Below are 55,823 nucleotides of genomic sequence, written 5' to 3' on the forward strand. Positions count from 1 at the left end.
TCCGTATGCATCATTTGTAGACATTGTTAAGAATTATTTGATTGATCGGCCAACAAGCAAGAATGATAAATTGTCCTATGTTTGTGTTAGACATTAAGGATTGCTACTTTGGACTGTATCTCTATTTGAAGCGTAAATGCTATGAACTGAGTGCCAGAGGTTTAATAAAAAATATCTTGAAATATATGCTAGTGTGTATGAGGTAAACAGCATTCTTTGTTTCTCTCTAGACAGTGCTCCGTTGTTGACCGAGAAGCTGTACAGTGTGTGAGTGTGTGTGGTGTGATGTAATGCTGGGAGGGGGTACTCAGGCTGTGTTAGCTAATGGGGGTTGAATGCATCTGGGCGGGGCTGATAGATGAACAATAACATCATGACCTCATAGAGAGAATACGCAAGCAGGGGAGTAACTGAGACATACTAATGGAGAGGGCTGGCCTTCACACAGAGCGAGAGAGAGAGAGAGAGAGAGAGAGAGAGAGAGAGGGGGAAGATATAGCTTATGCTTAGAAGAGACTACAGCATTGCACCAACCCCAAAGGAGGCTCTCTTCACTGAGGATTTTGGAAGAATTGCCTTTCTCTTCCATTACATCCATCCATTTTCCTTCCTTTTTCCAGCATTACCCACTGGCAGCGATACACACTCCCTGCACCAGGCTGTTCTTCCGGGCATGCTACTTAAGCCCAAGTATGGCCGCTTTCGCAACGACTCTGTGACCTCCTCAGACGACCTGATACAGAGCTTAGCCATGAGCGGGAAGGTGGTAGCCACAGCAGTGGCTCCTTCTTCAGTACCAAACTCACCAGTACCACCTTTGGAGCCCACCATCCTCACCCCACCCTTAGTCCAGGCGTTGGCTGAGTCTCCTGGCCTGGATGGCGAACAGGACAGTGCCACCACCTTCTGCATGTTAATCCCCAAGATGCCCCAGTGGAAGTTCTCCAACTCGCTGCTGAGCTGCAGCCCTTCTAGCAGTGCTAGTTCCAGCTCCAGTAAGGATTCTAGCAAAACCTCCATCGCTAAGGCATCCCCAGCCACCTCAAGTATAGCTGCAACCTCCAGTGGTCCCATGACCAGCCTCGCTGCTGCACTTAACTCCTGTGACCCTGTCTGTATGGGTCCCTGTTCCCTGCAGGCTGTGAGCAGACAGAGGGTTGTTGTAGGCACAGCTAGTCCCAGTGGCTTTGGAGGTACAGAGACAGCAGAGGGGAATCCAAGCAGTGCTGGGAGCTACCGCACAGGCATAAACCGCAGGACCAGGGTGGAGGGAATATGGCTTGGTGGAGAAGACCTTAGCCAAAAAGCGAATTTCATCCATAGGCCTTCGCAGGGCTGGCTGCACCCAGACAACAAAATAAGCAGCACAGGGGCCTCCTTCATTGTCAAGGTGAGTTATAGAGTAATTAAAACAAAAAATCTGTAAAATATGATTGAGGATGAGGATGAAAATGCTTAGTCTTTAATAGCATTTTGCAGATTTTTAGAATTGGGATGGCTTATGATTTATTCACATTGACTGCTTTATGTTATTGTTCTAAGGAAGAGAAAAGACTGTTGTAATTTTTTTTTTTTTTTTTTTTTTTTTACTTTATTTTTACTTTAAATGTTACAGACAAATTGTCAGTCAGTGCAAGACAGGCACTTTTACATTTTACATTACTACATTGTCTGTGTCTGATATGTATTGTTGATGGCAAGAAGCAGAATGTATAATTAAATTCAGTGATAAAGACACTGCATCAGCACAGCGACAGGGTGTGGGTAAATAAGCAAAATACATTTGTAAACATTCCTAAAGTTTTAAGCACCAGCCACAAATGTTGTTATATATTATATCAATGTTATACTTTATGTATTATCACCACACAAATGCTATAGCTCAACATTATCAAAATGATTATGAAGTATTGCAGATATTTGCTATAGCCTCTGTGCTCCCTCATGTTTCATGAGTTAGCAGACTTATTGGCCTTAATTCCCCAATTCTGCTTACTGCCTCTTTCTTTAATTCTCTTACCTCGAAGAGAGACAGAGAGAGTCCAGTCTGAGCATGCATAATTGCATTACTCAGGCACATTTCTCTATTCAATTAAGTTTAATCACAATAATTTGTATCACATGTTTTCCAGATGACCCAGAATTATACTGGCATCACAATATAACTAGAGTGAGATAAGCTACAGTTGTAATCAAAATTATTCAACCCCCATTGCAAATCAGGTTTATTGTCAAAATTTACAGACTTTCAGCTGATTGCAATGAACAAATCAAATGCAATTGAAGCAATTGAAATAGTTCAACACAACCAATGCTTCAAGTGGTTTCCCCAAATTCAACTGAAAATGCAACTTATAATGACTTCTCCAGTTTCAAAATTATTCAACCCCCCTGAATAAAATCTCTCACAACAGCACAAATATGCAAAACAGGTGTTGTCTCAAGCACACCTGATGCTAAACTAATCAAGGGCTTCATTAATTGCACCAGGTGTGCTTGAGCTGGAACACATGAAATACCTAAAATGGCTAGGGGCAGAAATTCCTATTACATACATGTATGAACTACCTGGACAGGGCAGACAAAGGAAGCTATCAACGTCTGCAAGCAGATTTCTGAGAAGGCAGGTTGTGAAAATCCCTCGAGTGACTGCAAAAGACTTGCAGCGAGACTTGGTGTAACAGGCACTGAGGTTTCAGTGAGCACAATAAGGTGCGTACTAAACGCAGAAGGTTTCCATGCCAGAACTCCAAGACGTTCACCACTACAGACCCATAAAAAAGCACAAGAAGAGTCACTCAAAGTCATATAAATAAGCCACAGATGTTTTGGGATTCTGTTCTGCGGAACAATGAAACAAACTGGAACGTTTCAGCACGATGGATCAGCGGTATGTCTGGAGGAAGAAGAATGAAGAAAGAACACTCTGTCCACAGTCGAGCATGGTGGAGGCTCGGTGATGCTCTGGGGCTGCTTTACATCCTCTGGCACTGGAAACCTGCAGCGTGTGGAAGGTGAGATGGATTCACTGAAGTATCAGGAAATCCTAGGAGAAAACGTCACGCTGTCTGTGAGGAAGCTGAAGCTCGGGCGTCATTGGACCTTCCAACAGGACAATGATCCCAAGCGTACCTCAAATTCCACCAAGGCTTGGTTGCAGAAGCAGCCCTGGAAGATTCTACAGGGCCATCACAGTCGCCTGACTTCAACCCCATCGAAAATCTCTGGTGGGATTTGAAGAAGGCGGTTGCAGCACGCAAACCCAAGAATATTACTGAACTGGAGGCCAATTGCACATGAGGAACGGGAGAAGATTCCTCAGGAACTGCCAGAAGCTCTGCATCTTGTTTGCAGCAGGAAAAGGTGCTCTACTAAGTACTAAAGATGCTTGCCATGAAGGGGTTGAATAATTTTGAATCTGGAGAAATCATTATAAGTTGCATTTTCAGTTGAATTTGGGGAAACCATTTGAAGCATTCATTGTGTCGAACTATTTCAATTGCTTTTGTTTGATTTGTTCATCGCAAACAGCTGAAAGTCTGTAAATTTTGACAATAAACTTGATTTGCAATGGGGGTTGAATAATTTTGATTGCAACTGTACATCGCAACATATGAAGGATTTCCCATTACAAGGCTTACAACATCTCTCTGTCTGAGCTTAATGTATAACCATAGTGTTTCTGATTTTGGCAGTCTCAGGATATGAATCATTGCTCTAGGTGTCTTGTTTTGCTCTCCCTTCAGTAATAACATTTAAATACACATTGTAGGTTATCTGTAGAATAGAGGGTTCGATACTTGAGTAGAATGGGAACATGTCCACAGCCACATTCCAAAATCTAGTGGAAAGCATTCCCAGAAGGGTGGAGGTTATTATAGTAGAAAAAAAAGGGGGGGGGGGAATAATTCTGGAATGGGATGTTCAACAAACACATATGGGTGTGATGGTCAGCTGTCCCTAAACAACATTAAAAAAAAAAGATGAGAGTTGAATGAGAAGATAGCAGGCACTGAAATTACATCGAATAGGAGTCTAGTATATTGCAAATATATTGTTGTATGCATCACTGCAAATTTGATTTAACTGAACAACATGGCTTCTACACTTATTATTCACCAGCTGATAAAATAGCACCAGCACATCCTATTTTACATTTGATTTTGTATATCAGGAGGAGTTACTCATACACAGAACAAAACTGAGGTCATGAAATAGTAATGTGTGCAGGGGATGTAAGCTATTTTATCATGCATTTAATTAGCTTTTTAAAAATAGTTCAATGCACTTTCCTATAAATAACATTTACCCACAGTTTAAAGGATGTTTAAAGGATTAACTGACCCAGCATTGATCTGATATGCTTACATCTGTCGCAAATTGAATTAATAGCTTTATCCATAAAAATATTCGTCCTCTTGATAAGCAATGTCTGTGAATGAGATGCTGTCTCCTCTTATGCTCTCCATGTGAAAATAATTATGTATTCAATTTTGGCCTCAAATGGCATTCCCTAGTTGTGTACAAAGTGTGTGTTACGATATAGTAAGGATATTCAACAACTAAGGTCAAATCAGTATACTATTATTACCTGTGAGGATTGTGCATGGAGATTATTTCTTCAGACAAGTGGAAATAATTCCATGGTTGGTTTGTGTGACAAATACTAAAATTAGCACCATAAGTTACTAAATGTTATTTTTAATTATAGCTTTTAGTGTTCTCTGTCCACCCATGCTTTGGGCTTACTGCAAGAGCAGTCTACAACATACCCATTATACTGTCTCTTAAATGCTGAGGATATAAAGATATATTTTGCTCCCCTTCATGGTGCTAAGCTGGAGGCGTGTTTCAAATTTTGTATGCATGCTTCTTCTACTCTCAATGCAATGGAGAACCTATCAGCATTACTTTGTTTGTTTGTTTGTGTGTGTGAGGGTGTGTCAGCTGGCTGGTGCAGGTCTTACAGTTGTTTTGTGTTATTTTGAATGAAATTGTGGAGAAAAGTCTTTGCTAGTTGGATTGGTCTTTTCCCGTTTAATTTTTTTAATATATATATAATTTTTCTCTCTCTCTGTTTGTTCATATCATTACAGTATCTAGGCTGTATTGAGGTGCTTAAATCAATGCGTTCACTGGACTTCACCACCAGAACACAGGTGACAAGGTAAGCTGCTCAGTTTAATCTTTTAGTGGCGTTAATGATTTGTGGTTTGTACTGTTTTACTGATTTTACATCAGTTATTTGTTTCAAGAGCCTTAAAACTATTAGAGATCTATGTTCAATTTAGTGTAGCACAGTAATATTTTGCTGCTCACAGAGCTGTTTTTCCTGCGGGAATGGTGCAGTCCTCTCCCTGCTCCTGGATATTGATCAGCAGTAACCTAATCCCCAAAGCCCACACTGGCCTTAAGTGCTTCCAGAGCCAAGCAAATGCAGATAGACATGTATTATTGATGATGCTACTTAATGACTGAAGAGCTGCAATGAGTTGGACCACGAAGAGCATTGAAAACAAAGAAGGCTGGGGTAGATTTTGGAAGAGGAATGTGTTTGAGGGGGATATAGCACTTATGGAGAGTTATAAAGTGTTACACTAGGAGAAAGATGTAGTGTCTGATTGGTAGTGTTATAGAATGATGTATTTAGAGAATACAGTCAACAAATAGCTTATGAATTCCTTTTGCTAATCTGCAATCCTGTAATCTGAATCCTTTGATCAACCATGTAGTTAGAAACATCTACCAACATTATATAAAAATAATGATATGACTAGATTATGTTTATACTCTAAACAAACAATGCTAAAATGTTTGAGACACAGCTTGAGACTGATTAGAGTGGGTATTGATGATTATCTCTCGTGTAGATCTAGGAGTAGGGGTGATCATCTTACTGGAGAAAAAAAAGCACTCAAATTATGTGAAAGCATTGGATTTGTTTAGACTAAATTATTTTGTATTGATTACCATGGACCCTTTGCAAAAAGAAAGATAATGTAATTCTAGAATACTATTAAATCCTATAATATGTATACGTATATTAAAAATTGAAGCTAAATATCTAAGTATGTCTTCAGGGAGGCTATCAACAGACTGTGTGAAATAGTTCCAGGAGGGAAAGGCGTGTGGAAGAAGAAGGTGAGCACTGGAGAGCATACAAATGTTTCTATAAAGTGGAAATTTATATTAAAGATACATAAATGAAATTATGTAGCTTTAATATAAATGATTCTGATTCTGTTTGTTGCAGGCTGCCAACAAGGCTCTTCATGCCGTCATGGGAAAGAGTAACTTGCATTTTGCTGGCATGCGTATTGCTATCAACATCTCAATAGAGGGGCTGAATTTGCTTGACCCCACCACGCGACAGGTTCAAATCTTCAACATATTCTAGTATCCTGAGCATTTTATAAAAAACAGATGAGATGAGAAGAGATGTGAAAATAGGTGTCAAAGAAAATATTAGTATCAGTAAATAATGGAAAGCTTAAGTCAATAGGTCAGTCCAACCTGTTGTAGAAATCAGCTTTGACCATTTATAATTGTATTGATTCTGAGGTGCTTAGTCTGTCTGTCTGTCTGTCTGTCTCTCTCTCTCTCTCTCTCTCTCTCTCTCTCTCAGGTGATAGCACATCACCCTATGCAGTCCATCTCCTTTGCTTCTGGAGGAGACACGGTGAGGCCTTAAAACTCTCAGTCACAACACATATATAGTGCATCTTTTAGCATCATGAGAGCTTCTTCTAACAGACTTATTATTTTCTTCACATTATGAAATAGACCATTTTTGGAGCTTTAGGCTGACGTCTAGCAGCTTCAATGTAGCGTATTGTTTATATATTGGTGTTCAATGCAAATTATGCAGTGTGCCAAATATTATTTAACTCACTATGGCAAAGATATAGGAGGACTATAGCAAAGACTTTAAAGAAGAACAAAAATAATATATTTGTTTAGTTCTTGGTTTGGCATAAAACAATTTGGGATGTAATTCTTTATGAGGGCTTTCAGTCCTAACAAATCACTATACCAATATTCACTCTTTTCTGTTAACAATGGTATTTTTTTGCACAGACTAACTATATTTGCGGCAGAAAAAAACATGCATGCAAAATTTCAATGACTTTTTCACCGTTTAGTCCTTCTGGTTATATAATCTATAATATAATATAATCTATATATAAACCATGGCAGTGTGATCTGCCATTCAGAAGTTAAAGTGGACCTTTAACTTCTACCTATTAGAGCAAATTGTTTTTGTTTGATATGTCACCACAACCGTGATCATGATAAAGTGGTTACTGAATAAGAATGTACAGATGGATGGATGGATGGATGAACGTTGATATGTTTGTGGTACTGAATATAACAAAACTCATTTTATTCTTCAGGATACACCTGATTATGTTGCATATGTGGCCAAAGATCCTGTCAATCAAAGAGGTTAGTTGTTAATCTCAGAATGCTGCTACAGAGTACGTTTTTAGTTTATTTATGTACTTCTGCATTGCTAACTACTTTAATAATTATACCATGTCATACATTTGCTTATGTGACCTGTGTATCTGTAGAGGACAATTTTCATATGACATGTTCATATGGCCAGGTCGTTTTTCCTTTAGTGATTTTGTGCTTGTGGCCTGTAACCAGTCAATACATTTCTCATCCAACAGTTATTAGTCCTGTAAATATACACAAGACCACTTTCCTTCCTAAATTAAACATGCTTGGTTCTTCTACTTGCAGCATGTCATATTCTGGAGTGCTGTGCAAACCTTGCACAGAGCATTATCAGTACGATCGGCCAAGCCTTCGAGTTGCAATTCAAACAGTACCTGCACAGCCCACCCAAAGCCATACCCAGCCAGGAAAGGTGAAAGATTTTTTTTCATAACTTTTAATCATATTAAACTACCTGCCCGTCACCATTCATTTTGCTTGCAAGTTATGTGTAGCCTATATGTGTCTTATTCACAGAGGATGTGTGGATTTGTTTATAGCTTATTCTTATAGCATAGACCCAAGGTGAACATCTTCTTAAAATATGAGTATTTCCCCCAGCCTGCACAGGTAAAAGTCAGTATCAGTATTGAGTTGGCTAACGCTGGTTTAAAACTTAGACACTAGGATGGTTTTAAAAGCAGTCAGAAGAATTCTAGTTATATTGTATTTATTTTAGAATAATAATAAAATTTATATTTTCACTTCTTATGTAATTCACTTCCAAGAACCATGTCACTTACTAAATGTTTGGATATTTTAATGAAGTTTAAACAATATAGTATATAAACACCTAGCCTTTGGTGCTCCAGCTCTGAGAACACCTCCATTCTTTGTCTGTGGATATGATGGAAACTGAATACACACTGCTCATATTTCCATCACCTCCTCTTTTGGTCTGAGAACTAATAAATTGCCTCTGTCATTGTCATCTGGCTTTCGGGTAGCACACAAACACTACCTGCTGTGTCACTGATTAATATATGTGAAATGAACAATGTCATATCACAACAAACCAGCAACTCCATTTCCCAGGACGCACCACTGACTACAAACATGGCCGCTGAGGACTACACTTCCCACACACGCACATGCTCGCCTTCACTGGAGTACTAACTACACACACCTGCACCCAATCTCACACACAGCACATACACAGTATTTAAAGGACTTTGTGAACACTCAGACTTTGCGAAGTAAACGTTCAGCTGAACTGTCTTTGTGGTTATCCAAGCCTTATACTCGTGTTTTGCCAAAGTGAATTTTGACCATTGTTTACGTTCTTGACCTCGATTCTCTGCCTTGCCTAGTTTTGTCTGTTTGCCTGATCGCCCGACCTCTGCCTGTTTATTATCCATGGATTTTGCCTTATCCATTGGATTGTTATTATATCTGCCTACCTGCACTTGCTTCCCTCTCTTCCTCCATTTCGTGACAAACAATACATGCAATAAAAATATTTTATCTTAAATCTATGAGGACACGTTTTAACTACTGCAATTTTTCAAAACACTGACGTAAAATCTTTGACACCTCTACAATGAATAGTTGTTAGTTCAGCTGGAGAGAATAACAGTGCAACGAGCCTCTTGCTGTAATATCTAACAACTCGTAGAGATGACCCACAACCATTTCTCTGTTAATTTTAATGTATATTAGGGAAATGATCATATTGAAAGATCCAAGTCTAAACCTACTGGCAGAGGCAGCCAGGTTTTGGGCTAAAATATCATAGTACTTAGCAGAAGTGATAATGCCATTCAGGGATGCAGGAAATATGGGTGCTAAAGGTACTATATCACTTAATACTTATGTATACCATTTTTATATATGCATGACTTTTGGGAACTTCAATAAGCAACATTCATGTCATCACCCCAGTGACATTGGTATTTAGAGCAACTGTCTGTTTTTCTTGGGTTCTGTTTGCCATTCAAAATGTAATATTTGTTCAGCAAGATTATTGTAATAATATATAGGCAAATTGTGGATTCTGAATTATGATTTTATCTCATGTGATTAATCATCATCATGATATTCACAATCCTCTAATTCAATCATTCAAATAATCAAATTATAATCAAATTATAATCAAATTTAAACGTTATTATTAAAGAATAGGTCATTCAGCTGCAGCAAAAATTTTGTTTTTTCTGTTCATGCTTACAAACAACTACAAAATGGAGGCTCTGTAATTGTGGCAAGAATGCTCAGCATGTGCCATGCTGCAATGTTTAATTTATTTCATAATTTCTTATATCCGGTTCTCTTAAATGGGTTCCAATTATTATGAAATTGGCTATTAACCCTTAAACTATTATAAATTTGCACAATACGAAGTTGTTATTATTGCTGTTATATATTTATGATAGATATTATTATATTTATGCACAAACTGACATTTTATGATTATCTTAGGAATGTAAGGACAGAAGAGTCAGCGTGGGATGAAGATGACATGTTTTTGGAACATGATTACTACAACAGCATACCAGGAAAAGAACCTCCACTGGGAGGAGTAGTGGACTCGAGACTCAAGACACCAGCGGCCTTGCTGGGCCACATCCACTGCCTGCCGCAGAGCAAAGCAGCACAGGTACTTGCTCTAGCTTTTCGGAATCAGTCTTTATTTCACACTCCCCTGCAAAGCTTCATATTTGCTCTAAAATGGCTAAGCCAGTAGTTGGTGGGCTAAATCTATTGTAACTGCAAAGAAAATTCTAATTTGTGAAAGGCAGTAGATAATCATATACAGGCAATTCCCTGGTAGCTAACTCTTTAATGTATTGGCAAGAAAAAGTCACTCATCTTCTCCTTATTTCAAGCTTTCAGAATGCTTACAACCAGTGGAAATCTCACCACTGAGCCCAAAGAAACTATGTCGGACTTGAGCAATGACTGTATATATGGGTGGACATTGTAACAGTGGTGAAAAAGTGAAGCCATACTGTCTCTGACGTCCTCTATTGGCTGGTTGCAGTACAATTTTTAACCATGTTAATATTACTTCATGTGACTGGCTGGAACTTATTCATTATTTTGAGGACATGAGAGTTATGCCTCATGAAGGCACACACATTTTCCAACACACACCTGAGGCTCTTGACCGTTCTGTAGTAAGGCCATACCTTGTTCTATTGAAGGCTGTTCTAACAGACACTCCGCAGGGAGTTATTTGTAGTTTTTATGGTATGTTTCTCATTTTGATGTCTAAGCTAAATTGTTGTACTGATAACACAAGCTAAATTTCATAATAAATTGACTGTATGACCTAACACTCAGAGTAGATTGTTAAGGTTAGCCAGTCACTCCTTTTTAAACAAACCCAACCCATAGAACGAGTGGAGCATAAAAGAGCACTTCTCCCTTAATGTGTGTAACTTACAGCAGGTATCAGATCTAGATGATGATCATGGAGAGCAGTGTTTTTTTCCTCAAAAAATCAGTCATGTTGAGTTGACTGCTGTTCACCAGTATATTTTTAGTTGTTACATTACATTAGCTACTTATACTTACATTACTTTAATTAACACAATGAATGAGCCAGTGTCAGCTAATGGTAAATGGTAGATCACGACTCTTTTCCTGACAACGGTAAAAGCAATATTCTTGTACAAAATAATATGACTACAGTTTATAATTTTACATATTAATTAATAACACTGTACTTACCACTTTGAGATAGATAGGATTCTATGCACCATCTAAATTGGCACTTTAGGTAATGGCTCTCAACATGGGCACTACCGGCTTGAAGTGGGGGTGTTAGCTGGACACTGGCCATCATCTGACTGGCCGTATCTACTTTGCAGATTTTTGCTCCACGGTCTCTACTGAGTGGACACTATCTCCAGTTTTAACGTACTGCACAACTTTAGTCAAATATGGTGACTTTAACTTCGAACGTTAACGGCCTCAGAACCGCACAATGAGAGTAAATGGCACCATGTTGTCCACTCATACATACAGTCATTGGTCTTGAGCCAGAGTTTTTTTTTGCGGAGTCTGAATTCTGATGATGCCACATTCATCCATGGCTAGGAGCCAATGAATGAAAATTGTCCCTGCTTTCTCTGTGGGAGGGATGGTATCAGCCACAGTGACACTAGCCAATCATGGGCGTGTGTGAGCTAAAATATGCGGATGAGGATAGATAGTGCTTTATACCTCCAAGTGTTTAACACTGCAAAATGAGCAGCAGTTCCAAAAGATGTGGATGCCTGGCTTATTATGTCTTGGAGGAAGCATGTGTTAGCCTTCACCCTCCCTGATTGGTAGCTGTTATATGATAGAGGAGTGCTAGCTGGTGGGTGGGAATTGGCAGGTGACCAATTTGAGGAGAAAATGGGAAAAAATACAGGACTTTTCTAATGTGGTTTGATTTCCTGCTTCCTTCCATGATTCTTATAAGTAATTTGTCTAGTATTAGCAAGTTACAGTATCCAGTTAGTGAGTTATAGTATATCTGTTCTATTTGGAGTACAGTTTCAAACTGATTCCAATTCTATTTACATTTGTAGCCTGGATCTACAGCTAGGAGAGACATGGCCTCACTACCTGCAGCTCAGCTGTGTTATGAAGTGCATTGGGACACGGAGAACTGCAGTAGCTCAAGTGAGATTCCCTTCATTTAGTCCTGAAATTAAAATACTGCATGATATTGTTCTGAATGTATATGACATTGAATTTGGTTTGGTAGTAATTTCTGTTTACACTTTAGAAAAAGACTATGTTTTTATGTATGTACATTAAATTAAAAAAAGGTACTTTATATAGTATCAAGCATTACTAAACAATTAAGAAATTAATTAAGTATTTTAATCATTAACTAATGATAGTAATGATAACATTATTTTTTGTATTATTAAGCAGTTTTAGTAATGATAATATATTATGTTCTCTATTATTAAGCTCTTTTAAACATGAATTGTGACATACATTTGAATAATTACTATAAACTGTTTACTAATTACATTCATGGTTATTAATATTTTAATGTACTCATCAGTAAATACCTTAATTAATGTTGCCTAACAATTTGAATAAGAAAATGAAACTAGACAAGAAAATATATTACAATTAAAACAGAATTAAATATAGGAATTAAAAGAATGAACTAGTCTAACATTAACTAGTCTCATTTTGACATGCATCAATATGTTAATGTTAATTGATGTATTAACTGATATTACTAAACATTTGAAAAAGATGGCAGATGGCCACATAAATATAGTCTTCAGGCATCATGTCTGCATGATTCCTTAATTCTAACATTGTTTTGAAAATAGATACCATGAGGAACTATTAAGAAATTCTCTTTGAATGTAATTGCTTAACTGTTATTAATCAAGTTCCTTGTAAATGATCTTTTCAGGAGCATTTTATAATTGCAAAAAATGAGTGTTTTTTATTTTATAACCAGATTGCACTTAACAAATGTATATAAATTTACTACAGGATATCATATATTTATAATCTATGCCCTCTCAGAGTGTTGCCTTCACTATTATTGCAAGCTACTTGCACAAGAAATGTTTATAATGTTGTGCTGTGCAGATTAGTCATGACTGAGAATGGCAATTCATATTCAAGGCTGTGTCCCAGACAACATAGTGCATAGTATGTAGCATGCCTAAACAGTCATGACACTTGTAATTGTTCAGTATTACAGATATGTTACAAGAATAATGTACTGACATTGCTCAAAGTGCTGATACGGCACTATACTGAATCCTTGAAAAACAACTTGAGGTGCAATGTGGCTATGCTTTCAATCTGTAAAATCCAGTGAGGAGAGACAGTGAATTCCATGATGCCACATTGCAAATGTCCAAATGTACTCCTCAGTGAGTCTTTCAGGAGGTAGCCATGGTATGCATACTATGGCTTTCAATTAAGAAGGCACTTCATGACCTCTGTTCAAGTGTGCAATCATTTTCTTTACCCAATGAGCTAACTGGTCTTTAGAAAATAGAGCACCCTTTATTGTGGTCCACAAAGCACACAGCTGGCAGTCACTCACACAGAGCGCTTGAGAGCCCTCACTAGACAGGTCTAGCAAGGGCACATTCTCATCAGCAAGAATGTAGCACAGTGCCAATTTGAGAAGCAATGCACTTGTGGTGATGGGGACTCCGGAGCTTGACATACATACACCATAACATGAATCTACATCTGCTCCAACCAGGAAAAAAAATAAAGGCTGCTATAACATAAAACAGTATCTACTATTATATCATTATAACATGGTATTAGCAGACAATTTAGGATATAATAGCAGTTACTCTTATACATTAATTGTGTAATCTCATTTCCCTCATAATCCCATTTTCTCTATCAGTATGAATTATTAAAATGTATAACTATTCAAAATCAATTACATTTTCATTACAAATATGAGGTTAAATATGCCCAACTAGTGGGTGATTTGTTTTAATTCTTTCCATTTTTTCCCCCAAAGATGCAGCTAATCTGTCAGTGAGCCGTAGTTGGTTAGAGCGGCTTACATTCCATAACTCATATGCAGCAAGACCCTACTGAAATCAGCTGGTTGATCATTTCAAAGTTTTTACACTTATCTTTTTTTTTTTCCACACCAGAGTGACAGTTCCTAACTTTTCACTAACACAGATACTCTGAGTGTATTCAGAGAAAATATTCTACTAACTAATTTTTGATGCCACATTCAAATCATGTGGTCTTAGAATACTACCCCAATTCTGAAAAAGTTGGGACAGTATGGAAGATGCAAAAAAACAAACAAAAAGAGTCATTTGAAAATTCAATTCGCCCTGTACTATACTGAAAACACATTATCAACACATTATTTGATGTTTTACTTTGTGAATTTATTTTATAGTTGAAAACATACACTCCTTTCAAATTGGGTGACTGCAACACACTCCAGAAAAGTTGGGACAGTCGACTGTTTAATGTGTATCATCACCTTTTCTTTTAATAACACTTATTAAGCCTTTGGACGCTGAGTGAAGGCACCAGTTGGTTAAGTTTAACAAGCAGAATATTCCCCCATTCATCCATTATGCGGTTTGTCAGCTGTGCAACTGTACTTCGTCGCCTTATTTTGCACTTCATATTGCACCACACATTCTCAATTGGAGACAGGTCAGGACTGCAGCAGGCCATGCTCGCACCCGCACTCTCTGTTTACGTAACCATGTGCTTGTAATCTGGGCAAAATATGGTTTGGCGTTGTCCTGCTCTGGATGGCAGCATATGTTGTTCCAAAATGTGTACATATCTTTCTGCATTAATGGTGCCCTCACAGATGTGCAGCTTACCCATGCCATGGTCACTGACACACCCCCATGCCATGACAGATGCTGGCTTTTTGACCTGATGCTGAGAACAGCTTGGATGGTCCTTTTCCTCTTTGGGCCAGAGAACACGATGGCCGTTTTGTCCAAAAACTCTTTGAAATGTCGACTCGTTGGACCAGAAAACACGATTCCACTGTGCTACTATCCATCTCAGATGAGACTGGGCCCAGAGAAGTGGGCGGAGTTTCTGGACAGTGTTGATGTACGGCTTCTGCTTTGCATACTAAAGCCTTAACTTCCATCTGTGGACGCAGCGGCAAATGGTGTTGGCTGACAAAGGTTTACCAAAGTATTCCTGAGCCCATGTCAGGATCTCCATTCCAGACTCATGACGGTTTTTAAGACAGTGACATCTGAGGGATCGGAGATCACATGTATTCAGAAGTGGTTTTCATCCTTGCCCTTTACGCACCGAGATTTGACTGGATTCCTTGAATCTTTTAATTATATTGTGCACTGTAGAAGGTGAAATGCCCAAAGTCCTACCGATTTGTCTTTGGGGAACATTGTTCTCAAAGTGTTGGATTATTTGCTGATGCATCTGTTAGTAGAGTACCGAGCCTCGACGCATCCTTGCTCTTGAAGGGCATTATTATTTCAAAATAAACATTTATCTTCAAAAAGTTGATGCAATTTATTAGGTAAAACATTAAATACCTTTTTTTAAAAAAAATATGTTTCTTGTTTAAATACAAGTCAATGTACATTTAAAAATCACTACTCTGTTTTTATTAGCATTTTCCATACTGTCCTAACATTTTCGGAATTGGGGTTGTAGTTCAGCACGCCATTTGTGGGCTATTGATCAGATATTCCCCAGTGTCTGAATATGAAACTAGCGTTTCTACAGTAAAAGAGAGACAATGCCATCAGCTTAGCTGAATGAAACCTCTACACAGCCCACACAATACACTCTACTATCGACTGTTACACTGTTTGGACACTTCTGTTTTTCAGGTAAATGCAGGAAGGGGTGGATGCAATTACAGTTAAAGTAAGTAAAGCTTTTAAAGTGCAGGCAGACAAATCCAAAAATGTATGGCAGAGGCAGAGTCAAAAACAGGCATGGGTCAGGCGATGAACAAACAGATCAAACTAAGCAAAACAAACACGAGTCGCAAGAAACAGGCAAGAAGTCAAAAAAACGGCACGATAAACACTGGACCGAACTATGGCTTGGTAATGATCAGGCAGAAAATACTGAAACTACATTGCGGTGAGAACAAAGACACATGGGGGCTATAAATATACAAACTAGTCAAGGGCAAAGTGAACACAGGTGAGAATGTTCATGACACAGGGAGAAAGTCAGTGACAAGACAGGGAAGGAGACAGGACATGAATGAAAACAAAAACACACATGGCAACATAAACAATAACATAACCCGGACACACGCGCAGCTTATGTGTGCCAAGCGCTTCGGCTTCCCTGACAGATCAAACATTCCCCTAGGCAAATAGTCCTGCCCCTCTGGGCAAAATGTCTACATAAATCCCAAGGTTCTGAGGCAGTCGTTTTCTCTCATGTTGTCTTCTTCCAGAGCAGCTAGGGAGCTGACATGGGGTATCTTGGCAGGAAGCAGGAGATGAGTCAAAGTCAGGCTTGCTGGGGTCAGGCGGCGGGGCTATGACAGGTTCACCGGTGTCAGGTGACAGCAACAAATCTTGGGAAGCCGAGCCACAGGATTCAGGCTTGTGCAGGTCATGGGAGATTGCACCATCGGCCTCTGGAATGAGCTGGACCTGGGAGGCTGCACCGTCATCCTCAGACAGGAACAGACCTTGGGAGGCCGTGCCATCGGCCTCAGACAGGAGCATGGCACAGAAGGTTGTCTCGTCCGCCTCAGGCATGAGTGGGTCTTGGGAGGTTGCCCCATCAGCCTCAGGTGTGAGTGGGTCATAGAAAGCTGCCCTGTCGGCCGCTGGCCAGAGCTGGGCTGTGGAGGCCGCCCTGTTGGCCTCTGGAGGGAGCTCTGCATGTGAGGCCACCCTGTCAGTCTCTTGATAGAGCTGGGCTGTGGAGGCCGCCCTGTTGGTCTCTGGCTGGAGCTTGGGTGAGGAGGGTGTCCTGTCGGCCTCTGGAGGGAGCGAGGCATATGAGGCCACCCTGTCAGCCTCTGGTTAGGGCTGGGCTGTGGAGGCCACCCTGTCGGTCTCTGGCGGGAGCACTGCATGTGAGGTCTCATCGGCCTCTGGAGGGAGCTTTGCAGAGGAGGTCGCCCTTTTGGCCTCAGGCTGGGGCTCAGCAAGGGAGGCCGCCTCATTGACCTCTGGCTGGAGCTGTACTGTGGAGGCTGTCCTGTCAGCCTCTGGAGAGAGGTCTGCAGGGGAGACCGCTTTTTCAGCATCTAGCTGGAGCTTGACAGGGGAGGTCACTTCTACTTCATCTCCAGCCTTCTTCTTATGAAAGCTGGTTAATGGATAAACGGGTTTGTCCTACAGGCTGGCCGATTCCCAGAAATGTTTCATGGTCAAATTTAAAGTGTCCCCTTTCCCATAAATTACTCTCATTAGCGAAATGAACTCAGCCATGCTTCCTAGGCCCATGGTTCCCGTGTCCTGCTGGGCTGGAGAGCCGGAACAACAAAAATATGAGCCACTGTTTATCCTCAAGCTTGGGGTTCGACAAGATCTCAAAATAGATTTGGCTCTGAAGCAAGAATTCTTTAAAAAGGTCATCAGAACCATCAAAGGGGTCCGGGGGATAAATGAAGCTTTCCTTCTGCATCCATGGAGATGGCGCAATATTCTGTCAGGTAAATGCAGGTGGCGGTGGATGCAATTGCAGTAAAAGCTTTTATTAAAGGGCAGGCAGACAAATCCAGAAATGCATGGCAGGGGCAGAGTCAAAAACAGGCGTGTGTCAGGCGATGTACAAACATAGCAAACTAGGAAAAACAAACAGGAGAATCAAGAAATAGCCAAGAAACCAAACAACAGAATAGAGGGAAAGATGAATGACTATAGCAAAGGCTCACCTTTCAGCACAACAAAGACCCAAAACATTCAACCAAGACAACACTGGAGTGACTTCTGGGCTTTTGACTTTGAATGCCCTTTGAATGTCCTTGAGTGACTTTGAATGTACTTGAGTGGCCCAGCCAAAGCCCAGACTTGAACTCCATAGAACCTCTGTGGAGAAACCTGAAGATTCAGATGACAGACGCTCCCCAATCAATCTGAAAAGCTTGAGAGGATCTGTCAGAAAGAATGGGAGAAACTGCTCAAATCCAGGTATGCAAAGCTTGTAGAGACTTACCCAAGAAGACTCAAAGCTATAATTGCTGCCAAGGGTGCTACTACAAAGTACTGAATAAAAGGTCTGAAGACTTACTTTGATAAAAGATTTTGGTTTTTACTTTATCATTATGGATTATTGTGTATAGGAGTAAATTTATTTCATTTTAAATTAAATCTATAACACAATAAAGTATGCAAAACTAAAGTGGTTACTTTGTTGAATACTTTCTGAAGCCCCAGTGTGTGTGTGTGTGTGTGTGTGAGAGAGAGAGAGAGAGAGAGAGAGAGAGAGAGAAAGTGTGTTTTATTTTTTATTTTTATTGAGCTGTTGAAGGTGCACTGAAAAGTGAAGTGCAAATAAACACCACCCGGAGCTGTGCTAAAATTCCATCTGTCTCCCTCCACACATGTAAGGACACATCTGTGTTCTATAAGTATATATTGTAACGCTGGTTCTTTAATAGTACAAATGATGTGCCTCAACAGGCCACCCTTCTTGATGGTGTGAAGTGAAGAAGAGGTGAAACTGTTAAAAATGACTCAAAGACATGGTGTCACCAGAGATGTAACATACATACCACTGTCAGCCAGTATTAGATATTGTGTGGATTGGTGACTTCTGAATCATATGTGGGAAGATGGCACTTACTACTTGAGCCTCAGAAAACATGAGGATGAATGACTATCTCTTAAACTTATCTTTAATTAGTCCTTCTGCATCTTTGTATGTATAAAGTATAAAATAATAGGCTGTGCACTCATTTTTATCACTTCCAGGTGTGACATCTGATGGGTATTTGAGAGCAGATGGACATCCTACTAGTAGCCAGGATTATGAGGAGCACTTATATGTGAATACACTGAATCTGAACAACACAAGACCATCATCAGATGCACAGGAAGAACGCAGCCCTGAGAGCCCCAAAAAAGACATCTTTGATATGAGTATGTCAGATCCAAAACCACAGTCTAATCTAATGTCAATCATATAGGTCTACCCCTTTAAATATGTAAATATTTTTCTCTTTAACTAGCTGTTTTGTTTTGTATCTTTGAAAAATAAAGGTGTGCCAATCTACTGCAGTACCCTCCAAAACTATTGGAACACAAAGCCAATTCATTGTTTTTTCTGTAGACTGAAGATAATCGAGTTTGAGAGGATAACATGATTATGAGAAGAGAGTTTAGAATTTCAGCTTTTATTTCCTGGTATTTATATGTAGATGTGTTAAATGACATAAAACGTAGCACATATTGTATTAGACCACCCAATTTATAGGCGAGCAAAAGTATTGGTACATGTGACTGACAGGTGTTTCTTGTTACCCAGGTGTGTCCTGTTAGTTTGACTGTTTAAACAATAAATAGCTCTGATCATCTACTCTTGGTTTTAGCCTTCAGTTTCACCTGTGAAGGCTGCATTTGTGGTTATATAGGATAAGCCAACATAAAGTTCATAGGTCTTTGGGAGAACAGCAAGCCAATACAGCAATTTGGATTGTCGTGAAAATGAAAGAAACCACTGGTGTACTGAGCAACAGACAGTGAATTGGTCGGCCAAAGAAACAACAACAACAGCTGATGGCAGAAACATTGTGAGAGCTGTGAAGAAAAACCCAAAACAACAGTAAGTGACATCAATAACCTTCACAGGGCAGGGGTGAAGGTATCACAATCCACCATTTGAAGAAATGCAGAGGCCATACCACAAGATGCAAAGCATTCATCAGCAGTAAGCATCGGAAGACCAGACTGGAATTCTGGAATCAAAAGTTCTGGAACCAACATTAACCTCTACGAAAGTGATGGAAATGCCAAAGTGTGGAGAAAGAAAGGATCCACTTATGATCTAAAACATACAATCTCATCTGTGAAGCATGGTAGAGGTAAACTGGGCTTGCATGCCTGCTTCTGGAACAGGCTCACTAATCTTTATTGATAATGTTAGCAGCAGATTGACTTCAGCAGTTTGCAGGAACATTTTGTCGTCAATTACCAGAGAAATGCATCCAAATTAATCATGAGGAACTTCATCATGCAGCAAGAAAATGATCCAAAACACAACAGAGGATTTTATCAGGGGGGAAAAGTAGAAGGTTTTAGTAGAAATGTGTTTGGTGTATAGTACAGCACAAATGAATTGGCTTTGCCATTCCAATAGTTTCAGAGGGGACTGTAAATAATAACAGAATTTAAGACCTAATTCAAACAATTCAGTATTTCAGAAAGCAGTGTAGGTATCTTAGGTACAAAGAGTTTACTACACAACTTACAAAAAAAATTGTCATTCTTTATCCACGTTGCCCCCAGGACCTTTTGAAGATGCACTGCGTCTGCATGAGGCTGGTAGTGTGTGTTTGCTGGAGGACAAGTGGCCAAGTCCCCCACATCGCAGAGCCCCTATAGCCCCTACTGAGGAGCAGCTCTGTCAAGAAGCCTGGTATCATGGGCGAATGAGCCGCCGTGATGCAGAGAAGCTACTGATCCATGATGGAGATTTCCTAGTACGGGACAGTTCCACTAACCCAGGCCAGTACGTACTGACAGGGATGCACTGCGGCCTGCCGAAACACTTGCTCCTGGTGGACCCAGAGGGAGTGGTGAGTTAATGGGTTGTAGCTTATTGGTCATGGGCTAGGGGACATCCAATTTTGGCCTAATCCCTGTTACTGGTGGACCCCACAGGAGTGGTGAGCTGATGGGTCATAGGTCAGGTTATGAACACCCCATTTCTGAAGCAGTTTCTTTGAACAGGAAATTATTTTGTATTTTAAAGCTCATTGTGTTCAAGGAAGAGGGCAACTTGTGCAAATTTTCACCGACAGAGATTATTTTACACTAAAGTATCTATAATAGCTATTTTTAATGAGAATTGATTGAGATCCTTATTTTGTTTTCTTTGTAATCGTCAGGTACGCACTAAAGACATGCTGTTTGAGAGCATCAGTCACCTGATCAACTATCACCTGAGTAACAAGCTGCCCATTGTAGCAGCTGAGAGTGAGCTTCATCTCCAGCAGGTGGTGTACAGAAAGCAGTTACCACCAATCAAACAAGTGTAAGTGTGTCAAGAATAAAAGACAACACTTGCACATGCCTATCTTCACATAAAGAACAAATAGTGGTACAATTAGTTTGTATTAATAACAGACATTCCATCCTTTAATGACACACTGTAAATTAGTAAAATTGCCCCCAGGTTTCAAAAAGGGTATGAATTAGTGTGCGCGTGGTGGCCAGCAATGGACTGGCATCCCATCCAGAGTGCATTATATTCCCACCTCCCAACTAGTGCTCCCAAGCTCCGGCTCCACCGCAGTCCTGACTAGGATATAGCAGTTACTGACAGTGAATGAGTGTAAATTAGTATGAATCCTGTTATTACTCTCAGGTTATAAATGAAGCTAGGCATCATTGCAGCCATCCCTGGGTCCCTACACCTTTGCCTTAAACACAGATTCTAAACTTTTATTGAACATTAGTATGTGTGAATGAAACTAAGTTTCCATCAGCACCTCACACACAGCTGTCAGCAGAATTCAGAAGTATATGAATACTTAGAAAGTGCTGGAATTAAATTATACCAAAAAGGCACAAGATTTTTACTGTGTTTTGCTGTAAGAATTTTTCTCAGGATGCAGTGTTGCAGTGCTGTTTTTTTATGTTTATTTCTTTACACCAAATGGTCCATTGAACTCATAGATTTAGGTAGAATGTTAAAGAAATTCTTTGAAGGGACTCAATTACCCACAGATGTATTCATAGTAGTAGTTTAAAGTATTTAAAGGAGTTATTTGCCCTCTTCAACATTTTAGCCATTTTTTGAAAGGGCAATGAAGTGAAATGAAATTAAATTTAATACAAACAATAATATTAAAGTTCAGATGGCCCTTGATATCTTTCCTTCTCCAGCTGGAAAATCACCATTTACCTACAGTGTGTTGTTTGACACAAGTAGTTGTACTTTATGACAGTTACAACCTGCATAAATGTAAGCTTTCAGTTGATTTTGCTTACTGTCCTTGGCATACCTCTTGAAAACTCAAAGAAAAAGCAACAGAGAACAAACATCTGTTACCAAAATTTTATGGCAATCGAGAACCTTGTTCTTTGCTCAGAATGACTGTATAGCAGGCTAATGCTATAAAGCTATCTTAAAAACACAAAGCTTAAATAAAGAGCGTATGACAAAATACACAAGTGTGGTTTCCAAGACGTTGCATACTTGTTAAATATAAGCCAGATACAGTGGGTAGTTTATTTCGGTGTGTGGCACACTGCAGATATGAATATGAGCTTGGCCATCAAAATGACTCTGAACAGCGAAAGCAGGCCACTATGGGCTCAGCTACAGTTATGCCTAACTTTCTGTAACAGCTATAGCTGTTTCTAATTTTGTTTGTTTATTTTGTCTATTGAGTTGGAGAGATGCAAAATATAAATATCAATTATTGTTTGCTCAGATGTTATTATTGCTTTATTAGATGTATAAATGGATATTTTGGAGGTGGCATTGTGAGATGTATGTCCAGTTGTGAAAGGCATGTTCTATTTATTTTTTCTATTATTAAGATCATCCATTAAATGACACATCTGAATTATTTCAAGCATTATAATTAAAAGCATAACAAACAAAAAATAGTACAGTATACCTTTAGTTTCACTCTCCACAGGTACCACTTTTCTTTTCAGGTCTATTTTCCATAGGAATCAATGTGGATGATAATTCTGGCAGAATAAGTGGCACTGCATGCGATTTAAATGCCAGTTTGTCATGAATCTGTTCAGCAGCTCTCTAAGCATATTTATGTATCCTTTGAAGCCTAAATAAAACTATTTTTTTGTCTGATTTATTTGTCACCTACTATCACTAATAGGAGTATTGTGAGTATCATTATTGAGGCATGTGGTTCAATAAAGTATTGCTGAGCAGTATGTGAATAAAGTATGGCTAAGCTGAAAGCATGATTCTTTGAAAAAAGGTGTGTTGAGAATACAACATAAAACAAAGGCAACCTGAGTAAACACACAATACAGTTTTTATTTATTTATGGTTTTTTATTGAAGCAAAAAAAACAAAAACAAAAGTTATCCAACACCTATCACCAATGTGAAAAACGAATTGCTCCCATAAAATTAAAATCTGGTTGTGCCACCGTTAGCAGCAATAACTGCAACCAAACACTTCTGATAAGTGGAGATCAGTGTTTCACTTACTTCTAGGACTAGGACTTACTCCTATACTTTGGATCATCGTCTTGCTGCATAATCCAGTTGTGCTTGAGTTTCAACTTATGGACTGAATGTAACAGGACCCCTGTCTTCCAAACAGTTCATTTTCAGCTCATCAGTCCACAGAATATTCTCCCAAAAGGTTTGAGGATCATCAAGGTGTGTTTTAGCAAAATTCAGACGAGCCTTAATGTTCTTCTGGGTTAGCAGCTGTTTTCACCTCGCCAATCTTCCATGGAAGCCATTTTTGCCCAGTGTCTTTCTGATAATGGAGTCATGAACAGTGACCGTTATTGATGCAAGAGAGGTCTGTAGGTCTTTTGATGTTGTCTGTGGCTCTTTTGTGACTTCCTGGATGAGTAGTTGCTGTGCTCTTGGAGGAGTTATGGAGGCCCGCCACTTCTGGGCCAAGTTTTTCCATTTGGAGATAATGGCTCTCGCTGTGGTTCTTTGGAGTCCCAGAGCCTTTGAAATAGCTTTGTAACCCTTCCCAGACTGATGTATTTCAATCACCTTCTTCCTCATCATTTCTGGAATTTCTTTTAACTTTGGTATAGTGTATTACTGGCTAAGACCTTTTAACCAACTTCATGCAGTTGAAAAAGTTCTATTTAAGTGTTGATTTGATTGAACAGGGTTTGCAGTAATCAGACCTGGTTGTGTCTACTCTAGCTGAACCCCATTATGAATGCAATTTCATAGATCTGGGGAATTAGTACCTATGGGGGCAAATAAATTTTAACACAAGTCCAGTTGGTATTGGATAACATTTTTGCTTCAATAAATAGCATTATCATTTAAAAACTGCATTTTGTGTTTACACAGGTTGCCTTTGTTTTATCTTAGATTTTGTTTTAATTTCTTTTTTTTTTTTTAAAAAAGTGAAATATAAAAAAAACAGAAGAAATCAGATACTTTTTCACAGCACTGTGTGTACAAAATTCACATGTAGGAGAATGTACAGACTGAAAAATATTTACAGCTTGAATTTCAGAGTGATCTTTTTGAGGATTCCATAATCCAACACATACACTTGATAGCACCACATGTTATGACCTTAAGTAGCACTTGGCCACAATACGGTGTTAAATGTGAGCGTGTGCAAAGAAAAGAAGAACCATCACTCATATAAAATAATTCAAGAACAAAAAGATTAAAATAATAAACAAAACTACAGGCTAACTTTGCCAAAACATCTTTATAAACGAAAAACAGACAAAAAGCTTACCTAACTCTATGACTAAACCTAAAAACATAGACAAACGCCCAACATAAATGGCAATCATACTCTTCACCCAGTGGTACTAAACTGAAAATAGAAAAACTGGAAGAAAAAAAAAAACCCAACCCAAAACAAAATCATGCAAGTTGTATTAAAAAAATATATAAGCAAACCAGGCTAGCAATGTCCAAATGGGACACAACCAATAGTGCAAAATATCATAAATCATAAATCATCATAAATATAATCACAAAAACAAAATGGAGGCACAAATGAAGTGAACAGAGGAAAGCTGTTCCATCCACTTTGGCAGCATCTTAAATAAAGTCTACCAAATTATGATGTATCACACATGATTGAGGCCCAGAAGAGAGAGACAGAAAATGAGGACTGAATTGGACTGAAGTGACAATGCAAGGACTGGACTTCCTGGGTCTTGGAACAGACTACTGAAAACAAACACAACTACATACAAAAGCACTAAGCATAACATGCTGCTATTTTGGATCTAGCTAACAGCTTAAAAAATATGGTAGCTGTAGTTGTTTCCTGTGTATGAATTAAGTGTACGAAAAATTTACTCTTACAGTACATTTACATTGCTGGTCTTCATAAGACCGGTAACTGCTACAGCCCAAGAGCAATCGCTGTAGCAATTGCTGATCTTATGAAGAGTAAACATTCTGGAACATTAGAAAAAACTCAAGTGCAGTGGTCAACTGTCAAAAAACCTATTGAAATGTGTTAATAAACTGAACCTTCCAGGACTAAAAGTCATCTGGTTGCACAGATCAGATCTAATCATAGTAAATATTTTAAAATATAATTTTACAAAACAAGTTTTTTAGATTGTGTAGGAACATATATTGCATTTTTGATCTTGGGGAACACATTTTTAAAAATAAAACCATTCACAAACATAACATAACATAACATAACATGATCAAAATGGTAAAACAGGTTTAAATGTCTTCTCTGCTGAGTTATGCAATTTATTAGGTACTTATTATTTGAAAACTGTTGAAAAAAGTTCAATATTCTAAATATGACTAGATTAAAATATGACTAAAAGCAGCTTGGGTAATTTTGGGATGTTCACCAATATTGTAAAAAAAATTAGCACATTTATTTAAAAAAAAAAAGAAAAGTGTTGTCTGTGTGCTTTTCTTACTGTATTAAATCCCCTGATGGTATTCTTAGTCTGTGACAGGGTGAACTAGTATCAGGATGTATTTTTTTGATAGAGACTTCAAAGCACTTCTGTAAGTCTCTCTGGATAAGGGAGAAAATGTAAAAGTAATGTAAAAGTAAATTCGAACTTTAAAGTTTATGCCTTATTAAAATGCACCTTAGAGTTTTAATACTCCATATGTCAGAACAATTCTTCACCCAAAGTAGAACTTAATAATAAGGTCACAAGTTATGATGTGATGAGAGATGTCTGATGTCAGTAAGAACACAAAATAAGTGGCCCTAGTGTATGTGGCAACAATCTCTTGTTGTAGGGACAAGATGTCATTTCTAAGTCAAGGTTTTGTTAAAATCACTGTTAATTCTAAATCGTTGAATGATATTCTTTATTGCAAAATTACTAAAGAAGTTGGGATAGGGTGACCTTTGAGCACCCACAGCCTGTGCTGATTTTTGATAGCTGTGATGATTAACTGTTTGCACTGTTCTGTTCTACCTGTTGGGGAGGAGAAGCATGGGTACGGTGGCAGGAAGCAACCAATAAGAACCATTATTTAATGGGGTAGGATTATAAAGGTGTGTCTATATAATTAGCCAGCGCTGCCCTTGGCATGTTGCTGCCCTAGTTACCTATAGCAAGGACTGCTACTGATAGAAATTGTGTAATATCTGATATGTTACCGATTTAGAAATCATTAAAAAAATCAATAACATATCATTTTGAAGATGACCTTCCCGATCTTAGGTGACCGCTATCAGCAAATCCTGAAGCTTTGTAAAAATGATACATGAAAAACAGCACTCTATTTGTCAGTGTTAATTGATATGAATAAATATTACCATCATGCTTTAGCAAATAATTAACTCACAAAATGTCTATCTCTGTCATATTCCAAAATCATACAACTTTTCGACTTATGTAATGCCACTACTGTATGGCATTGCAGTGTCAGTTCAGTCCCTGTTTCACTACCTTGACACAATAACTACATTAAAAATTAGCCATTGAAATGTATGTAGCTGTCAGTTTAAAAACAAGCAAATTGCAAATATTTTTAATGGCTTTGGTTATTTTGGGTCATTCTAAGGATTTGGTACAAAAGAGCTTGCACCTCTTCATCCATGCGACCCTGTGAGCAGTAAAGCACAAACATACATCTTTATTTAATAAGCCCAGTATAAACCACAGTTCTTGTGTAATATAGAGACAAATAAATCTACTAAGGAATATGTATTCACTGCTCAAATTAAAAGTGTATGGCCAAAACCCTGTGTGTAAAAGAAATGACTCAATTTGGGTTATACTTTACCCAGCTTTTTAAATGTGTGTATTACTTACTTGTACTGCAGCTAAGAGGTGAGAGCGATATGTGGCCACCACTGTTTTGTGCTTGAGCTCCCAGTCCTGACAAGAGAACATCAAGAGATTTTCTTGTTTTAGCATTACGCTCATACGTTTCATAGGTGGCACTGTGGCAGTACTGTTGCTGCCTCACAGTTCCAGTGTCCCAGATTTGATCCTGAGATTGGGTTAATGTTCTTGGGTTAATGTCCTCATGGGTTTCCTCTGGGTGCTTCGGTTTCCTCTCACTTCCCGAAAACATACCTCTACAGTAGGTGGATGGGCTACACTAAATTGTTCCTAGGTGTGAAACAGTGTGCATGGTGCCCTGCCTCATGCCTAGTGCTCCCAGGATAGGCTCTGGATCCAGCACCACCCTGACCAGGATAAAGTGGCTACTGAAGATGAATGAATGAATAAATGCATAATACGTTTTATCTTGTATTTAGTTAGCTTTTATTTTATTTAGCTTGTTGTGGATGGATGAAAAATTTTCACTTCTTTATACACGTGCTATAATTTAAGATTGTAGTGGATGGGGAATGGCTTTTAATGTATGCACCCCAATTCATGTCCTCTGAGCTGTAATTTGAGAGATATTCCCACCTGGAGTTGCTGGGTCAGTGCAGATACTCTGTTCTGAAGTGCCAACTGCTGTCCCGGTATTCCAGAGGAAGTAGTGCAGGCAGATAACCCCATTGGTGGAGTCAGAGCTCCTAGGGCCTCCTTCAAACGGAACACATCCTTAGACAACTCCGTGATCTACAAAGACATAGAAAGAGTGCAATTAACAACAAAATTATAGTTTTCTAAGCACCAAGGATATATTGGTAGTTTTCTTTGCTCTAGTACATCTGATTAAGCTCATGTAGGTATTAACACTTATGATGAGCAAAATCAGCAAACCTCTGTAATACAGTTAGTACTTTTGGAATTGTAAAATGAAGTACACATACTACAATAGAGGATACTTAAATTTTGATTGTAGTACCGATAACATGGAATGATAGTTAATTGAAAATAACTGAATCCATAATGCTTACAAACAGCAATGAATACATGCGCAGCATGTAAGCAATGCATTCGCAAAAATTTGGAAACATTTTCCATATGATAAAGCAATCATCTCACATGGATGATTCTGATTTTTAAAGTTTTTTTCCTCTATTACATGAAAATAAATTTCATCAGTTAGTGCCTGTAAACCACCCCGTGGATATATTGGCTGCACAGCATTAAAAATTAAGACCTCTGGAAGGAAACAGGACAGGAGAGGATTGAGTTCCAGATCAAGAAAAAGAAGTGGGACTGGTTTGGACACATCCTTTGAAAACCTGCAACCAATGTAACCAGAGAAATGTTACAATGGAACCTTTAGGGGAAGAGAAACTGTGGAAGACCCAGAAACACTTGGAGAAGATCACTGGAGGCAGAACAGAAGAAACTAGCATATGCTTGGAAGGGAGTGGAGAAAGCAGTGTGATGGAGAAATCTTAATGACATGAAACGCAATAATTAAGCAATGTCAAACAGCCTAGCTCATTGCTTGAAAGTGATGTCAGGTTAGGGTTAGTCAGAAGTCGTGATGTTATGATAATCCTTGCTAATGCTAATTCTTGTTAATGCTACAGGTGCATCTCAAAAAATTTGAATATCGTGGAAAAGTAAACTTTTTTTCCCATAATTTTATTAAAAAGTGGAACTTTCATATATTCTAGATTCATTACACATACAATGAAATATCTGAAGCCTTTTTTTGTTTTAATCTTGATGATTACGGCAAACAGCTCATGGAAATCAAAAATCTAGTATTTGTCACAATATGACACTTTATGTATAATGAATCTAGAATATATGAAAGTTCCACTTTTTGAATTAAATTACGGAGGGAAAAAAAAAACTTTTCCACAATATTCTAATTTTTTTAAGATGCACCTGTAACTATAGTTGAAGAATACTTTATGAGTCACCAATGCCCCTGGGGTGGAGCTGTGTGAACATGGGCAGAAATGGAGTAAATAAAAAATCATTCAATTTTTGACTTCACCTAATATTAAAAAACCAGTCTTGACAAATTTTGACAAATCTTGACTAATGCACCTTTAAGTCAAGTGAGTCAAGACATTAAACCTTTATATAGAAGATAGACCATTATAGAGAATTATACCCTTTTAACAATAGCCACAAACCCCATGTGAAAAATTAACTTTGCACACCATTACATAGTACTGCAAATTTAAAACCCTTTGTTTTTTGTTGCCACAGTGGTGATTTTCTCATGTTATCACAGTAATGTCTTGCTAAATACTGTCATTTTTTTATAGAGCGCAATAATGTGTCTGGATTACTCAACTGGAAGAGATGCACACTCACTTTGTGGTCTTTCTCCTTGATAAGCCCCTTTGAGTCCTGGATGTCTTGGTGCAGTTGCTGGATGTGGCTGGACTGAGCCTGCAGGTCTGCTAACTGCTGCTGGACCGTGAGCAGCTGTGCCTCGGCCACCTGACGTTCACTCTTATTGAAGAGAGCCTCCCTCTGCACTTGGAACACCTGCAGCAGGGTGACAGAGAATAGAAAAGAGAGAGATAAACAGAAACAGTGAGGGAGAAGATTGTGTAGCTGGAAATAAAGCCTCTACAAAAGTGAGTTTGAACTAAAGGGCTATTTGGCCATATTATTTACTACCCCTTTTACAAAGTTAAATGAAGGACACAAGCACATACACATACCTGCTTGAAATCAGGGGAGTACTTGTGCATATAAATGTAAAGGTGCAAGGGCAATGAGAAGTAATATTTCACACAGCAGACTACACACACAGAAAGGGCATCATGACATTTTCAACACACTTGCATACAGTACACATTTACACACATAATGACTGACCTCGGTGCATGTTTTCTCATGCTTGCGTGTAAGGTCAGCCAGGCAGGCAGTCAGCGTGTTGATCTCAGCCTGAAGTGAGAGTCGCTGGGCTTCATGGTCCTCTTTAGATACCATATCCAGTTCTACAGCTTTCTGAGATTGTAGCTCCTTCAGTTCCAGCTCTTTAACACTCAGAGCCTCATGGGCTGTTGCTACAGCACTCTGGCTCTCCTCTAGGGTATGCTGCAGCTCAGCCTGCAAGAAACAGCAAGCTCTAATATGGTGCTTCAAACAAATCAGATGCATTCTGAACACTGGGCCTCATTTATCAATCTTTTAGTAAAGTTGTATGTAAATGTTTGCGTCACACAAACCAAACTAAAAATTCCCCCCATATTCACAAAACTTTTGGAAACGCGTAGGCTCTTGTGTGTATGTTGCTGAATGCCAATCACCCATATCTTACCAGGCACATGGCATAGCTGATTTGCGTTTGGTGATGCCCACAAACTCCATAAAAAGCACACAGTTGATAAGTAAATGGCATAAAAGACTTTTTAAGAAGTAGCAGTGTAAGTTATATGTTTATTTATATCACCTTTTTTTAACCCACTATTTTTTTTCAAGTGATCAAAAATATTGGAACATGTGACTGATAGGTGTTTCTTGCTGCCCAGGTGTGCCCTGTTAAATTAATTGTTCAAAGAATTAATAGCTTTGAATGTCTACTCTTGGTTTGAGTCTTTGTTTTTTTCTTTGAAGCCTGCATTTGCTGTTTAAAAGGATAAACCACCATGATAACCTGAGAGCTGTCTATAGATGAAAAGCTAGCCATTTTCAAGCTGAGAAAAGAGGGAAAATCTATCCATTGTACAAGCATTGGACATAGCCAATACAACAATTTGGAATGTCCTGAAAAAGAAAGAAACCACTGGTGTACTAACAACCAGACATGGAACAGGTTGGCCAAGGAAAACAACTGATGACAGAAACATTGTGAGAGCTGTGAAGAAAAACCCAAAATCAACAGTTTCTGACATCACCAACAACCTCCACAGGGCAGGGGTGAAGATATCACAATCCACCATTTGAAGAAAATTTGAAGAGCAGTAATATAGAGGCCATACTACAAGATGCAAAGCACTCAGCAGCAGTAAGAATTAAAAAGACAGTTTGGAATTCGCAAAACCTCTACCAAAGTGAAAGAAAGACCAAAGTGTGGAGAAAGGAAAGATCTGCTCAAAACATACAAGCTCATCTGGGAAGCATGGTGGAGTTAGTTTCATGGCTTGGGCTTGCATGGCTGCTTCTGGAACAGGCTCACTAATCTTTATTGATGATGTAAACTCATGATGGTAGTAGCAGAATGAATTCAGAAGTCTACAGAAACAATCTGTCTTCCAATTTACAGAGAAGCGCATCCAATCAAATTGGGAGGAAATTCATCATGCAGCAAGACAATGACAAAGATAAAAAGTACTACCAACACAGCAAAGGGCTTCAGGGGGAAAAGGGGAAGGTTGTAGACTATCCAAGTCAATCACTAGACCTTAACCCAGTTGAGCATACATTTCACCTCCTAAAGAGGAGACTGAAGGAAGAAACCCCCCAAAACTAACAACAACTGGATAAAACTGCAGTACAAGCTTGGAAAAACAACACAAAAGAAAAATGCAATGTCAGTGGATCACCTGCTTCATGCAGTTATTGCTAGCAAGGGATATGCAACCAAAATATTAAGTGTTGCTGACTTTCCTTTCCTTTAAGACAATCTGTTCCTATACTTTTGCTCACCTAATACAAAAGGTGCAATGTTTTAAGTTGTTTAACACATTCAGATGTAAATATCAACAAATGAAAACTGAAATTCTGATCTATACTCTCATCTGTCTTTTGATGTCAAATCAAATGTATTCAACATATAGTGAAAACAGAATTGGCCTTGCTATTCCAATATCTAGTGTAAATGCTCCTTAGAACGATTTATGAATAAATCCATTAATATCCAGCTTAATAAATTAGACCTCTTATGTGTACCTGTCTAGGACAGAAAGAGAGACAAAAGATTGCCATGATAAACACATTGAGAGTGTTAAAAAGCTTAATGGACACTTTTTTAAGTAAAAGTGTGCATTTTTGCTTATGTTAAGTGTTTCAGCAATATAATCCTCCACTCTTACCATGATCCTTTCATGTTCCTCCTTGCTCATCATGCCATGTCGTGCGTCCTGCAGGTCACTTTTCAGCCTGGCCAGTTCAGCATGGGCATTCTCACAAAGTGCCCGCTCAGCCTGCAGTTTATTTTCTGTCTCAGCTAGTTGTTGCATTATTGCAGACAGTGCCTTCTGGTGTTCGGCTAGTGATACTGCATCCTTCATCTGCAGGGCATCCTGAACACAGCCCTCTTTCCCAGCACACAAGCCATTCAGTGCTTCCATGTCTGTCACCTCCAGCTCTTCTTGAACTGTCCTCAAAGTTCTTCCACCATGCAACTCTGATCAGAGGACAAAAAAAGGTCATTTTTATAAGCTAGTTTCAATGTGGGATTTTTGATTCAGTCATGGAACAGTGAATGTACTCATCACCCAAAGCACCAGATGACTTGTAGCTCTCAGACTGCTCCTCTTCATCTTCGTCGCTGTCATCTTTGTCAGTGTGAGGTGGAGGGCAAAGTCTCTCCAGGTCTAGCATAGCTTGATTGAGTCGGAGGGCAATCTCAGAACGTTCTCGAGCTAGCTGCTCCAGCTGGAGGCTCAGGGTGACCTGCACCTCATCCAGCTGCTCACGAGGAATACTCTTACTTAGTTCAGTTTCTAGCTCTGCTACACGCACCTGTAATTTATTCAGCGACTCTTCCTCGCCTTCTGCCAAACACCTTGCCCCAATGCCCTGCTCCAGGGCCACCTCTAACTCCTTTATTCGTTGTTTTGATCTCTCCACTGACTCGTTCATATCCTGTGCCTCTTTCTCCTTCACCTGTAGAGATTCCTCTAACTCTTCCACCTTTTGTTTCAACTGCTGGATTATGTCACTCTCATTCATCCCTTCCTTCCACGCTACCTCTTTGTTTGCCAGCTCTGCCTCCAGTTCCTGCACCCGGGCTGTCAACTTCTGCATGTCTAAGCTCAGCCCCTCCTCTTCAGCTTTGGATTGGCTAACTGCTAAACCTGCAGTCACAGAATCAATACCCAACTGCATCTCTTTTCTCAGCTCCTCCAACTCAGCATGGGCACAGGCTAGCTGTTGCTCTAGGCTTTTCTGTTTTCCCTTCTTCTTCACTATTTCTCTAGCTAAACCCTCCTCCTCGTCCTCCTTGGATTCCACCTCACCTATGTCTTCAGGATTGTTCTCAGACCTGAGAACGAGAACCAAACTGTTTCATTAAAATCGTATAAATGTTATTAGAATTTTACCCTGAAATGTATACAATCACTTGATCAAAATGTGGAAAGAATGCCAACATTACCCAGGGTCCTCTGCAGTGTTTGAGCTTTTAGTAGCTCTGGTGTATTGCTGCTGCAGCTTTTCAAACTCTCTCTTTAAGGAATCATAGACAGTCATGGGCACAAAGTCAAGACCAGAGCTATGAAAGTCTGTGTCATCCTTTTCAAACATCTCCAGCATCTGTTGAGCACACCACAAAGTGAAAGAAACAGATGAGAACAGAAAGAGAATGGATATAGATATATAATAGGGGTGTAACTGAATATGATTCTACTATTCATAACAGATAATGCATTTTAAACTGACAGGAATACAGAAACGTTTTTTTTAGGAAGCATGCTGTACAAGGTATGTGGTATGTAGAAGAGTGTATCAGGCCTATGATCCCATGGATGGACAGATGAACGGATGGACTTTTGGGTTTACGCCACACTGACTTCATATTTAAATCCAAATAAACTTATAGATTAGGGTATTTGTAGCACATGTTAAAAGCCAAGCTAAAAACATGATGGAGCACGAACATGGGAGACTACGTAATTTGACCAGTAAGCATTATTGCCCATATACAGATATAACATTATTGCCCATATACAGAGATGACACTCACACGGATAGTGAGTGTGATACATAGAAGATAAAAGGTTGTGTCTAAAGTGGAAACTATACCTGTACTTTGAGAACCAGTTCAGCATTCTGTGCAGTCAGCTCCTCCACCTGCCTGCAAAGCTGCTCCACACTGTTCATTTGCTCCCAAGATGAGTTCTCTGCTTGTGCAGGAGGCAGCTCCGCATCTGTGCATTGTGACCGCCTGGACAGCAGCCTATTTGTTCCTGTAGGCATACAGAGTAACAGAAAAAGCAAACCAGATTGCAGTACTTCATATTCATTACAGAATTAGCATGTGTATTCACATGATCGAATGTAAATCAATTTATAGTTTTCTTTTGTACCTGTTTAGAATGATTCAGCTCTTAAAAGCTGATAAACTAATCAGTTTACAGCACAGAGCAGGTTAACATGTATTGTAGTATAGTGATTTGTAGAGCATAATTTTTTTCCTTTGTATTAAGGCCATTGTAACTGCTTGATAAAGGAAGCAGGACTTACCAGGGAAATCCAGCATATCATCCGTAGCCCTACTAATGCTGCAGGTTGTACTGCTAAGCTGAACACCTCCCAGCTCCTTCAGCACTACTTCCAGGCAATCACGCTCTGCCTCTGCCTCTCTCAAACACTCTCTTAGTGAGCTCAGCTGAGGCACAGAAACACAGAAACAACTCAGACACAGTCCTGACACTACAAGCTCCCAGAAATTCCCATGTAAACATCCCCAGAACAGCATATAATAGCTAAAGCAAAACATATGCTAACCCTACACTTCCAACGAGTGATTGCACTTGGTAATAGACTAAGAAAGCGTGTGGTAGTTCAGAATTCACTGTCCATTACCCCAGCATTATTTAAGACACACTGGCTGTATATGTATGTGGTGGTCATCTGCCAGATGTCACTATGACTCTCTCTGAGCTGTGAACGTGTGTGTGTGTGTGGCAGTTACTTTAATCTTTTTGTCCCCTCCTCTTTTTGTTCACAAAGTAACAGTGGAAAGAACATGCGTTCAGAATAAATCTAATGAATGCAGTATTTCTGCTGTGTGTCTGACTGGCATACAGTTGACAGTGTCACACTGGTGCCGAAAACTGGGAGCTACTCAGAGGACAACAAGATGTGAATATGAAGCAGAATTGCCCAAACAATCCAGTCCTTGATAATGATAATGAGTCTTTATTGATCACATATACATATGCACAGTGAAATTCTTTTCTTCACATACCCCAGCATGTAAGGAAGCTGGGGACAGAGCACAAGAACTTCTCCCCTTCAAGCCTGTCATTATGCTCCCTTTTCCTCACTACAATGACACCAGGAAATGTATACCTGAAGGGTGTACCTAGAAATAATATTCACTTTTCCACCGCTGTTACGAAGTGTACCCATATAACCAGTAATAACTGGCTGGTGCCAAAGGCAGAAGGGTGGTCTGCTTTTGTGTGGACTACCTCAAGGTGAACTTGGTTTTGATATTTGTATAGCACAGTAAAGTGTGCAAAAACTGAAGGGGTCTGAATACTTTCTGAAGCTCCTGTACATCACTGCAATATGTAATTTGTTATCTAATGTAAATGTATTATATATATATATATATTGTAAGATTTTACAACTGAATGCGATTTCACAATTGAATGTGATTGTTTTTAATGACTGAGTGAATGAATGAATATAAATTAAAAAAGAAAATAGAAAAAGCAGAAAGTGAGTTACAGCCAAGTCATCACTGTAGGCATGCATTTTTCTATAGACTTGACTGGCTTATACTTCATTCATCCTTTCAAATATAGTGGACATGTTAACTTAGTCTATATTGATAACTACAGTGATAACACTACATGTTCTACACAGTGAATGCACTCATTGCTAGGTTTTCCAGGACACATGGGCGCTCCTGTATAATTTGACCAACCCCTTAACTAGTACATTACCTCCTCCAGTGCAGCGGTGGTGCTGTTCTGTTGCTGCTCCAGAGCCTTAATCTTCTGTAGTAGATGTCCCCTTTCTAGCCGTAGCCTGCGGATCTCCTCAAACACTTCCTCATCCTCTGCCTCACTCCATAAACCCCAAGATCACAACACACAAATGCAGAAAATAAGATGACAAGAAGCCTAGATGACATCAAACTTTTTTTTGTCTGACCTAAAATAGCAGTAGAATTGGTCAGCATGGTTCCATTGATTCGAATGAGTTTAAAATTGTCAAGACATTAGAGTCTAATGCACCCATTGTCTTGTCCTCTGTGTTTTCTCCCATCTTCTCCAAAGGTCAAAAAAGCCAACCTTTTTTTTGGTTTGAGATTTGGATACATGCTGGGTTTAGAAACAGAATCAGATAGCTCTATGAATGATTTCTGATTTCAAACACGTTTTGATGACGTACCACCACTTCAACCTCTTGTTAAAAACACTTATGATTTATATGGTGCGCCTACTTTCATGGTGAGCGATATGCAAAATGCTGATCATCTGTAGGTGCCCTTATAGACTGAGAAGGACTGGCTCAGTTTCAGATGGTTAAACTGTTACAGGGTTAGCAGTGTCCACTCACAAAGTTGTCTGGAAAGGAGTGTTGAGTCTTAGGGGCTGGGGAAGGAGAAGCAGAGTTGTCTGGCACTAAGCACTGGGTAGGGCCATGATGCAGGTCTGGGGAAGACTGTGTACCCTGTAACATTCCAAAGCACATACAATGATGTTTAATCTCTAGCAGTACTGCTTTGAATAGTGTGATCATCAAAATATCAAAATTGTGATACCTGTCTAGGAGACTTTGGAGGAGGAGGTGCTTTTCTCTTGTGAGTTGTGGTCCCCCCAGGCAGGGTTGGGGTTGTAGGGGGCATAGTACTATATAAAGCAGGTTAAATTGAAACTTTCTAGACATCCTTAATTGATTAGTTGTATAGATGTAATATCAATATAGTATCAGAAGCAAATTTGGTGTATAATGTATAGTGACAGTGAGATACCTCCTAACTTGTTCCCTTTGTGCACTGGGAGTCTGTACATGAAGACACAGACACAAATATACAAACATAACCAAACAGTAAATAACGCACAAACACATACAGAGACACCCATGGTCTAACACTCCCTAGGACCGAATTGAACAGCCACTTGAAAGTGTATGTATATAACACTCTGTCACTTAGCTTATAGCAGAGGGCCTCTATTAAAGTTCCTTGGGAACATAGGTCCAAACTTAATTCATAAACAAGTTATGAAAAGCTTCTATGTTTTCTCTTCCTGTAAGTGAAATGCCTATTTTTAACCCAGCATCAACTCTTAAAATGTTTAAGAAAAATAAAAGTGAAATAAGAAAATTTAAACTCCAAACGCTCATTTCTCCAGAGCTGATGGTGTGACATTCTTGCATCAGGGCTCTACAGTGTGACCATTTCACTCGCATTTGCAACTGAAAAGTTCCTTGCGCGACTGTGAAAAAATATTTAGGAGCACCGGTGCGAGTGACCTGTTCGGAGTTGTATAATACAATCGGAATAAAAACTAAAACTCCAAAATGCATCTACACCGCACAACAGTTACTTTCACACTGCTTTTCATCTCCTCAGTCAACCAAACAAATGTGTAAATACTGCAAAGAAGTCATTATGGTGACGAGAGTAACTCTGTACATCATCTGCTTCAACTTCCCGATCTCACAAACTGCCATCTTTTATTGATCACGCCAAATGACCTGAACCTGCGACCTGTTCGTGTAGAGACAGTGGTAAATTAATAATAATGCTAACACTACAAGGTGGGTTTTAATTAGGGCTGCAGCTAACGATTATTTTCATAATCGATTAGTTGGCCGATTTATTTTTCCGATTAATGAGATGGGGCGGGGCAAACTTTCAGTACACTTTTTTTTTGTATATTTAAAATAAAATCCACAAACTGAGTGTTACAAATATAAACTTCAGACTAAAACTTTACACAACTGTTTGTCCAAAACAGAAAAGAACCCAATACACACACAAGAATATATATTATTAATTTAGGACTGTAGTTTTAATTTGGTGCTTTTTGTGCATCCACAAAAACTAAAATAAACGAATAAATTATATATATATATATTTACTTTAGTTTATATTGTATATAAGTATTTATGTGTTTTTTTTATGGATGCACAAAAAGCACCGAATTAAACTACAGTCCTAAATTAATAATAAAAACTCACTTTCACTGCACCTTGTGGTTTCTGTTACTTACGGAGCCCCCCTAGTGTCAGGTAAGAAAAAAAAATACAGCCATGTGTAAACTGTGCCCTCAGATTTGTAAACCGTGCCCTCAGATTTGTAATCTGTGCCCTCAATTTTGTAATCCGTGCCCTCAGTTTTGTAAACCATACCCTCAGTTTTGTAATCTGTGGGCTCAGATTTGTAAACCGCACCTTCAGTTTTGTAATCCTGTAATCCTCATGGGCAACTGTATAAGATTTTTATATGGCACAATAAGTTTATATGTGTAATAAAAAGGTATATCATTAATAATATATATGCTATAAAAAACAAATTCTTTATCCATACTGTATCCTAACACTGCAATAAGTTAGATATCCTGTGAAGTAGATGACTATAAACTTAGTAGAATCTTATACAGTTGCCCAGGTCATGCAGTTTTTAGACGGTCCCATACTGACTATTACTATAAAGCGCTGATGACCCGCGTTTCCCAAAGATTGGCTTCCGCAGGCTTTAACAAGAGAAAATTTAAAAATATATTCAGTTGTATTGGTTCTATGTCCACTCAATACACATTATTAAGACAATACACATTATGTCCTTTTTGTGTGTTTATTTCTTGAGAAATAGAAGAGAGATGCTCGAATGTACAGCGAATGTCCAATATAAACCCAACTTTAACGCGGTGCGCGCAGTATACAAAACTGAGGGTACGGATTACAAATCTGAGGGCACTTACAAATCTGAGGGCACGGATTACAACTCTGAGGGCACTTACAAATCTTAGGGTACGGTTTACAAATCTGAGGGTACGGTTTACAAATCTGAGGGTACGGTTTACAAAACTGAGGGTACGGTTTACAAAACTGAGGGTACAGTTTACAAATCTTAGGGTACGGGTTTCAAAACAGAGGGTTCGGTTTACAAATCTGAGGGCACGGATTACAAAACTGAGCGTACGGTTTACAAATCTGAGGGCACAGATTACAAAATTGAGGGTATGGGTTACAAATCTGAGGGTACAGTTTACAAAACTGAGGGCAGTGATTACAAAACTGAGGGCAGTGATTACAAAACTGAGGGTACGGATTACAAAACTGAGGTTATGGTTTACAAATCTGAGGGCACGGATTACAAAATTGAGGGCACGGATTACAAAACTGAGGGTACGGTTTTACAAATCTGAGGGCACGGTTTACACATGGCTGTATTTTTTTTTCTTACCTGACACGAGGGGGGCTCCGTAGTTACTCACTTCACTGCCTTTAGGAATATTATTTTACTTGTGTTTACTTTTGATCAGTGTTTTAATTAGACGTTACAGATCTTAGTCGCACTCCCACTCAGTATCAGCGTGTGTACGCTGCGCGTGTTCAGCAACGCGGCCTCGTTACTAACATATCACTTCTGTTATAATAAACAACAGAATTTACACTGCAAGCGCACAAATACAGCATATAATGACAATAAACTTGAATTAAACTAAACTTTTTAAGCAACTCGCACCGGTTTCCCCTGTCCCTTACACACAGTGGAGCATTTTGGATATAAACATAAGTTTGTGCTCGTGCAGCACTGTTTGATCTCCGCGGTGTTTAATATAAAATGCTCTCCTGCCTTAGAGGACTTTCTTCCTCAGTCACTTAACGATTTCGCCTCCGTCTGATGGTGACTGAGGTCATGTTGGGAATAAAAGGTAACGCTGACAGAAAGTAAACGGAAGAAAGTCATTATCCGTGAATCTGGGTGTCTGCTAATGCTAGCGTGCATATGACATAGTAAAAAAATACCCGCTAGTGATATATTTGAGATGATATTACCTTTCTAAAATCCACACACTAGACAGTAGTCCATAGTGTATGTGTACAGTACTTCATTTGGGACACAACTTTAGTATTTACTCTCCAAAGCCTGTTTTCGGAAGAGAAGTAACATAATGAGTAAATCTCCCCCGTGCCACGCGCAGACCAACTAACCCATAATGAGATTCGCTGACAACGATTTTCATAATCGATTATTATCAATTTTATTGATTAGTTGTGGCAGCTCTAGTTTTAATTCAAACTTCTTTATTAAACAATTCCCCACCAATCATAATCAAGAGAAGCAACTGTTGAGTCTGCAAACATACAGTACTCTGCTGCTCTCCTTCACTCTCTTCACCAACTTGTTCCAGCTCACACGCACAGTGCATTCACTTCATTTAAACTCACGGTTGCCAGATAACACTAGAAAAGTCAACTTCAGTTTCCATGTTTTGATTTAATCCCCCAAAATAACACAATATTATCAGCAGACATGGCAACACTATACTGGCGGAACCAATCTAAAAGGAACAACTGATAAACAAACAAACAGAAAACTAATAAAATGTAAAGACAGAAAATGTGCTTAGTTATAAATAAATCCTTTAATATAAAAAATAGATATTATAAAAACTTCATAAAATATAAATGAGAAATTAAATGATGTTTAATTACTATGGGTAGCACTTAATATCAATTTGACATTAAGCTTAGTTCGCTATCTCCTTAGAAGGCTGTTAGCCTTTTTCCTAATATGGATCATGCTTGTGTTAGTCTACTTTTAATTAGGACTCTTTATTGTTTAAAATATTTTAAAATAAATATTTTATGCTTGTTTATTTATCAATTAACCAACAGTATTTCCCATTGCTATTATTTTAATTCAATTAACAGTGACCATGAGCAGAGAGCTTACATTTAACTGTTTATGACAGACCTCCTGATTAAAGCTTAAACAAGAAAAAGATTGGTATCTGGATCGGTTTCAGTCGTAAAAATCCTGATCGGAGCATAAGTAATGAACACCATTAAACTAAAGCGCTTTGCATCTGGCGGGTAAATGAACTCACCCAATCACATCCTACATGAGATTATTCAGATATATACACAATATACACAGAGCAGTTCGAGAACTGACTCCAGCCCAGAACCATGACAGTGGATGGCTTAGTGATTAACACGTTCGCCTCACACTGCCAGGGTTGGGGGTTCGATTCCCGCGGCTCTGTGTGTGCGGAGTTTGCATGTTCTCCCTGTGGGGGTTTCCTCCCCCAGTCCAAATATATGCATGGTAGGCTGATTGGCATATCTAAAGTGTCCGTAGTGTATGAGTGGGTGTGTGTGTGATTGTGTGCCCTGCAATGGATTGGCACCCTGTCCACGGTGTACCCCGACTTGTGCCTGATGCTCCCTGGGATACACTCCAGGTTCCCCGTGACCCTGAAAAGGATAAGTGGTATAGAAGATGGATGGAGGGATGGATGGAGACTTCAGACTGAACATTGAGGTTTTTTGTATTTGTTTACAAGGTGGAACAGGTTAACGGTTGTTTTTTGCATACAGTCTGTAAAATATTAAATTTAGTTTATCAAAAGGTAAATTAATTTGTCATGGCTCAGACTATGTTCCTAAATTCTGTCATAATTGACAAGCTCATGTTTTCTCAAGCCTACTTGTGTGTTATATTGTGGCACATTAACGTTACCATCTCTAAAAAACAAGCAAAAAAAAAACCTAAACTTCTACCGTGCTCCTACATTTTTGACTGTGCTCCCAAATTTTTGTAATTAGGAGCAGAAGTGCTCCTAAAAGAAATTGTTACCGTAGAGCCCTGTGCATTACTCCAAGGCATCACTGTTTTAAATTAAATAAGGATAAATCTGTTAGTGGTTGCTGGATGTTCCTAAGCAGCCCACAGATTCCCATGTGGATTTAAAATTTACATTTTAGTTTTGCTGTTAATAATTGTAGCTAGTGTTGTGTAGATCACTTTTTCTTAATTAAGTGAAAGCAATGCTCTTTATTAATTATTTATTTGATTTATTTCTAGCACTAACTTCTAACTTCATTAGCAGCACATTGCCCCAGCCTGCCAGTGCTGAACTTGGGCCACTGGACAATGAGTGAAGAGCCAGCTGAGGATGGCGAGGCCCAGGTTGCATCAGCAGCTAATCTCCCACATAAAGGTACCAAGATGCAGTGTTAGTACTGCACTTGCATTTCCGGTTCTTTCACTACACTTGCAATAGCAGTATTTTACAGTTTGCGTCTGCAAGAGCTCCAGAAGATGAACATCAATAACATTCATCAGAAAACTGTACGCTTGATCATAAATACACAATTAAATGTGTAAGAAAATACCTTTTTTAAATGACTTATATAACTACATTACATGAATATAGGGATAGTAGTTAGAGAAACCTGAAGGACAGGTCGCTGTCTCACTTTACTGACGAATGTAAACAATACGCCATAGCACTGAATTCAAGTGGACCATTTGTTCAAGATGGAAACACTGGATGCCATAATCTGCAAAGAAGTAAAGACTCTCTTCTTTTCTGTTAGTGACTGCTATGGTTAATTGAATAAATTTTCTTAGTATTTTTTAAGTACAAAACATAGCTACTCTCTGTCATGAGCTGTGTGTACACTGTGCCTTTTAAATAGTCATTTTCAACAATTCAAGTATAATCATCGAACACCCCCCCCACCCACACTTCCCGCACCCGCCTTTCCCCCAAAACCCAGAGTGTAATTCGAACACTGCAGGTACACCAGTGCAACAAATACTAAAATGCTCGTACAGTATCAGTATCATGGTTGTCCTATAGTGGTCCCTTTACACTTGCAGACAGAGTAGAAGGTTACTGACAAACTGAAAGAAGTGAACAACATTTTTTAAGCACACACATGGTAGGTTTACCTAATAAAGTAAAGGTGTACAGTAAGTATGCATTTCTGTGTGAACATGTGCATTTAAATAATTGAAGACTGGTTGAGAGCTCAGGTTACAATTGAGGCCATCTGTAGGAGAGTCTTTTCACACAATAGTAAATTAAACTTCCATTATATAGTATGTTTAATGACCACAGAAATAAGCATATGAGGATTCAAATGAAATGAAATATGGGAAACAGGAGTAAGTTTATTGAGTACGGCTACAGAATTAGGAAAAAGCTACACAGTTAGGAAGCCATTTAGTTTTCTCTTACCTCAGTCTTCCTAAACTTTGCTTTTAAAGTCTTCATTATTTGGTAGTGTGTATAATCTAAAAGAAACAACCATAAATAAGGTTATAGTCATTTAATAAGGTTATAATCATAAATGTTATACTCATTGCCCAATAATCAATGAACAGCCTTATTAAGTGTTTCAGAGTACATATTTCCATCGAGTCTATTTATGCAGAGATAACTAAATGATTTTTTTCTTCACCAAAGAAACTATAACTCAGACAGCCACTTTTCTTCACTATTTGCTGAAACTTGAATTTCACTGCCTTATAAAGTCTGAACAATAAATAGACATGTGCGGTCATGTAGTTTAAGACATTAAGTAAACTTTCATTCGCTTCTAAAGCACATATAGGACCAAAGTGAGGTGGGGAAAAAAGAAGACTCACGTTAAATACACCAAAGTAGAGATGTGTTATTGTTCTACACGCCGCACGAAGCACGGTGCTGAAACGGAGCTCCGTGTCACGTGACCACACGGCAACAGCTTCTGTGCGCGCGGGAGTGATGTTGCGCATGCGCTGTTCACAGAGCGGTTTGTAGCTTACATTTACACACACTCTTACCAAACTTGTATTTACCCAGGGGTGTAAACCTGACCTGGACATTCGGGTCTGCAGATATTAACTTTATTATCGAATAAGTTTCCACTTGGAGCGGTTTGTCACTACATAACTGAAGGTCAGTTAAAGAAGACGGCGGTGTTGTAATTGTATATCTTCAGGCTAAACACTTCCTCAAAAACCCTTCTTCTAATTGGGATTTTCTACTCATCTGTAACCACAAGGTTGAGAAAAATACCTTGTCTAAATTTCACAAGCAGGTGCTTCTGCCTTGGTCTCTGATCTATAAGCACAACTTCTCTGCATAAATATTTTAATGTGGAATAATAAAGATATTTTATACAAGAACAAGTATTACACCCCCCAAGTTGGTTTGATGCATGCATCCTGCTTGTTTATCAACTATTTTACTCAGAAGGACAATTATTAACCTATGCAGAATTTCTTAACTGTTTTAATATCCCCATTAACCCTAAAGACTTTGATGCGATAATGGAGTTGTTAGACTGTTGAAGAATGCCCCATACCCCTCAGTTCTCCCGACCCTGCTGCCTCTTTGATAGGGTAAGTGTGCTCTTCGTCAAACTGTAATAGGTGGATACGCTCCTTATTTGATGTAGTAACAGTCTCAAATGTCACAGTTTTACAAATACAACTAGAGAAGTAAGAATAATTCATCGTGTCTACCCCGTTAATAATAATAATAATAATAATAATTATAATAATAACCTTTATTTTATAAAGCGCCTTTAAAAGCAGCTTCTCAAAGCGCTGTACACAAAATAAGCAGTACACAGAAAAATAAAACATATAAAAGTTAATAAGAATAACAACAACATTAATAATAATAATAATAATAATAATAATAATAATAATAAAAGAAGACAGCAGTCAAATGCAAGTTTTAAAAAGTGTGTCTTAACTTGAGCTTTAAAGGTCTGAGCTTCCCTGAGTTCAGGAGGAAGAGCGTTCCAAAGGGAAGGAGCATAGACAGAAAAAGTCCCGTCACCCATAGATTTTAAGCGTGTTTGTGGAATAGTTAACAGATTACACTGTGAGGAGCGCAGTCTGCGATTTGGAGTGTAAGGGATTAATAAACCAGATAAGTAATGAGGAGCCAAGCCATGTAATGCCTTGTATGTCAACATCATGATCTTAAAATTGACATGCAACCTGAGCGGCAGCCAGAGCAAGGACTCCAAAACAGGAGTAATATGTTCACATTTCCTGGTTCCCGTCAGGATCCTGGCAGCAGAGTTTTGAACATATTGCAGTTTGTTGATTGTGGATTTAGAAAGTCCGGCTAAAATGGCGTGACAGTAATCCAAACGAGTGACAACAAATGAGTTAATAAACTTTTCAGCCACAGAGAAGTTTAGCATTGGGCACAGTCTAGCTATATTTCTGAGGTGAAAAAAGGATGCTTTAACTGTGCTCTGAACAAAAGAATCAAATGTAAGGCTGGTGTCGAAAAATTACTCCAAGGTTCCTCATTTTACTTTGGGTCTCTAGAACAGAGCCATCAACCAACAGAGACAGTGGACCAGCTTTGAGAATTTGATGGCGGGAACCTATAAGCACAACTTCAGTTTTCCCACTGTTCAGGCACAGAAAGTTATTATTCATCCATGTTTTTATCTCAGAAATACATTCAGAAAGAAAACAAACATCAAGGTTTTCACCAGATTTTGAGTGAATGTAGATTTGGGTATCGTCAGCATAAAAGTGATAATGGAGGCCAAGTGATCGCAGCAGTGGAGATAGATAAATATTGAGAAGTAGAGGGCCTAAAACTGAACCCTGAGGAACACCAGTGAGCACAGAGCTAGTGTCAGACCTGTAACCACCCATAGAAATAAACTGGGAACGGTCAGTAAAATAGGATTTAAACCAGTTTAACACTGTCCCAGACACACCAAAAACACTTTCAAGACAGGCAAGTAAAAGACCATGATCCACAGTATTGAAAGCAGCTCTAAGATCAAGAAGAATAAGAATGGATGTAGCGCCAGAATCAGAGGCCATCAACAAGTCATTGGTAACTCTGACCAACGCCGTTTCAGTACTGTGAAGTTTACAAAAACCTGGCTGAAGGGGTTCAAAGAGGTTATTAATTGTAAGATGATTACATAGTTGAGAGGCAACAACACGCTCAAGTATTTTTTCCAAAAACAGAAGATTTGAAATGGGACGAAAATGGTTAAAATGATCCACAGCAACATTTTCCTTCTTTGGTACAGGTGCAACAGCAGCAGTCTTTAGTACTGCTGGAATGACCCCAGTCTCCAGTGATTCATTTATAATGCTGAGGATAGTAGAGCACCAAACATCGAAGCACACTTTAAATAGGTTCGTGGGAATTGGATCCACCAAACAAGTGGTTGATTTCATGCTGGATACCTCCCTAGTGAGAGCCTCAGAATCAAGCAGCGAGAAATGAGTGAAAGAAACACCAGTGAACCCATATGGACGAAGGAGTGAAGTGGCAGAGTCAGGTGTAACAGAAATTTCTTTGTGAACATTATCAATCTTAGAATTAAAAAACTGAAGAAAAGAATTACATAGCTGCTGAGAAACAGGCAAGGTGGTACCAGCATTAGCTTGAAGCAATCTGTTTATGGTTTGGAACAAGTTTCTGGGATTATTTTGATTGTTTACAATAGCCTGAGAGAAGTAAGATGATCTTTCAGTCTCCGTCAGTGCTCGGTAATCACCCAGAAGATCCTTCCACGCTTGATAGTAGACATTCAGTACGGTAGGGCGCCATTTGCGCTGCATTTTCCGACAAGCAGCCTTTCTAGAGTGCAGATTGTGATTATTACCAGGGAGCAGGGTGGGCGAATGTGACCTTACGTAACCTTAGGGGAGCAAAAGAGTCAAGATTAGCAGCAAGAGCAGAATTTAACTGCAGAACTTTCTCCTCCAGTGATGAGGGATGAAGATTGCTTAAGGTGGAAACAACAGAATTGGAGAAAACTGTCTGATCAATAGACTTCCACTTCCGGAAGGTTACTGTTCAGATGGTAGGCTCACTTGGATGATACAGTTCCAGATTAAAAAAGACAGCTGAATGATCTGACAGTCCAGTGTCAATAGATGAAAACTGCGATACAAACGAGCAGTTTGCAATCATAAGATCCAGGGTATGGCCCTTGTTATGAGTCGGGTCAGTTACAAACTGTGTGAAGCTAAAACAATCAATTAGCGACAGAAATTCCTTAGCTGCCACAGAGTCACTCTGGTCCACATGAATGTTAAAATCACCACCAATTAGAATTCTGTCAAACTTCATTCTCAACGTTGACAGGAAGTCAGCAAACTCTGACATAAAAGCTGCATGTGTCTTAGCCTTAGGTGGTTTATAGACTGTAGCGATGATGGTAGATATAGGAGCAGAAATACTCAAGACCAGGCATTCAAATGATGAAAACTGGGGAACGGACACAGAGCTTATGTTGAACTTCAGGTTGAAAACCACAATAATGCCTCCGCCTCTGCCAGATAGCCTCGGGAGGTCAAATACAAATTAACGTTTATATGAAGAAATTTAGAAGAAATATTAATACAGAATATTCACTGTGTAAACAACAGCCAGATAATATTGTGCATTTATTTTGGTTCTGCACTCTCAGGAAAAAAGGTACACCCTTAAAATAGATGTGTTAAAAATAATGCACAAATAACACAGATGTGTTGTTTATACTTTTTTCTCTACAATTATCCTAAAATGCGATTTGTTTGTATGCTAAAATTGTACTAAAATGCCCACAAAATACACAAACAATTGATGAAATTCAGGTGACATTTATTAAAATCATTAAAACATTTAACAGATGTAAGAACTGGAGTTGATGCATCTTCTTACAAATCTCCCTGCCATCTGGGAAGACAGGAGTCCACTCCCTTCCATTGGAAAAGCTGTAAAAGAGCAAAAAGAGTGTTGGTTAGTTGTTAGCTACGAAATATGGACAAATGCCTTTGGGCTTCAACTGAGAAATTGTGTTACAGATTCCCAAATTGTGTAATTTTGGAAATGTGACCTCCACTCTCCTAATGAACAAAATGGCGTTGTAGAAAAGAAAATCGAGCTAACTTGCGAATATTTATTTTCCAGCCTTTAGCACCACACCGCCAAAATTTTTGGAAAACCTAAATAATTTAACCAACGTTCCAGAGAGGAAAGCATTACAACCTACTGTAACCTCCAACCTCTCTCTTTGTCACGTTAACCTTGTGAAGAACTTTTGGCCTCGACATTACTGAGCTAGCTAAGTTCTGTTAACCACTGACTGTCTGCACCTGTTAATGAGCATTTGCCGAACATTTGCCGAACACATGAAGAAACATGGCCCAAATCCATTCTCCTAATGCTAATTACTACAACTTGCCTTGTCCAAAACAAGGCAAGCTGTTCTATATTGCTAATATAGTTAACGTTAACCCACTCTCTGTATTACATCATGGTGAACAGCTATAATGCTACATTATTGTTAACTTTCAAAAAGGGAATGGGAATGTCTAACATTACCGCCAGCTGTATGCTAAAGTAATGTTATCCACTCAGGTGAGCAGCTAGGTTAGCGTCACTCATCCCTACAGTGATTGGTGACAGCATCCAGCTAGCTAACCCTAACTTGGAGCCTCAGATAAAATGCATACACAGAGAATTATAGAATAACCTCAGTCCATATTTCACAGCCAACATACACACACGACACTAGTAGTGTAACACCAACACTAAGGATGCAGTACATGATGTTCACTTTGGAAGCTGTTGCGATAGGTAAAGTTAATTATCACTTGCTCAGTTACTGTTTTCTATTGAATACATTTTCGAGAGCTCCCTGCCTAAATATCACAAACTCAGCCAGGCATTTTCAACAGCATTAACGCTAAATAATGATGAATGTCACGAATCGTGACGGAGCAGAGATAGGACGGATGCAAGTGCAGTATGAACGGTTGTTTATTAGAAAGAGAGACAGGCAGACAAATCCAAAACGTGATCCAAAACGTAATCCACAAACATGCAAGAGGTCAGGCGATTGGCAAACAGGCATACACGGGGCAAGGCAGGAATCTAGGTTGATAAACAAAACAAGAAACGAACTATGACGAGGGACTGGAAGCAGATAATCCAGCGCGAACTAACTTTAAACATGAACTATGACTATGACTATGACTACGACTACGACTACGACACGAACTAAACTAACGCTAACATAATATTATTAATCTTCCGCGCTGTGTGCTGGGAGGCGCGCGGTATATATGCGGACATAATCAGCGTCTAAACTGCTAGCAGCTGAGAGCAATACAGACCCACGTGAAATCCCAGCCAATGACAGAACAGGGAGGAGACATGACAGAAACATAAACAAAACACACGTGTCCAGATGTCATTACGGTCAACAACGGAAAAGCAGGTGCTCGCGCATTCGCGCTTAGAGCACGCTGCTTAAAGGGGGAATCGTGACAATGAATGCTAACTTACCTGTGGTCATTTGCTTTCCTCACCTCAGGACTCCGACTCTGCGGTCACAATCAAAAGGTCAAAGCAACAAACATTCACTTTGAGGCCTGTTCAAAGTTGGATGATGACATCGGGAGCGCAGTCTGCAAGATAATTGGACAGTAATTTAACACGTCATGTTTGTCACTCGTGTGAAATGTTTTTCTTTTTTAACACATTTATTAAATATAATTATTATATTATTATAATATTTATATTATTAAATATAAATATTCATTATCATAACAGTTATAAAAAATGCTGGCAAAAATATTATGTAAAACTAAAGCAGGTATTGTCATATCACAGCAAACCAGAGACTACATTTCCTATCCTGCACTGCGGCCTACAAACATGGCCACCATGGACCGCAATTCCCAGAACACTCACCTTCATTCTAATCACGCACACCTGCAGCCAATCTCACACACAATCACACCACACATAAAAGAGTCTGTTCAAACACTTAGTCTTTGCAAAGTATAAGATGTGTTTTCCCGTATACCAAGCCATCGTTCATCATCTTTTGTGTCTTAGTTTTGATCCTGTACTCGTCCATGTTTCTTGATACCTGTTTTGCCTAGTTTGTGCCTGTTTGCTAATCACCTGACCCATTGCCTGTTTTTGGACCACACTATTGTCTCATGGATTTGTTTGCTTGCCTCTACTTAATAAAGGCTCTTACTTGCAGTTGCTTCTGTCTGTTCCTCCATTACGTGACAGAATACTTCGCCTCTACATGTAAGCAGCAGGAGGAGATCGTCACGTCAGCGTACATAGGGAAGTCTGGCCACCATTCATGTCAGTCCAGTTTCTCCAGTGGACTGACATAGACCTTCCGGATCCGAATTATGGATTGTTCCACTACCAAATGTACTTTTCAAGCCTGGCGAACCCCAAGCCAGAAAAGAGGCAGTGGCTCGGGTTCATTGTGTCACGGCTTTAAGATAAGATAAGATAATACTTTATTAATCCACAGATGGAGAAATTAGGGTGTCACAGCAGCAGCAAAAAAAGAAAGAAGAGATAAAAGAGATAGTAAGGAGAACAATACAGGGATATATAAAGAGTATATACAAGATACAATCAGTATATACAGCAAGCAAAAATGTACAGTCTCACTATACAAATAGCCCATGTACATATTGCATATGTACAGTGTACACAATACTATATACATATTGCGGCTATACGGTATAATCAGTGTAGACATATAACAATAGCTTTGAAGCAGTGATGTAATGTGTGAGCAGTGCAAAAAGTACAGTATGGTAACAATATTACAACAGTGTAGCAGCGTATTTGTAGTGTAGTCAAAAGTAAGGTCAAGGGAGGGGGTGGCTAGGTGTTGTACAGTCTGATGGCTGTTGGCACAAAGGAACATCTGAATCGTTCTGTCTTGCACCTGGGGGGGCTGAGCCTGTGGCTGAAGGTGCTCTCCATCTGCCGTAGCTCGGCATACAGTGGATTAGGGGTTTCCCAAAATGCACCTGATTTTATTTCTTATTCTCCTCTCCACCACTGTCTCCAGATTGTCCAGTTTGTGACCAACAACAGAGCTGGACTTCTTCACCAACTTGTTGAGTCTGTCAGCCTCCCCAGCACGTCGCAGCAAAGAAAAGGGCACTGGCTACTACAGACTGATAGAACATCTGATGTAGCTTACTGCTCATGTCAAACGACCTAAGCCTCCTTTGAAAAAAACAGTCTGCTCTGTCCCTTCCGTTAGAGAGCTTCCGTGTATTCCGACCAGTCCAGCTTGCTGTTAATGTGCACTCCCAGGAACATGTACGAGTCCACCATGTCTCTTTTCTCCCCCTGGATGGTAATAGGTGTTGGGGGCTTTCTGTTTCGGCGGAAGTCCACTATCAGTTCTTTGGTCTTGCCAATATTGAGCTGAAGGTGGTTATCCTCAGACCATCTGATGAAGCTCTCCACTGTGCCTCTGTACCCCTCCTCCTTATCTTCACTGATGCAGCCCACAATGGAGGAATCATCAGAGAATCTCTGGAGGTGGCATGTTCCAGAGTTGTAGCTAAAGTCAGAGGTGTATGATCAGCTTCAGGTGCCTCAGGACCAGTCTCTCAGAGGTCTTCATGACATGTGATGTCAGCACCACAGGTCTGTAGTCATTTGAGGTACTGGGATGATCTTTCTTGGACACTGGAACAATGCAGGAGGTCTTCCACAGTTGGGGCACCTTTTTCAGCCTTAGGGAAAGATTGAAGAGGTGTTAAAACACACCTGAAAGCTGTGCAGCACATGCCTTGAGCAGCCTGGGGTTGATGTTGTCTGGGCCCACAGATTTGTTGATTCAGAGCTTGGATAGCTCCTGTCTTACCTGGCTTGATGTTATTAATGGGCTGATGGAGGGGTAGGGGGTTGTTGGGGTGCCTGTGTCTATGATGATTCCTTTATTTTCCTCATCATCAGGAGTGTGTGAATGTCCATTTGAGCTCTCAGGGGTGGGGGCTCAGACAAACCTGTTGAAAAACCGGTTTAGCTCATTTGCATGTTTGCAATTTTTAAGCCCAGTAATCCTATTCATGCCCTCCCATACCTCTTTGGCACTGTTTTTTTCCAGCTTGCACTCTAGCCTCTCCTGGTAGCTGTTTTTTTGCTTTCCTCAGCTCCCTCCTTAGCTCCGTTTGGACTGAACTGACCTCCTCATTGTCTCCTGCCATGAATGCTCTCTTTTTCCTGTTTAGAATGGCTTTAATGTCTTTGTTGATTCATGGCTTGTTGTTTTAAAAACAGTGGACCTTCTTTGTGGGTAGAATTCTGTCCTCACAGAAGCGTATGTAATCCTTAACACACTGGGAGAGTCCCTCAATGTCCTCTGCGTGATCCTCAAGGAACAGGTCCCAGTCTGTGGTCTCGAAGCAGTCCTGCAGGGCCTTTTCGGCCTCACTGGACCACACCTTTATGAACTTGGTGGTGACAGGCTGCTGTTTGAATACAGGCTTGTACAAGGTAGATCAAGTTGTGGTCTGATCTGCCCAGATGGGGGAGGGCAGTGGAGCTGTACACCCCCTTCACATTGGCATACAGCTGGTCCAAGATTTTATTCCCCCTTGTCTTGCATTTTACATACTGTGTGAAGTTTGTTAGGGTTTTAGAGAGGGGGACATGGTTGAAGTCCCCATTAATAATCATGAGTGTGCTGAAGTTTTGCAGTGGTGGAGTGGATGATGTTGGCAGGCTTTATGGCCCGGCCTACCAATGGGTGGGGCATCTGTCCAGTACAGGGTCCAGTAGCCTCACCAATGTAACTCAGTTTGCAGAACTATTTCTAAAGGAGTTTGGGAATCCAGGGCAGAACTGCAACCTGGATGAACTTTTGAGGGGAGTCAGCGTGATGAGCAAGCCCGATCTGCCGTTCCAACCAGGTTTAATGAGTGGATCGAGAGGGTGGCCTCCACCACTCAGCTCCAGTGCCAGGCTGAAAGGGCGGCAGTAGGGTTGACGCAGACATGCAAGACTGAGGGCTGCTGTAAAGAAGCCACCCTACAGTGTCCATCCTGTAGTAAATTTGGATACCCGAATCATATTTCTGCTCTCAGGAATGTTTTAAGGGCAGCTGGCATGCCCACAAATGGCTCCACAAGAGAGCAAGAGCAGAGCTCCAGCTCTTTAACGTGGCGACTTCATTCCCAGAGCTCCAACCTGTGACCCACGAGGTGGCCTCACCTGCCGAGCTCCAGCCGGAGGTCAATGTGGTGACCTTATCTCCAGAGCTCCAGCCTGAGACCCATGAGGTGGTCTCACCCACAGAGCTCCAGCTGGAGGTCAACATGGCAACCTCATCTCCAGAGCTCCAACCTGAGACCCACAAGGTGGTCTCACCTGCTGAACTTCAGTTGGAGGTCAACGTGGCCACCTCCTCCCCAAAGCCCCAGTTGGAGGTTAACGTGGCGCCTTCCTCCCCAGAGATCCAGCACCAGACCCATGAGGTTTTCTCATCTCCAGACCTCCAGCATAAAGCCAAGTCCCTGTCCAAGGTCGACTAGGTGACCTCCCAAGCCACATTTCTGTCCGCGGTCGACGAGGCAACCTCCCAAGCCACGCTCCTGTCCGAGGTCGACGAGGTGACCTCCCAAGCCACATTCCTGTCCGAGGTCGACGAGGCGACCTCCCAAGCCACGTTCCTGTCCGAGGTCAACAAGGCGACCTCCCACGCCAAGTTCCAGTCTGAAGTTAAAGAGATGGCCTCAAAAGCCATGTTCCTGTTCGAGGTCGAAGAGATGGACTCTCAAACCATGTTCCCACCCGAGTCTGTTGACATGGACAACCAAGCTCTGCTCATGCCCGAGTCTGCTGACACGGACAACCAAGCTCTGCTCACGCCCGAGGGTGCTGACATGGACAACCAAGCTCTGCTCACGCCCGAGGGTGCTGACACGGACAACCAAGCTCTGCTCACACCCGAGTCTGCTGACATGGACAATCAAGCTCTGCTCACACCCGAGTCTGCTGACACGGACAGTCAAGCTCTGCTCACGCCCGAGGCTGCTGACACGGACAACCAAGCTCTGAATACTCCAGGGTGCCAGATCGCATAAATCCAGCCACAATTACTGTTTCATTTGTGAATGGTTGCTGTGTTAACTATTAAGCATAGTACCATGACACTAAATGGTCGAAGTCGCTGCAGCCGTTACAGAATTTTCTGTCAGAACGGAGGGCGGGAAGCAGCTTACCAGCACCACCACAACCATGTCTTTAACCTCTTTATCGCCAGAAAAACTTCTATTAAAATTATTAGAGACCAGACTCAAATTATCAGACGAAGAGAAGAGGAAATTCAAAGGTCAGTTTTATGTTTATATTTAACCAAATAAATTTTTTCTGTAAAATGTTACGGCCACCCAACATAACATTAGCGAGTGTAATTAGCTTAATTATGTATAAATCCAGTGCTCTTAGCCATCTGCATATATATATATATATATATATATATATATATATATATATATATATATATATATATATATTTTTTTTTTTTAAAGCAGTGAAGATCATGTGCCACAAGTTTGAAGTACACAAATGTAATACATACTGTTGAATTATTGTAAATGAATGCTCACTCTGAGGTGCCATGCAGGTGTACTTTATAGAGGGATGCAAAATGGGGTATTGTAGGGATATAGCAAATCCAATCCCTCTTCCCTCCGTTAGCCTTTTCAGCCTTTCTGTTTCATTTACTCACAAGAAAAACTAGCGCATGTGGTTTATCACGGAGCGTATACGGCGCCGGGGAGTCTAAATGAACACACTGGCAACCAGAGCAGTTCAAAGAGACGTCCGATTTATTGCAGATTCACAGAGGTTTATATAGGCAAACTAGCCGTGCATAGGCGTACTGATGTTGAAAAATATGGCAGTTGAACTGACTGGACGTACATGGAAAACATCTTAGGCAATACAAGAATGTACAGCTTTCTGAACATATATGGTCTGATAGTATGGTTCGCCTAACACAGAAAAGAGGAAGTTCCTATGGTGACATTTTAACTGGCACGTACACAACAGACAGGTCTAGAAAAGTTCATGACACAGAAATTAAACTATAACCTAAACATACTTATACATATCTGAGGGAATAGAGAATAGAAAGTTTCCCAACATTGCCCTCTTTTGTCCTAGTGAAACGCAGGACAATATAAAAAAAGATAACTCTAAGTCTGATAGGTACAGAATTCTGAAAAAGGTCACCATTAGGGTTAATCCATCCTTGTTCACTAACAAAATCATTACCATCAGCCAATACTCTGGCCATAAACATAGAACATAGGAACATATTAACAAAAAATAACACCAACATTGTGTCCCGTCCGTGTACATGTTGGACCCAGGGACACAAGTGAAGAGAGTATGTGTATATGAGAGGTGTATCAGCAGTTGGAACAGTAGAGTTGTCTTCAGATCAGCAAGTCAGATGAGAGTTCTAGTGGACTCGTTCACCAGCAAGGTATCAGTATAGTCAGGTTGGAGTTACTGGACTGATTTCATGGGAACAGCCTATAATAGAATAGAATCATGCAATTATTTGTTCACAATTTTAACCATCTGGCATGCTGCCATATGTGGCCTTCTGAGGTCATGACAGCGGTTCTTGTTACTGCCACAGCCTCATAAGGACTGGTGTACTTGGGTTCCTTCCAACTGCTTGGTCCATTTGGGCACTCCTAGTCACCTGGAACGAAAGGAATGAGTTGGGCCCTGCAGAAGGAAGATGCAGTTTAGCTCTTACACATTCATATTTTTCTCGTAAAACATCAAGTAACTTAGACACATAATCATCCAGATGAATGTCAACTCCGCTACCTGCGGAAGTAAAAAGGTTAGTAGACATTTTCCAGGAAGTAGGAAAAAGATCGGCCAAATAGAATCTCAAAGGGTGTTAAACCTATAGTTTTCGAAGGCGTCATTCTGATCTCAGTCAGAATCGGAGGTAAAATATCAGGCCAGGCGGTGCTCCCCCTCTGTTGCATAGCTTTGCTCAAATGATCTTTTAAAGTGCGGTTCATTCTCTC

General features: G+C 39.7%; 2 protein-coding genes across 2 annotated transcripts; one reads left to right on the top strand and one right to left on the bottom strand.

Annotated features, from left to right (window-relative positions):
- The first annotated feature begins 341 nt into the window (after positions 1-341).
- Positions 342-24,033, top strand: shc2 (SHC (Src homology 2 domain containing) transforming protein 2). The gene is made up of 12 exons (XM_053635187.1): positions 342-1,390; positions 5,097-5,167; positions 6,081-6,141; positions 6,254-6,373; positions 6,626-6,679; positions 7,395-7,446; positions 7,750-7,876; positions 9,922-10,099; positions 12,024-12,117; positions 18,861-19,028; positions 20,394-20,683; positions 20,996-24,033. The coding sequence occupies exons 1-12, from the start codon at positions 503-505 to the stop codon at positions 21,143-21,145; spliced, it is 2,253 nt and encodes a 750-aa protein (XP_053491162.1). The 5' UTR covers positions 342-502; the 3' UTR covers positions 21,146-24,033.
- Positions 24,034-26,783: 2,750 nt separating this feature from the next.
- ankrd24 (ankyrin repeat domain 24) lies at positions 26,784-36,830 on the bottom strand. Its single transcript, XM_053635033.1, has 13 exons — positions 36,747-36,830; positions 36,542-36,655; positions 35,923-36,054; positions 34,400-34,634; positions 34,049-34,173; positions 33,402-33,559; positions 32,530-33,290; positions 32,116-32,429; positions 29,957-30,190; positions 29,444-29,620; positions 27,677-27,832; positions 27,068-27,133; positions 26,784-26,858 (listed from the first exon to the last, which is right to left on the bottom strand). The coding sequence occupies exons 1-13, from the start codon at positions 36,828-36,830 to the stop codon at positions 26,784-26,786; spliced, it is 2,631 nt and encodes an 876-aa protein (XP_053491008.1).
- Positions 36,831-55,823: the final 18,993 nt, after the last annotated feature.

The sequence above is a fragment of the Ictalurus furcatus genome, chromosome 10 (assembly GCF_023375685.1).
Source record: "Ictalurus furcatus strain D&B chromosome 10, Billie_1.0, whole genome shotgun sequence".
Lineage (NCBI taxonomy): Eukaryota > Metazoa > Chordata > Actinopteri > Siluriformes > Ictaluridae > Ictalurus > Ictalurus furcatus.

Coding starts and splice junctions, on each gene's coding strand:
- shc2 (XM_053635187.1), top strand. CDS start 503: ATGCTTAGAAGAGACTACAGCATTGCACCAACCCCAAAGGAGGCTCTC. Junction 5,168..6,080: donor ACCAGAACACAGGTGACAAG/GTAAGCTGCTCA, acceptor GTATGTCTTCAG/GGAGGCTATCAACAGACTGT. Junction 7,877..9,921: donor GCCATACCCAGCCAGGAAAG/GTGAAAGATTTT, acceptor TGATTATCTTAG/GAATGTAAGGACAGAAGAGT.
- ankrd24 (XM_053635033.1), bottom strand. CDS start 36,830: ATGCCCCCTACAACCCCAACCCTGCCTGGGGGGACCACAACTCACAAG. Junction 27,833..29,443: donor TCAAGGAGAAAGACCACAAA/GTGAGTGTGCAT, acceptor ATGTCTTTGTAG/ATCACGGAGTTGTCTAAGGA. Junction 26,859..27,067: donor ACCTCTTAGCTGCAGTACAA/GTAAGTAATACA, acceptor TACTGCTCACAG/GGTCGCATGGATGAAGAGGT.